The 58397-nt window shown below is 34.0% G+C and overlaps 1 protein-coding gene across 1 annotated transcript; it reads left to right on the top strand.

Moving 5' to 3' along the window:
• Nucleotides 1-25348: 25348 nt before the first annotated feature.
• LOC148950617 (uncharacterized) lies at nucleotides 25349-38896 on the top strand. Its single transcript, XM_089091673.1, has 4 exons — nucleotides 25349-25584; nucleotides 26516-26584; nucleotides 29998-30131; nucleotides 38208-38896. The coding sequence occupies exons 2-4, from the start codon at nucleotides 26525-26527 to the stop codon at nucleotides 38431-38433; spliced, it is 420 nt and encodes a 139-aa protein (XP_088947799.1). The 5' UTR covers nucleotides 25349-25584; nucleotides 26516-26524; the 3' UTR covers nucleotides 38434-38896.
• Nucleotides 38897-58397: the final 19501 nt, after the last annotated feature.

Below are 58397 nucleotides of genomic sequence, written 5' to 3'. Positions count from 1 at the left end.
ATTTTAAGGTTTGGTTTTTATGTTTTTATCAGTTTTATTCTGCACTGAGGACGGTCAAGCGGAGGTCTTGACCGAAATATTTGCATAATTTTTCAATTTTTTCACTGGCTGTTAATTGTCCTCGTTTTCTTCCTTTCTTCGCGATTTTTTGTTTATATATATATATATATATATATATATATATATATATATATATATATATATATATATATATATATATATATATATATATATATATATATACTTATTATTACGTTGAATCCCAAAGGCCATTTAATTAGAACAGATAGCTCTTTTGGAAGTACTAAAAATTTAGCTTAATGCGCGAGGTATTGAATAGGGGGCAAACCCCCTCAAATTTGTAATAATTTCTTTTCGTTTTTAAGTTTTAATGTTGCTTAATTTCAGTTAAAAAAAACTTGTTTTTTTTTGACTTAATTTCTGATCTTTTTTAAATAATACTTGGAAATCCGGCTCCCCTTCATAGAAATTTCCCTTCCCCCATGAATACATCCTCCTTGGAAAAATCCTTCCACGCAATCCCCTCCCCCAGGTCCTCTCCCCACTATAAAAAAAAACTCCTGAAAACGTCTGTATACCTCCCAATAACCAATATTATATATGTATGTAAGCAAGCACAGTTCATAACTTGCAGCCCTTCCCCTGGGGGCTGTGGGGGATAAAGTCATCTTCAAAGACATAGCTATTAGATTTTCGACTATGTTGAACAAAATGGCTATCTCAAAATTTTAATTGGGTGATTTTGAGAAAAAATGAGCGCGGGATTGGGCCTAGTTTCCCTCCAATTTTTCTGATAAATATAAATCCGATTCTTTTGATGTATCTATTGGTATCAAAATTCTGTTTTTTAAAGGTTCGGTTAATATTGAGCCGGGTCGTTCCTTACTTATAGTTCGTTACCACGAACTGTTTGATTGAAAGTAAAGTACTAGCTGCAGATTGGCCACCATTTCTCTGGCAACATTAGTATCTTATCTGCATTTGTTATCATTAGTTGTTGCTAAATTATCTTATCTCTAACTTTTCCAGCTATTAATATCTTATATTCCGGTGAATACGAAGTACAAGGATAAAGAGATGAAAAACATAGTTTTTTTTTATTGTAATTTTTTCGGGGTTTGAGACAAATTTAATACAAAAATTCCCTGTTATCAACTGGCTTCGATTTCACCAGCACTATCTTATGGTTCTTTTTTAGTTTTTTAGTTGTTTTTTACTATAGTCGATGCCATGTTCTTACAATACTTTTTTTCCCTAATATCAGGCAATTTACAGCAATAAAATTACAAATTGCATATTGTGAAACATCCCTACTCTTTCTAGGAATTTAGTTTAAATTGTTGGCAAGAAAATCCTATAATAGCCGAAGAGGGTTTTCATATATTTTTCTCTGGCTATCTGCTTGCTTGTTTGTCTTATTTCTTTTCTTACTTTCAAAATAAAATTCTAAATCTTCTCTATGAAAATTCTACAAGTCGAATATTTTTTTTTTTTAATCGAAGATTTTTCGAAGGCTTTTTTCTACTCAGAATGGTAAGATCCCGTTGATGATGGTATAAAATAAACATAACATAATTATCAATAAATTAGCGACAGTACTAAAAGGATTAAAACAAAATAAGGCTCCAGGTGCTGACAGTGTGATAAATGAGTTTCTTAAATATGGTGGCTCCGAGTTTATAAATAAGTTACTGAAAATTATCAACATGATTTTTGAAAAAGGGGAAGTACCTAATGATTTTAGGAAAACCTTAATTAAGCCACTTTATAAGAAGGATAAGAGTGAGTGTTGTAATTATTGAGGCATTAGTCTGGTCTCTGTAGGTTGCAAATTACTTAGTAATATCATACTTTTTACACTGAGAGACACTATACACAAAGTTTTAAGAGAAAAGTGTGGTTTTAGAAAAGGTAGAGCATGTGTCGACCGAATTTTCACTCTTAGGTTAATAAATGAGAAGTGCCAGAGTTCTCAAACACCTTTGGTCCTCAGTTTTATAGATTATGAGCAAGTATTTAATTCTGTTGATAGAAGAGCTTTGAAAAATGTCTTATCCTTGCATGGTATACCAGACAAATACATTAAAGTGATTAGTACTATGTACGATAATAACACTGCTGCAGCTAATGTAGGAAATGAGGTTAGCAGCTAGTTTTGTATTAAATCAGGAGCTAAGCAGTATTATGTTCTATACCCCTTTATATGGATTATTTGGATGGACTTTGTCTTAAGGGGTACAGGAAAGGCAATGGGAGACCACGGAATCAAAAGGGGAGGAGAAACTCTTGGACTCGGAGGAAAAACCTGATGATTTGAGCATCCTAGATGAAAGTGTGAGCAAAATGAATGAACTTTTAGAGGTTTTGCGAGTTCAGGGTGCTAGAATAGGTTTGAAATCAATGTTAAGAAAACTAAGTCACTAAGCCTAGGAATAAGTGAAGATGAAAAGATGACGTTGGGTAACAAAAAGATTGATCAGATGGACAGCTTCACTTACCTTGGTAGTATTAATTAGTAAAGACAGTGGGAGTAATGAAAATGTTAAAAGTAGAATAGCCAAGACTGAGTGTGTTTTTTTCACAGTAAAAAAAAGTTTGGAAGAATAGGAAGATAAGTCTGCAAACCAAGATTAGAATATTAGAAGCTACAGTGATGAGAGTGGTCAAATATGGCTTTGAAGCATGGGCGCTCCGAAAAGCGGATGAAGATTTGCTAGATGTTTTCGAGACAAATCGCCTAGGATTGTTCTGGGTACCCGTCTGACTGACCGTATTTCAAACAGTAGCCTGTACGAAAAATGTGGTTCAATCCCGCTTTCTGGGGTTATATTGAAATAAAGGTTGAGAAAGCTAGGACATGTTGTGCGGATGAAGGATGACAGATGGCCTAAGATTGTCCTTTTTGTCCCAAGGTCTAGGGCTAAACGGAAAGCAGATCGTCCTCGTCTAAGGTGGGAGGACGTTATAAAGAAAGATTGAAAGGAAATGGGAACTTCCTGAGAGGGTGTAAAGAGCGAGGCTTGGAATAGATTAGGATGGAGGAGGAGCGTGCGTAGCTGTGTTGGCCTCAGGCGGGTTGGTGCTGCGGTGAGTTGTAAGTAGTAGTAGTAGTGGTAGTATAACATAATGAGCATCACATGGAGTGATAATTTTTCTAATCCGATAAGAACGTGTCAAATGTGAAAGAACTTTTCATTAAGGTAAAAAACTGAGTAGAAACGTAATACTAGAGAGATACGATCTTGAGAGCACAAAAAGGGACTAAAATTTGAATGGAAAGTAAGAATGAAAATAAAAATAAACAGAGTAAAAATGAAAGCTTACAGTTTGAAATGGTTAACTGAAAGCTTACATAATAATTCAAGGTTTGAAAAATTTGTAAAATAGGGATTGAGGCTAAGTGAAAAAGAGCCGATCTTTAGTTATGCGGTTATAGTAGTGGGCGCCAAATTAAAAAAAGAAACAAGGGTGAAAAACCTACAAAAAATCAGGTAAAACTTGTGACGCCGAACAGCTTAAGATAATTTAACTTTCCTTTAAACGTTTAGTTGTCTTTAGGAATGAAAAGTTTGATAATATTTGTGTTTCTTATATTTTAAGTTTGAATTTTTTTTTTGACTTTAAGATCCTATATCTTTTGAAAGAAAACATTGTTGACCTTACCTTAGATCTTAATTTCCCCTGTGCCTATTGAGGCACCCAGTCTATCAAGGAGAAGTCGCCAGTGTTCCCTGAGATTCTCTGCTGCAAGGATGCCCTCCCATTCTGGTAGAACGGAGGTGTACAGATTGCGTAGACCCCTCTGGTAGATTAAGCGCAGTGTGTTTCTGAGTCTTCACTGGCTACGATTTCCCGGTAGTTGCCAGTGTAAAAGAGCTTTTGGGTTTGGGAGTCTATGGTCGTCTATACGTAGGACTTGTTTCCAATACCTCCACAAATATCTTATGAAAGAAAATATTGTTGAATCTAACTAATTAGTTTTGTTTATTTATTTTCAAACTTGAACGTGGGAACACCGACACAAATATTATGATGCATTAAAAACATTATACTTATGAAACAACCAGAAGAAAATTTGGAGTAAACCACGGTTTTCAGGCATAAATAGACCTAACATGTGTCCAGGGGGGCAAAAAGTTTTCATTTTTTATGTTCTTGGATACTTAAGGATTTTATGCCTTTTGACAGGGAACGTTCTTTTTTCTTTTTATAATCTGACCTCTAATTCTACTACTCAAAAAGGTATTATCACGTTGATGATGGTAAAAAATAACATAACATATGTAGGGTCACACTGAGCGATAATGTTTCTATTCTGTTAAGAACGTGTTAGACGTAAAAGAAGTTTTCGTTAAGAAAAAAAAACTGAACAGAAATGTAATGCAAGAGATACAATCTTGAGAGCGCAAAAAAGGGACTAAAAATTTGATATTTTGTCGAATAAAACTTCTGCAGCCATTTGATACGTGTTTTACGTAGGATGTTTTCCCAGGAAATGTTTTTTGAAAAGAAAAGTTGCAAAACTTTAATATTGTCTGCTATATTTTTACAGAGTATATTTCTATATGTATCAAAAGGGTTATAAACTAGAGATTTCCAAGAAATTAATTTTACTTGCGGTAAACAATCTAAAGAAAAGGTCATGTTGCTTAATTTTTCTATTCAGAAATTTAATAAATGTTATCAATGATGGTCCAATAATGATGCTCCGCCAAGCAAAAACAGTAATATCCCTCTCTTGGACTTGCTTGGAGATGGTAATATGATCAGTAAGAGGGCTCAGATTTAACTTATTAGTTTTGTCCTCAATATATATCTCTGGCAAATCTATAAAATGTTGCAGTTGTAATAAAAAAACGGGAAAGTGAGGTAGCGGCTTTGTCTGAAAGGTCATAATATTACTGGGAATGGAATGGTTGCAGCTACTACTTTGTAAGTCAGATTCTTATTTCTTTCCATATAATTTTTTCTAAACGTCTAATTATTCTATTAAAGTAAAGACTAGCAGCAGAAATCTTAGCAGAGGCACTGATTAATAAATATAGAGTTGGTACGGGGGCATGGTTTTCTCTTTAAAGATGACCTCCTTTATTGACTAAAACGATACGCTCTCCGTCATACCACCAAAAGACCTGAGTGCTTAGGAGGGGCTAATCACTCCTTTACGTTAGTTTAATTTTGTTATACCCCAACTACCTTTTCACTACGATCATATCGATTAAACTCAGAAAAGGTATTTTTTTCATAAAAAGTAAAGAGTGAATGGTTTAGTTTTGTTAAATGTCACCAACTTTCTGACTTTTAAATCATACCCACCCATTTTATTATTGTTCATACTTATCAAACTAAAAAATAAGTTATATCTTCGGAAAGTAAAAAGAGAATAGTTTAGCTTCGCTACATCCTGCCCGCTACCTCACTATTCATACCTAGCCAACCCACGTTCGTTTTATTCAAACCTATAATTCGAAAGTTTCTCCATCAAAAGTAAAAAAGGGTAAAGTTTGGCTTTGATTTAGCTCAGTTAAACCCTCCCACTTCTTCCCTATTCAGGCAGATGAAATTTTCAATGACATACAAAAACCAACTTGTAACTCAACATGCAAAAATTACACTGGAGGAACAAATGAAACCCAGAACAAAGAAAAATTACAGCGATCAGTGAAGCAAAACTTACTGCCAAGCTATATCTTCGGCTACATCCCTTTAACTCTTACTCATATACCTCCTAGATCTTGCCTATATCAACGCCTCTTTCCTCTTAGGTTTAGAAAGTTGCCTTGTGAATTGACCTTGTGTCATTTAACCAAGATCACAGAGTAACCTTCAACGACCCCTTAAACTAAGAAGAATAAAAAGGATCACTATGATTATCGTAAAACCAGTAGTTACAGACCGAACATCCATAAACTTCCGACAAAAATCAAGATCAGGAAGCCACAGCACAATAAAATTAGAAAAATCACATTCATGCTGAGAGGAGGACTTGCACTGCAGAAAGTATGCTTAGGTATGCTCTGGCGTAGGACAGTGGATCAAAAAAGAAAACAAAAAGAACAGGAAGCAGTGCTCTCTATAATGCCGCGTAAAAAACTGCACTTTAATTTCATTGGTCTACGGCTGTGACGTATTTTCACAAGCCAATCACATTGCTCCTTGAGAAAATGCAACTTGTAACTCACATTTTTAAAACCTGATTAGTTCTTCTGTGTGAAATATTAAACCAGTAAAAAGAACTAAATGCTAAACTTTAACTGATTTGTTTGTCTCTTCACAGTTTTGCTGTGTAAGCACAAATTTTTTGAGTCACAATATTATTTACAAATAGTCCTTCTTTTTATCTGTGCAATAAAGTATAAAAATAAGCTGTTTGGATCATGCAAATGCTCTCTACAAATATAGCTAAGAGTCACTATGAAATAAAAATGTTTTCATATTTTTCTTTAAAGAGAGTATAGCCCGAAAAAAAAGTAAAAAAGTAGGCAAAAAAATTAGGGAAACTGATAAAATGTTTATTACAAAATGTCTAGTTTAGTATTAACTGAAAAAAGATTAACTGAAAGTAAGGAGCAAAACTGAACTAAAACAAACAGAAATTATACCGTATATTAGGAGCGCTACCCCCTTGTCTATCCCTCGCTCTTCATCCTTTTTTTTTACTTTAGAATGGCTTCTTATTCTAATTAGACGACCCCTGTATTTTAGAAGCAGTTCTTTAAGAATTGGGACAAAAAGTCAACATCCATCCCAAAGAGTGAGGTTTTGAGGAGAAGGCAGCCCTCCTCCTATACGAAATAGTTTCTGTTCATTTTAAGCTTCAATGTTGCTCCTTACTTTCAGCTGAAAAAAACTTGTTTTTAATTTCATTTCTGATCGTTTTTCAAATAATGCCTAGAAATTTACCCCTCCTTCCATGGACAGTTCCCCCAGTCAAAAGTTTCTCCATGACAAGTTCCTTTTGCGCAAAATCTCCCGCAGAATATTTCCCCCGGACGACTCTGCCATCGCTGAAAACCCCACCCCCACCCTAAGATTCCCTGTGGACAATCTAGCCTGTAAAGTTTTCATTAGCCTGCTTTCATTAAAAAAAAGAGTCGTTTTAATTTAAGTTCTGAATTTTAAATGATGCCGGAAATCCCCCCTCCAAGGAAATTTTTTCAGGAAATTCACCCCGCCCCCAATGGAAATTTTCTACCTCGGAAAATTCCCTCGTGGAGAATTTTCCCGTGTAAAATTCCCCCATGGAGAATTTCTTTCGCGGATAACCCCCCCCCCCCCCCCTCACGGAAAAATCCCCCAGACAATTCTAATCCTGATTAAAATTTCCCACTGATTATTCCCCTGGAACTTCACCATATGTAGAATTGAGTCGCCAAAGAGAAAGTAAAATAAAAGAATTTAATACGGGAATTATTGCATATTCCCCCATACAAAGTTTCCCCTGGAAAGTTAACTCCCAGAAACTTCCCGCCAAACCTAAAATTCTCAACGTAAAATCTTACCTAGCAAAATATCCCCCCGCCCTCTAAAATGTCTGTATACTTCGCAATAAGAAATACTGTATCTCAACAATGGGAAAAGATCTTAGCTCACAGCCCTGTTCACAGGGGCTCTGGGGTTCATGCCATTCCAAAAGGCATAGTAATTGGACCTTTCAGCTATATTGAACAAAATGGCTATTTTAAATTTTGATCCGATAATTTGGGAGAAAAATGGGCTTGGGAAGGGGCTAGCTGCCCTCCAATCTTTTTGGTTATAGGCAGCGCAATCGCGCTGCCTAAATAAAGAACGATGTTGGCAAAATTTATTATTATTTTTTTTTTCCATACCAGGGTACTTCGTATCTAAGGAGTTGTCGTAGAAACCTCGAAAAGAACTCATTCGATCGGAAATTTGAGTGGCTAGTGCACTTTTTGATAGTCAAAAATGATTGGAGGGTAACTAGCCCCTCCCCCCCCCCCACACTCATCATTCCCCCAAACACATCAAATCAAAATATTGAGATAGTCATTTTGTTCAGCGTTCAATTCCAGATAGGAAATATGTTTTTGAGGAGGAAACTTCTCCACAACCCTCAGGGCAAGGGTTTTAAGTTATGCCCTGGGGGCATATAAGAACGATGTTGGCACAATGTACTATTTATTATTTTTTCCTTTAGACCAGGGCACTTCGTATCGAAGAAGCTGTCGTAGAAACTTCGAAAAGGGCTCATTCAATTGGAAATTGGAGTGGCTTGTGCCCTTTTTAATAGTCGAAAATGATTTGAAGGCTACTAACACCCCTTCCACGCCCACCATTTCCCGAAATACATCCAATCAAAATTTTTAGATAGACATTTTGTTCAGCGTAGTTGATTTTCAAATAGAAATTATGTTTTTGAGGAGGACACTCCCCCAGAGTCCTCAGGGCAAGGGTTGTAAGATACGCTCTGGGGGCATATAAGGTTTTTATAGCAGATGTTGTTGTAGAAACTTCAAAAAAAGGCTCATTCGATTGAAAATTGAAATGGCTATTGCCCTTTTTGATAGTCGAAACTGATTGGAAGGCAACTAACACCCCTTCCAAGCCCATCATTTCCCCAAACACATCCAATTAAAATTTTGACATAGCCATTTTGTTCCACGCAGTTCAAATTTCAGGAAATTATACCTTTGAGCAGGACACTCCCCCTACAGTTTTCAGGGCAACGGTTATAAGTTATTCCCTAGGAGCATATAAGGTTTTTATTGAAATCTTTGTCGTAGATACTTAAAAAGGGCTCGTTTGATTGGAAATTCAAAGGGCTAGCACCCTTTTTAATAGTCGAAAGTGATTTGAGGGTAACTAACTCCCCTCTCACGCCCACCTTTTCCCCAAACAAATCCAATCAAAATTTTTTAGATAACCATTTTATTGAACGTAGCTGAAAATTTTAAAAAATTAGGTCTTGAAGGGTGACAACCCCCCCCCCCAGCCCTCAGGGCAAGGGTTGTAAGTTATGCCATGGGGGGCACATGAGGTTTTTATTGAAAGCGTTGTCGTAGAATCTTCAAAAGGGCTCATTCAATTGGAAATTGAAGGGGCTAGTGCCTTTTTTAATAGTTGAAAGTGATTGGAGAGGGACTAAAGCCCCTCTCACGCTCACCATTTTCCCAAACATATCCAATCAAAATTTTGATATATCTATTTCGTTCAACGTAGTTGAAAGTTCTGGAAATTAGGTCTTTTAGAATGATAACCCCCTCAGAGCCCTCAGTGCAAGGATTGTAAGTTATGCCCGGGGGGCATATAAGGTTTTTATAGAAGGCGTTGTCGTAGAAACTTCAAAAAAGGCTCATTCGATTGGAAATCGAATGAGCCCTTTTTAATTGTCAAAAAGATTGGAGGGCAACTAACCCCCCTCTCACGCCCACCTTTTCCCCAAACACATCCAATCAAAATTTTGAGATAGCCTTTTTGTTCCACGCAGTTCAAAGTTTAGGAAATTATACCTTTGAGCAGGACACCCCCCCCCCGCAGTCTTCAGGGCGAGGGTTATAAGCTATGCCCTGGGGGCGTATAAGTTTGTATTTAAATCTTTGTCGTAGAAACTTGAAAAAGGGCTCATTCAATTGGAAATTCAAAGGGCTAGTGCCTTTTTTAATAGTCGAAAGTGATTTGAGGGCGACTAAACCCCCTATTACGCCCACCTTTCCCCCAAACCCATCTAATCAAAATTTTTAGATAGAAATTTTATTCAACGTAGATGCCAGTTTTGGAAATTAGGTCTTTAAGGATGACAACCCCTCCCCCCACAGCCCTCAGGGTAAGGATTTTAAGTTATGCTGGGGAGAACAGAAATTACAATAAATAACCGAGTCAAACTCAAAACAAGCAGAAATTAACATAAGTTGGGCTCAAAATCCCTATGCCTTCCCAAGGTCAGAACATAATTTGCATTTTACTGAAAAAAATACAAATGAATAAGCATTGTCAGTTTAATATACATATACTGATATTTAGTAATCAAAATGTTAATATTATTTGATTTATTAATGTTATAAAAGTAAAAACATTTATATTTCTTCAGTAAAGTGCAAATCATGTTCTTGGGAAGGCAGAGGGGTTTTAAGCCCAAATCATGTTAATTTCTGCTCGTTTTGAGTTTGAATCGGGTATTTATTGTAATTTCTGTTTGTTTTGGGTTTCATTTATTTATCGAACACTAAACCTAATGAATTTTGTATATTTGGAGGAATCTGCATAAAAGCCAACTCATTTGATGTATCTATGTTTTTTTTTTTACAATTTTATTTTCAAACTCTGCTTTTTAACTTTCGGTTACTATTGGACCGAGTCCCGTCTTCCTTACAGTTCGTTACCACGAACTGTTTAATATGTACAAGCATAATGTTATTATGACTAATTATAATAATAACTTTAATAAATAATAATAATTTTAGTTAATAATAATTACTAAATAATAGTTATAATAACTTCATATAATACATGCAACAAATATTACATACTTCCTCTTAGGCGACTAAATTTTAAATGTGGAGATGTTCTCGAGGATTTGCCTGGGAGAAATTTTTAAAGGGGTTGCAATTGTCTGGGGAATTTTTCAGCGGGATAAATTCTCCATAGGGGGAAATTTCCCCAGGAAAAAGTCTCCGTCGAGGAATTTTCCACGGGACGAACTTCCCATTGGGGAGTGGTGATTTCCAAGAAAAATTTTCCACGGAGGAGGGGGAGATTTAAAAAAGATAAGAAATTAAATAAAAAAAACATTTTTTTTTCAAATGAAAGTAGGTTAAGCGGAAATTTCCAGGCCAAATAGTCCGTAGAAAATTTCCCGGTGGAATGTTCAGCGAGAATTGAACTGTCCGAGGGAATTTTTGAAGGTGGAGGAGGGGGGCAGGGACTATGCGTGGGAAGAACTGTCCACGGAAGAAATTTCCGTAGGGGGAATTTTCTTATGGAGAGAGAGGGTGAATTCTCAGCCTCATTTAAAAAAGGATTAGAAATTAACTAACGGAAAAACGAATTTCTTTCAACTGAGAGTAAGAGGTAACGTTAAAGCTAAGTAAGGAGTAACATTGAAGCTAGCACGAACAGAAATTATTCTGTAGATGAGGATGGCTGCCCCCTCCAAAATAATTACTCTAAAACGGAATTTTGATACCAGTAGATAGATCAAAAGGATCGGATTTTTATACTGATTTTAAATATTAAGTTTAAATATTAAGGTAAATAATAAGTTTCATTAAGTTTAGTGTTACCCATCGAAAGTAACGAGCCTGAAAAAATCACTTTATTTTCGAAAAAAGGGGGAAACCCCCCTAAAAGTGATAGAATCTTAATGAAAATCAAACCATCATATTCAGCGTATCAGAAGACACTACTGTAGAGGTTTCAAGCTCCTTTCTGCAAAAGTGTGGAATTTTGCATTTTTTTTGCCAAAAGAAAGATCACAGATTCGTGTTTATTTGTTTTCCCAGGGTTGATCGTATCGATCCAGTGGTCATAAATTATCGCGAGAGGGCTCATTCGAATGGAAATTAAAAGTTCTAGTGCTCTTTTTAAGCGACCAAAAAATTGGAGGGCAACTAGGCCCCCTCCCGCGCTCATTTTTCCCAAAGTCACCGATTCCAAATTTTGAGATAACCGTTTTGTTCAGCATAGTCGAAAACCGAAGAAATATGTCTTTCAGGATGACTTAATTCCCCACAGTCTCCGGGGGAAGGGCTGCAAGTTATGAACTTTGCCCATTCTTTACATATAGTATTTGTTATTTGTAAGTATGCTGACGTTTTCAAGAGGGATTTTTTTCTGGAGGGTAGGGGGGTTGGAGGACGGGGCTATGTGGTTGGATCTTTCCATGGAAGATATTGACATGGGGGAAGGGACATTTCTATGAGGAGGGGCACCTTATTTATGACCAATATTTTAAAAACGATCAGAAATTAAAAAAAAAACAAGTTTTTTTCAACTGAAAGTAAGGAACAACATTAAAACTTAAAACGAACAGAAATTATTACGTATATAAGGGGGTCTTCCCCCTAGTCAATACCTCGCTCTTTATGCTAAAGTTTGTTTAGTACTTTCAAAAAAGCTATCTATTATAATTAAACGGCCTTCGTGATTCAGGGGTCATTCTTAAGGAATTTGAACAAAATTCTAACTTTAGGGTAAAGAGCGAGGTATTGACTAGGGGGAGAACCCCTTATTTACGTAATAAAAATATACGAATATAGAAGTTCGTTACGTAAGTGATTTCGCAAGTTACGTCAGTTCAAAATTTCGAGAAAGCCATTTAGCCAAAAAAAAAATTAATATGCAAATTTCATTTAAATTATTCATGTACGGTGAGCCAAGATCAAAGCCGCATTAATTCAAAAACGTTCAGAAATTAAATTTAAAAAAAATCTTTTTTAACTGAAAGTAAGTAGCGACATTAAAACTTAAAACGAACAGAAATTATTCCTTATATGAAAGGGACTTCCCCTCCTCAACGCCTTGCTCTTTACGCTAAAGTTTTTATTGTTTTAAAAAATAGACTGGTGAGAAACAGTCAAACTTTAGCGTAAGGAGCAAGGTGTTGAGGAGGGGATAGCCCCTTTCATATGCGGAATAATTTCTGTTGGTTTTAAGTTTTAATGTTGCTCCTTACTTTCAGTTAAAAAAACTGTTTTTTTATCCAATTCAGAACAAAAAGCATTTTTAAATTACTAAGAAACTGAAGAGCCAAGTATTGAGGAGGACACAGCTCCCCTCATATACGGAATAATTTCTGTTTGTTTTGTATTTTAATATTGCTCCATACTTTCAGTTGAAAAAAAATTGTTTTCTATTTAATTTTGACAATAAGAGATGTTCGTGGAACAGAGAAGAAAAAACTAAGAAAAACGATTTGTATGAAAAACGACTTATAGACCATCTAAACAAAATTTCCATCCTCGTAATTTGTCGCAACTGCATAAATGTCTGTCCTTTTCTGAATTTTCAGTTGAACATTGCATTTACATCCCAAAAAAGAAGATTCGAAAGCTTACATTAGAGACGACAATCTCTTTACCTTGAAGGCCCTATGGACAGGACAGAGGATTTTATGAAAAAAAAACTTAACTATGAAACTTGTCGCTGTTTTATGATACTTAAAAGAATTGGAACAATACGACGGTTGCTAAACGGATATCGTGTAACTTTGTCACCGAGGGTGATAGAGTATTCTACATTTCGCTACCAATAAACAACTACCTTTTAGGAAATTTTGTCTCCTTTAATTTTAAAACTGTCGTAGTGAAATTACAAAAGAAGCAAAACAGCAAATAACGATCACATCAAGTCTTTTTGATCAATAAAAAAAATGGGGGAGGGAATAGTCCCTCTTTCCCATATGCGCGTTACAGGTTTTATTGCTTTGCGACAATTACCCGATTACTGCATAACAGTTACGAAGAAAATTTTAAATTGAGCTAATTTTTCAGCTGAACCTCCATTTCCTTAACGGAAAAATTACGGAAAGCGTTGCTCCTCCCTAGGTACTAAACGTCATCGGACGAATATTACAATTTGACATTGTGATAAGGGAGGACAAATTTCAATGTTCTTTGGGGAAATCAAATTAAAATCCGACATTTTTCTGATGGAAGTACAGACATAAATTGAAACTTAAAGCAGCCGAAAATTATTGCTTCGTGGCTTATGCAAAAACTAGCTCAAATAGACTGGCTTATGATATTTCTCTATATTTGCAGAGTTCAGAAAAATTGACGAATGGTGTAACTGTTGTTTCAGAACATACATACAGTCCATAAAAATAAAAGTGTCAGTGATCAACTCCCCTCCCTTGCACTTTTGGTGACCCCCCCCATAGCCTCAAAAGACATATGAACAAAATTTCGAAATAGCCATTTTGTTTATGTTGGTCGAAAGCTTCAATAAATGTGCCTCCGGAGCTGAGACATCCTCCCCACAGGACCTGGGGCAAGGGCCGTAAGTAATGCAAATTGAGATTTGTTTAAGCATATATATTATAGTAGACAAGAGGGGCTTGAACAACAGCTCTGGAAGGGCTAAGGATATGAAGTTGAATCTTTCAGGGCATGTCGAGGGGATGTTGAACTAAGTCAAAAGACACTATATAGATCCGCGCTGTCAAAAGAACGTATCTGCAAAATCTCAGGAACGGCTAGAGGTATGAGTTGAAACTTGCCGAAGATTCTTATGGGGATACTGAAATGAATCAAAAGACGTTATGTGCACCCTGGCCGTCAAAAGGATGTATCTGCAAAAGAACGTATCTCAGGAATGGTAAAGGTTGTAATTTTAAGTTCGCAGCGAATGTCGAGGAGGGTGCTGAACTAAATCAGAAGAAACTAAGTGCAATCAAGTTGTCAAAAGGGCCTATGTGTAATAGTCCGGGAATGGCCAAGGGTATTAAGTTGAAACTTTCAGGAAATATTGAGGGGATACTGAACTAAATCAAATGATACTATGTGCATCCATGCTGTTTAAAAGGCGGGTCTACAAAATTTCAGGAACGGCTAAGGTGATAAATTGAAGTTGCTGAGAATGCTGAGGGGGATGTTGAACTAAATCAGAAGAAGCTGAGTGCAACTAGGATGTCAAGAGGATCTATCTGCAATAATTCGGGAACGGCAAAGGGTATTAAGATGAGACTTTAAGGGAATGCTAAGGGAAATTTTGAACTAAATCAAAAGACACTAAGGACATCCAGGTTGTCAAAACAGAGTATATCCTGTGACTCAAGGAAGGCCAATGGTACTAAGTTGAAATTTTCATGGAACATTGAGCGATTTTTTAACTAAATCAAAAGACACTATATGCCTCCAGGCTTTCAAAAGGGCGTATCTACAATTTCTTAGGAACGGCCAAGGTTACAAACTAAACCTGTAGAAATTGCTGGGGGTAGATGTTGAACTAAATCAGAAGAAACCAAGCGCAAGCAGGTTGTCTAAAGGACTATCAGCAATAACTTGGGAGCGGCCAAGGGTAAAAGTCGAAACTTTCAGGGAATACTGAGGTTGATTTTGATCTAAATCAAAATACATAATGGATATACAGGTTGTAGAAAGAGTGTAACTCCAGTAACTCGAGAATAGTAATGAGTCATTTAACTCAATAACATGACAGTTTCAGGGAATGTTAAGAGAGATGTTGAACTAAAACAAAAGACGCTATAAGCGCCAAGGTTATCGTAAGACCGTATCCGTAATATCTAAGGAAGAGCTAAGGATATTAAGTTTAACTTTAAAAGAATACTGAGCGGGATATTGAACTAATCGAAAGACAATATATACGTCCTGGTTGTCAAAATGGCGTATCTCCAATATTTCAGGAACAGCTAAGGGTATTAGATTGAAATTTTCTGGGACTGATAAGAGGGATTTTAAACTAAATCAAAAGAAACTATCCAGTTTGTCAAAAAGGTGTACGTGAAACTTCTCAAGAACACCTAAGGATATTGGGATGAAACTTCTGGGGGAAGGTGAAGTGGATGTTAAACTAAATCAAAAGACGTCATGTGCATCAGGTGGTCAAAATGACTTCTTTTCCACACCATGTATACGCTCGCGTCAAGGTCACATATAGAGTGTCAGAAATAAAGAGAGCTGAGCGATGACTATTGCATATGTATATTTATTCTCTTACTCTTTTTCATCCATAAGTAGTCTTTTGAATATTCTCCCAGGAGGTTTGCTTCGAGTATATTATCTACAGAATAATGTTGAACCAAAAGCTTAGTTCAAGAACCGTCCTAAATTTTGATTTTAAATGAACGAAATTTATGCAATAATTTTATCAAACTGTTCGCGGTAACGAACTGTAAGTAAGGAGTAACGCGGCTCAATAGTAACCGAAACTTTAAAAAACGGAATTTTGATATCGATGGATGTATCAAAAGTTTTGGCTTATTATGCTGAGTCCGAATATATAAGTTTCATTTAGTGTTACACATCAAACGCTACAAGCCTGATAAAATTTGCCTGATTTTCCAAAAAGAGGGTAATGCCCCCTAAGAGTCGCAGAATCTTAATGAAAATCACACCATCAGATTCAGAGTATCAGAGAACCTTGTTTCAGGGCTTACAGCATCCTATCTGCAAAAAAATGCAAATTTCTATTTTTTTGCAGGAAGAAAGATTACGGATGCGTGTTTATTTGGTTTTTTTTTCTTTTTTCCAAAGGGGTGATCGTATCAACCCAGTGGTCCTAGACTATCGGGAGAGGACTCATTTGAACGGAAATTAGAAGTTTTAATGCCCTTTTAAGTGAACAAAAATATTGGAGTGCAACTAAGCCCATTCCCTCGCCCCATTTTTTCCAAAATCGTCTGATCAAAATTTTGAAATAAACATATTGTTCATCGTAGTTGAAACGCCCATTAACTATGCTTTTGGATAGAACATGATCTCCCACAGTCCAGGGGACAGGTTTTTGAGTCACAAAATTTGCCTATTGTTTATGTATAGAATTTATTATTGGGAAGTATGCATACATTTTCGGGTGGAGGGAGGGGAAGAATTTTCTGATGGTGTTTTTTCTAAGGGGGAATTTCTCATGGGGACGGAAGTTTTCAGTGGGTGAACTTGTCAGGGGAAATTTTGATTCTGATGAATTTGTCAGAATCCCTATAGAATTTTTTTTTTTTTTTTTTATGTCTTGCTTTCTCTTTTCCGTCTCAATTTTACGCATGGAGTTGTTAAGGCTAAATGTCCGGGGTAAATTTTTACCGGGATTGAATTGTCTAGAAGATATTTCCGTGGGGCGGGGGCTTAAAGATCGGGTTGTTGAAGAGGGGGCAACCCCCTACATATACATAATAGTTTCTGTTCGTTTTAAGTTTTAATGTTGCTCCTTACTTTTAGTTGAAAAAAATTTGTTTATTGTTATTTCATTGATTACAAATCGTTGAAGACAACGCTCAGACCTACTTATACGATTTCAGCAGAAAACCTGAAAAAAAATTTGAAATATGTTCATAACACTAACCAATAATACAACTTTGGAAATCCAAAACGAACGGAAATTAATTTCATTTTTTTTTAAGGAAGTTTTTCAATGAAAAGTAAAGAGCCAGATTACAACCTAGGAGGATCAAAAATAAAGTCCCTTAATAACTAAAACTTGAAACGACAAACATTACTTATCAATGAATACATGGAACCCAAAACCAACGGTAATAACATCAAGCATAGAGGCAATAGATCTTGATATATATATGAATAAAAAATACTAAAACGAGTAGAAAACAAAAACGAATAATCAGGTGAAAGTTAAAGTAGGGCTACTGCCCCTCATCCCACCCTAAACCTTCTAAAGGCTATCATGCCATTTGGACTTTACTGAAAAACCAAGTATATGTTAAACATTTTCTTTTATAATCATAATGCTATAAAATCAAAAATTTCCATTAAATAAGTCCCAAATCTTGAATTTCTGACATTTCCGGGAATTAATAGCATCATATATTAAATGTTAAGTTTATTTTTACTAGTTCTTTCCAGCCGTCTAGGTTATTATAGTAACTGCATTCGACTTTTTAATTTCGGTTATGTTTTGTCAAATTAAACCACACTGAAATATATACAGTTTTAAATAAATCACAAACGACGCAATAGCTTTTAGAAGGTTTATCTGGTGAGGGGGAGGGGGCAGTAGCCCATATGTCGGTTGCTGTACTTTCTTTTCATTTTAAGTTTGATTTTATTATTCATTTAATTTCTATTCGTTGTGTGATTTATTTATTCATCTCAATCAGTATCTGTTTTCTTCGTGGTATACATGTAATTATTTATTTTAAATTCGGCTCGTCTTGGGTTTCATTTAGTCATCAAGGTAATTTCTGGTCATTTTAAGTTATTTCTAGTTATTTCTACATTTATTTCTACTCCTCTTTCGCTTCAACACATTTCTTTACATTTCTTTAAAGAGGTATCTTTTTCGGGAAAAGTGTTTATAACTATCCCAATACAACTGTCAATTTTAGACCATTTCATAGTTGCACACCGACTATTAGAGTGACGGCGAATGAATTTTTTATGGCTAGGGGCTGTATTTAAGGCTCACGAAAGAGTTTTTGAGGCCCACATTTTCTAATTTTTCGCCAACAGTTGCTGCTGAATAATGAGTTTAATATGAACCTTTACCATACCTTCTTTTGGAAGATATATATATATATATATATATATATATATATATATATATATATATATATATATATATATATACATATATTACATAAACCCCGGCACCGTGCCGATGGGGGAAGACCGGTGGTGGCGGGGCCAAAAACAGCACGGCGGCGCGCCACCGGTAAGATGTCGGCGGCGCGCCGCCAGCGCGATCAATGTTAACCGCAAACATTAATGTTTTCATCAGTCTTTCTCAAATCACAACTTAAATTTACAACGGATTCGAGCCTATTCATGAGTTCAAAAATTCACAAGTCGCTGGCTGGAAACTGGTCTTCTTCGTTATTCATCAAAAGAAGTAGAAATGTGGTAGAAACGAAATGGCTGTGGTGTTTCAGAACCCTTGCATAATACGAGTAGTTGAAGTATCTTATACATATCATTAGATATGTTTTCTTAACATAAATAATTATCAAAATTAGTAGTATTTTTCATCGAGGATTACTGCACATAAGACTTCAAATACCGTATCACAAAATTCGTCAGTTATCTGGGTAAAAACTTTGAATATAACTTTGAATTTAGAAGCTCAATTTTTTCATAATGCCCTTTGCCTATATCTGTTTTGTCACCTTTAAAACAGTTGAAATGGGCGACTTTGGTATTGATTGTTTTTTGGTTTTTTTTTTTGCTCTTTTGGACTCCTAAGAAGCCTTCTTGTATTAAAAACTGGTTTTTAATAACAATTTAAGAATGCATTTTAAATTTTTTTGGCTTCTTTATAGAATATATATCATGTAGGCTAAGGCTGAACTGCTGCTTTTTTAATGCTTTTGGCTGTTCTTTCGGATATTATTCATTTTTTCTTTTGGGGATTCATTCCAAATTATAAACTGATAAATACCTAATATCAGTCAAATTATAAACTGCATCTAAAAGGAGTAAATTTTTCAAATTGAAAAATACATGATGAGCACTTCACATGAAAACAGTTCAATTACAATAACACAAAAAACACTTAATAGTTATTCGCTATGAAGAAAAATGAAGTGCCAGCTATTTTCTTAGGTAAAAAAAATGAAAAGCTCATCCGTTTTAAGTGTAATTAAATGAAATAATATGCAGACTGAAGTTGCTTCAGGAAGATGTTGAAATTTTCATCCTAGTTGGTCACTTTTAATCCAAGCAAAATGTTAGGACACTTAGTATTAGTTATTGAGTTTAAGCTTTGATTTCCAAATGCTCACAAGAATTACCAAATTTAAGACAGTCGCAACAATAAGTCACCTGTGGTCAAAATACTCAAAGACTCCTCTTTGATCCCCACCAAGGCTCAAAGCTTCTGATATGGTCATTTCCATGGAAATTTCCAAAGAGTTTCTTTTTAAAATAGCTTTCAAGCGTAGTTAGGGGTATTTAGACTTTTTTGCTTTTCTTCAAAGCTTTGAAAAAAGCGTTATAATATTCCAAATGTTACATTTGTGGATATTTTGGTAATCATTTGTGGGGTGATCGAATTTTCTAAACCACTGTAGATACGTAAGAACGTTCTAACATCTAGTACCCTGAGGTCATAAAATTGTCAAAGGCTCCTCCTTGAACCTCCCAAATTGAAAACTTTTATTATGACCTGGCCTTTTAATGTAATTAAATAAAAAAAACAAGTTTTTTTAACTGAAAGTAAGGAACGACGTTAAAACTTAAAACGAACAGAAATTATTCCGTATATGAAAGGGGCTGTTCTCTCCTCAACGTCTCGCTCTTTACGCTAAAGTTTTTTTATTGTTAAAAAAAATAGAGTTGTGAGAAAGTCAAACTTTAGCGTAAAGAGCGAGGCGTTGAGGAGGGGACAGCCCCTTCATATACGGAATAATTTCTGTTCGTTTTAAGTTTTAAAGTCGTTCCGTAAATTAAGTTAAAAAAACTTGTTTTTTTTTATTTAATTTTTTAAAGTTTTTGAATTAATTAAGGTTTTTATTTTTGCTCAACCTACAAGAATAATTAAAAAAAAATTTTAATATTATATTTGGTTGAATGGCTTTCTCGAAACTTGTTTAATTTTATTTACGAACGTTTTTATTAGTAATAAATATACGTAACTTAGAATTAACTTACGTAACGCACTTCTATATTCATAAATTTTTAACATGTATATTAGGGGGTTCGCCCCCTAGTCAATACCCTTCTCTTTAAGCTATAGTTCGAATTTTTTTTTTCCAGTTCTTTAAAATTGACATCTTAATCACAATCTGATTATACTTTGAAAAACTTTTTTTTTTTTATTTAATTCATTATATTTTTCTTTAATAATGATGGGAAATAAGGCGCCACCTTCAGTGCCATGTCCGGGCCCCCAGGAACCGGGCCGGCCGGGCCCGAGCCGTCCCGATCGCGCCCGCCCCTCGCCTTCCCCCACCTACCAGAAAAAATCTCCTCTGAAAAAGTCTGTATACTTCCCAATAACCAATACTATATGTTAACATTGAGTAAAGTTCATAACTTTCAGCCCTCCCCCTGGGGACTTTGGGGGATCAAGTCATCCTAAAAGACATTTTTATCATATTTTCGACCATGCTGAACAAAATGGCTATCTCAAAATTTTGATCGGGTGACTTTGGGAAAAAAATGATCGTGGGAGGGGGCCTAGTTGCCCTCCATTTTTTTTGGTATATTAAAAAGGGAACTAGAACTTTTAATTTCCGTTCTAATGAGCCCTCCCACGATATTCTCGGACAACTGGGTCGATATGATCACCCCTGGGGAAAAAAAACAAAAAAAAAAAAAACAAACAAACAAACAAATAAAAAAGCACCGGTGATCTTTCTTATGGCAAAAAATTTAAAAATCAACATTTTTGTAGATGGGAGCTTTAAACATCTACAGCAGGGTTCTCTGATACGCTGAATATGATGGTGTGATTTTCATTAAGGTTCTATTACTTTTAGGGGGTCTTTCCCCTTTTTTCGAAAATCAGCCAAATTTTCTCAGGCACGTAACTTTTGATGGGTAAGATTAAACTTAATGAAACGTATATATTTGAAATCAGAATTAAAATCTGATTCTTTTGATGTATCTATTGGTATCAAAATCCCGTTTTTTAGAGTTTCGGTTACCATTGAGCCGGGTCGCTCCTTACTTACAGTTCGTTACCACGAACTGTTTGACTTTGGCACTGGACCAAGGGCACCATTGTTACTCGAGCGCAATTTGTTTTAGTCTGAATCTGCCTGGTACTTATGCATTCATAAGTACCAACGTTTTCAAAGTAAGCCCGTTTCATCAATAAGAAAAAAACGAATTGGAAGCATATGTCCCTTTCCCTTAGGACGATAAAACCATGCAAGTGTTTTTTCAAGTATAACTCACGAAAATCTTGTTAATTGTTGCCAACTTTTCAACTTTTTGGCATCCCTGCTTTCAATAAAAAATAATCAAGGTACTATCACTTAAATATAATAATTCCCTATGCCCCCCCCCTTCTGGATACCAATCTTGATAGGATACCGTCTTTGCTTTAAATAAAAAAAAAAGTAATTAACTTATTGGCACCCCTGCTTTAAATAGAAAAGTCGAGGTATTATCATTTAAATATGATAGCTCAATACCCCCTTCCCCCCCCTCTGGATAACACCTTGATAGGATGCCGTCTCTGCTTTAAATTAAAAAAAATCATCTTTTTGGGATCCCTGCTTTCAATAAATAAAATTTTGAGCTATTATCATTTAAATGTAATACCTCCCTACCCCCCCCCCCCTCTGGATACCACCTTGAGAGGATACCGTCTCAGCTTTGAATTAAAAAAATAATTTACTTAATGATTAACTAGGTCACTATAAGGTTCAAACAAGCACGCGAAATAACGGTAAACAGCTTAGTGTTCTTTGAAAAAATATTGAGGGTATGAGTAAAGGGGTACAATGACAACAACAAAAATGTGGATATTATTCAGATATACCTCAAATTATTGGAAAAGTGAGTCATAGATTTGCCGTGGCACTCAATAAGATCCAAAGAATCTAATTAAAAGAGAGCACACACAAAAGCCAAATAAGGCCAGTAGCCTATGAGAAATCGCAAAATACCCAAGACAATGAACAAGTCCTAATGGGAGGCCCTGGGTCTATCAAAATATTTCAATGGTTTCCCAGGGTTATTTGATATCATTTTCTTCTGTCTCCACTTTAAATGAAAAAACAATAATTGTCTTTTTGGCATCCCTGTTTTCAATAAAAAAAATGAGTTTTTATCATTTTAAAGTGATGGCCCCCTATCCCCCCCCCCCTATAGGCAATAATTTAAAATTTATTTATTAAACATATTTTTTGGGTAAATTCCGTTTAAATCTTTAATTACCCAACAGTGTACATAGCTTAGTATATAGATAAATTTTGTCTAAATCGAAGGTTTTTTTTTTAGGGGGGGGGGGGGTAAAAATTTTCCAGAAAGAAGATTGTATTTTCTATCAGGCGTTCAATAATTGAGTATTAAACATTAAGAAAATCTTATCTAAAAATAGCAAAAAAAAAAAAAAAATCTGCAAATTTACAATTCAGCTGTAGGAACAATCTGTCGGCTGTCAATTTCAAAATCCAACAAAAGGCTGAAGCTGTATAGTAGTGAATGCGTTTTATAATTCTATTCAACTTGAAAATAAAATTCTTGACTACGAATGATGTAAGAAATAGCCATTTGGAAACTGCATTCGAAATGATTTAAACTCATTTCATAAAGACGATACTTTTTTGTCAACATATGAAGAACTGTGTATATTGCAATATTTGCAATAGCATATTGCATCTGTCTGGTTTTTATGCAAATTAACAAAAGAGACGAAAATTAATGAACAAGAGAGTAGTGAAGAATTATGGTATGAAAATTAATTTTTGGCAGGGAAATTCACTGGTGATAGATCGCTAAGGGTGACACCGAGATTGCATGATTTTCGAGGATTCGGGGAACCAAATTTTTTTTCAGGGTGACGCATAGATTTTGGGGAAAAATACTCGAAAATTCGGGTATAGTGCAAACCCTGTTTGATTTCTAATCAGGAAAATCGAAATACTAAACCACACGAGAAGGAAAAGCTCCGACTTTGCGGTTGAGACAATAAAGAATTGCCGCAAAAATAATAAAAAGTCGACCGAACGCCGCCGCCTCTGCCGGCGTTGGTGTGCCTGCGGCGCGCCGGCGGCGTTGCGACACTTCGGTGGCGTTCGACCGGGCCTCTCGTCGGCGGCGTTCGGTCGATCCGCCGGCGTGGCGCCGGGGTCTATATATATATATATATATATATATATATATATATATATATATATATATATATATATATATATATATATACCATTGTATTATAATTTTGCCAAGATAATGTTGTTTTACTCCAGTTTTAACGGAAATCATCCTCGAATAGTAGAACAGTCGGTTAAATAAATAGTCTGTCTGTAAAAATATTCCTCCCTTTCTTCCCTGGTTTTTGGCATTTTAAGTTTGAAGTATTTTAACCTGTAAAGTTATGTGTGCTTTTGGTTTCGATCCGGCGCTATTTCGAAATTCCTGTAAATTTGTTTTTCAAACTAAAATTTTACTATAAAGATTAATCAAAATAATAATTGCCGTTCCTGAATCAGTTACAAATCTTTTTTATCTCAGTAAACAGTTTTAAAAGCATGGATTTTTAAACTTGGGGTTACTATGGGTCACAGTTTGCTCTTTACTAGGCTGCAACAAATCCTGCAACCATGATTGGAAATTAGTGCAAGGCGCTTATGAAAAAAATGTGCTTTTAATGCTCATACACAAATAGAGCAAATGTAAAATCTAACAAAAAGTTACTTTAATAAAATCAAAAATATATGGTTGTTATTCTGTGACATTTATACAGTCTGCCTGAAGGTAGTTTTGCTATTTTCTTCCCCGGTATTAAAATACTTTCTATACATAAGAAAATTTGTCGCAACTCTGCTTACAATTATGAAATCATCACCATATGAAATCAGTTAGATTACTTATACATTTAGTTTGGGCTACTATAAAATCCTCTCCTTTTCAAGTGAAGTGTGGTGTACCCCAGGGGTCTGTATTAAGACCACTTCTGTACCTTGTGTATGTTGATTCAATGCGCTGCTACTTGCCTGAGTGTTTTATTGCAATTTTTGCGAACAGTATTGCAATACTGTTCTAACTGTGTCTGGCCGATCCGTTGATGATTTGTTGTTGAAAGTAAACAGGGTCTTAAAGTCTTTTTTTGTATTTACAAGATTGAACCTTTTGTCAAAGAATGTTAAATAAAAACTAATTTTATGATGTTTAGAAGTATTCATAAGCCGCTAAGTGTTGAAGGACGGGCATTTTTTAATGGTAGGGCTTTGTCACAAGTGCATGAAGTGCGTTATTTGGGCTTCCAGCTTGATTGTAATTTATCTTGGAGGCCCCATAGTGATCTTGTTGCAGCTAAAGTTGCTAAAGGTCTGGGAATTTTACGCCAATTAAAGCATGTTTTACCATTATCAGTTCTTCTATTACTGTACCATACTATTGTTACGCTTTATATTCCTTATGGTTGTGTTCTTCGGTCTAGTAATGCTTATGCAAATTTTAAAAGAGTGCAGATTCTTCAAAATAAAATAACATGTCTTCTTGGTAGTTATATGCAAAATGTGAAGGAAACAGCGTCGTTTTTTTAAGAAATTACGAGTGCTTAATATTGGTCATATTCGCGATTATCAAGCTGCTGTTTTTGCTTATCGATGTTGGAATTATCTACGTCCTACAGCTTTTACTGTAGGGAGGCGATTAGGGAGGCGGATAATTTTGTTGTTGAGTACCAAGACACCACACGTGCAGGTTTCGGAATTTGGTATTTAGTTCCGGCTATTTGGAAGGATATCCCAGCTGGCATTCGGGAAGCTGAGCACATTGGGTTATTTAAAGTTAAGTTTAAAACACATTTATTGGGAGAGGGTAGTTAATTTTGGTGTTATTTGTGATTTGAGAGAGTGTTTCTGTAGCTTTTTTTTCTTTTGTAGATGATTTTTGTTATTGGTTGAGAATTAGAGGATTGCAGCCATCCATGATCAAGCTTTTCGAGCCTACCCCGGGCGGCTGTGTGTATATATAGTTTATTTTGTAATTATTAGTGAATAGAATAAATTTGTCAAAAAAAATTAGTATAAGGGCTCAAAATCTTCTCTGTCTGACTCATATTTAATTTATAGGCTTTGCTTTTTATTCGCTGTCCTCTTGTTATCATTACCAAAGAAACGAAAGCTTAGTCAACAGCTACCCAGACTACCTAATCGATCCTTGTCCAGAGGCAACTCATCGTTGGACAGCTGAAACTTTTCCATTCCATTCTAACGGGTTTTCTTCCCCAGAAGTAACCCTCCGAGTTGTCAACTTTCTTCAACGAATCACTAAAGATTTTAACGAGTTCAAAAGACACTTGGTAAGATGGTTTTGAATTCAGTATACTTTCAGGTTTATCTTTGCAACCAAGAGGCTGGTAACTGCTCCATTTGTGGAGCAAATGGTTCCGTATGATTCAAACCAGTCTCCTATATGTTTGATGCAGGGTGAGGCGGAAAAACCAAATTCCTACTACAGGTACAAGTAAGTAAGTAATTATATATCTGAGAGCTTCCTTGCTGATTCTATTATTGAACTTTGTGATAAAGTTTATTTGTGAGCAACTCTATTTCACAAAAATAAATATTTTCAAAGATATAATGTTTTGAAGGTTCCAAATGGCATTACCCATTGTCTCGCATTTTACGTTTGGGTTTCTTGCAAGCTATTTAGTCAAGATTAGTTTTCATAAAATAAAAAAAAATGCGCATAATTTCAAGCTATAAAGAATTTTGGGTGATGAAATATGATATTGAAAATTTAGTAAACAAATTTAAATTATAATTCCATTTTCTAAATAGGATTTTACTCCCCAATAATTCGCTGAAATGATTCCAGAACGCTTAAATAGTGTATCTAGTGTACGACACCATAGTACACGTTATTTAGCCGCTAATGAGCCCACGGAAAATGCTCTAGGAAAAATTTCAAAAGAATAATTGATGAACCTTCAGCTCTGTGGGAGAAAACAAATGTGGGTACCCAAATTCAGGCAAAAAATCTATTCATTTAGCCTGCATAACTATTTTCTTAAATATGATTAAAACGAAAGCAAAAAATTTCTAGTTGCTCAAAGAGTTTTCCCAACTTATATTTGTAGAAGCATATTGTAAGAGCTTATAGAATATATCAAGCCATTGCTTCTCTTAAATTAAATTGCTTCCATTAGCATTGTAACAACATATGACATTTTGACATAATTGGCATTATAATATTATGACATATATGTGACAATGTTTCTATTCTTTTAGAGTCTTGACATGTGTGAGGATTTTTCTCTCCGATCATTGGATCAACTTCATTCCCATATTCTACGACCGGTTAGTATACAATTTTTTTACACTTTTAATTCTTTGAAAAGCTGAACAAGGGGATAATTTACCTGCCTAACTTTGTGAAAAAATATATAAGGAATCGTATGGACTATGAACTTTAGAGAAATAAAAGTGATATCCTAAATAAACAAAAGTACACTGAGTGTCCAATTGTTCTGAATTCTCTTTATAAATGACATTGAGCTACAAGAATGAGTGTCATCTAAGGTTTAATAATAACAACTAAACAAAAGAAATAACAACTATGAACAGGAAATTTCCACTAGCAGGAAGCTTAAAACTGTCTTAAATGAGCAAGTATTCATAAGGAGATGTTGATCATTGTCATCATTGGGAAATTAATGAAAATAATATGTACAAAAAATTTTAAATGTGACCTCGATAGAAAATCACAATCAGAACGTTTCTTCCAAATGCACCTGTAAATTATACACGAGTCGAACAAAATCAATTTTTCAGGATTGTATCAAATAAACTAGCCTTGCTATCCCTACGTTGAAACTGGATAGTATTTCCAGTGAGCAGCAACCCTAGTCTTTCTTCGTCACTCGGATTGTCCATGAGAGTGCTTCTAACATTAAACTTTATCGGTCACTAGAACTAAATAATCTTCTAAGGTTGTTTCGGTGTGGTGGAAAACAGAAGTCTTTTGGTTCATACTCTCTTTTTCTCTTTTAATTTTTGAATGAGCTCTTTGTTTGAATAAGCCCTCTCTAAATTTTTACGAACGTTGGTGGATACAAAAATCCCCTGAAAAGTTTCAAGGCAAAGAAGAACAGAATCAGGGATGCAAAAACAGTTTCAGGTCATGTTTTTTTCTGGGGATAGGACGTCTTTAACTAGCTTTCAACTTATTGGAATTCTAGATAGCAGCCAGGTTAATTTAGTTTAATGTACACATCCTAGTCTTCTATTTTGTAATGGGATAGTCAATGGGAGCGTTTCCAATGGAATAACAAAAACTTTTATACCCTTTTTTGGACACTATGGTGGAAAACAACAGTAAGTTGAAATTCTGAGGCATAATGAATTTTGATACCTGAAGTGCAACTATCAATAAAACATAAAATCTTTTTAATTAACTCTCTCTCTATTTTATAATACTTTAAGTTTGAAGCAATGACCCCTGACATTGCATTCAGCTTTATTTTATTTTTTTTGCGGGGAGGGAGAGGATCAGAAATACCCAGAAATTCCTACCAATGTATGATGGCTGCTAGTAGGTAACCTGGTTAGGTTTTGACAACCTGGTGCTAGTAGGCAACTTCCTTAAGTTTTACATATTCCGCAATTTTTCTACATTTATTTTTACTTTCCTTAATGACCTGTATTGTTTTTTGTCTTTCTTTAATTTTTTTTTGTCTTGTTTCATTATGCTTGACCTTTTTTCCGAGAAATGTAAAATTGGGCTTTTTTTCTTGTAAAAGCAAATTAGGAGTATAATTTTTTTTTTTTTTTTTATAAATTAGCTTACACAGCAAAGTTACTTGAGAAATATATGGACCTCCTGATTTTCCAAGAATTTCCATGAAAGATTCGTTTAAGAGGTATTTAGTAAAACTTACTTTCTTTTTTAGACCGTAATATATGACCCCTCTTCTTTCCTTCTCAGGTTGCAATTGCAGATACTTGCAATACTCTAAACTAAGCATCGGCACTGTTACTGTTTTTGTCTAGCCAGTTTCTATTTCTGTTTTCTAAAAAACAGAAACAGAAAACAGACACAGGACATCTGTTTTTGTCGGACCTGTTTCTGTTCTGTTTTTTGTTAACCTGAATATTTTCGTTTCTGTTTTTTATTACCTGTTTTCTGTTGTTTTTTTTATGCTTTTTTTTCGTTTGACCAAATGCTTGCGTTTACGCTACTGTTAAAGCTTGCTAGCTTGGGGTAATAGAAAGGTCTACATGCTTCGATCACCTCCTTCACCTTTATTTAACCAACGCTCTCCTCTTGGGAGAAATTGAAGTAGAGCAAGTTGTTGAATGTGAATCTCACGACAATGATGATGAACTGGAAGAAGGCTCAAGTAGAGAACAAGAGATTGATGCAGACAATGATGATCTACCCGATGTCATAGATGAAGATACTGCTAATACCGCGTCTGATATTGATGACCCTGACAAGTTATATGAATAAAGTGCATGTGATGAGTGGACTGAAGCTAAATTTGACTCTGGAGGCAGCACTAGAGACATAGTTTTTATTTTATGTTATTTAGCTAGCTCTTGTAACTAATGCTTTTTCAGCTAAAAATGAGCTCTAGTCTAACTATAAGAAATCCTCCGGAGATTGAGAACCTGTAGCTCAATATTAACTTTAAAGCTGGTCCAAAACAGAGCCAGAAGCTTGCAGTACTGTTACCTTTGATCTTAGAACAAAATAAGTAAGGATGGATTGTTTGCAAAGAAGTGGAAGCTTTATAGTAAAAATCAGTAGAAAAGGTGGCTTTAGTGATTTATTAGTGTTTGTATTCAACGAATCCATTCTATGCAAAAAAATATTCGATGCTGCTTCAGCAATGTTAATTACTACCTCCATTAGGCTTCAATGTTAATCTTAGCAAAAAAAAACAAATTTTCTTTATTTTCGAAAAAAAGCCCGAAACCTCTTGAAAATGTCATTCGATCAAAATAGAAGGTGTATCATTGAAATCTCCATGTTCGAAAACCCCTAACCAGTGGTATACAGTCTCCACCCCAAAAAATAAAGAAATTCGTATTTTAGCATGGATAGTGCAAGCAATCCAATGTGCAAGAACAACTGATGGCCCACTCGAAACCAGAATGTTTCTAAGTGACAAGTTCAAAGTTTGAACTTCAGTTTGTTTTCCATTTTATTCAAAGCTGTTGGGCTTTTGTATTTGAAAGAAAAGTTTGTTTCTTCTATTCCATACTCTGTTGTTCAACATCCTGAGGTGGTGAAGACGAAATCGTGTTATACCTAGGTCCTCTAATAGGTTTTAGAATCGCATGTGCGGCCGGGGTCGTGTTTTATGCGCAAGTGGTTATTTAAAAATAAAATAGATCGGTGAATTTGGGATGGTTTCAAGTGGTTTCTTTATGCAATCTTGGGAATTACAGCGTACAACTCACCCAGTATAGATGACAGGGTGCAGTATCTTAAAAAATAGGAAAATAAACGAAAAAACATCTGTTAAAACAGTTATTTTTTTATAATAGCAGCTGCTTTCTGTTTTTCCAAGAAACAGAACAAAAAGTAGAAATAGGTCACCTGTTTTGAAGGACATGTTTCTGTTTCTGTTCTGTTTTTTTTTTTTTTTTTTTTTTTCAGTTTATGTTTTTCTGAAAAACAGAAACAGTGCCGATGCTTACTCTAAACTTTTATTAGTACAAAGAAATTTAGTGTAACATAATCGTGACATTATTTCCTCTTTTAGAAGCAGTTCCATCTGGCGAATTCCCTTATACTGGCCATTGCACACCTGAAATTTCTTTACCGGGATTCCGACATAGAGACAACTTCCTGTACAGATGGATACCCTCAGTCAAAATATCGTTTACTGACATTTAAGTAAGTACCAGCAAGAACAACCTTAAATAGTATAAATGTCTAAGCACATATATATATATATATATATATATATATATATATATATATATATATATATATATATATATATATATATATATATATATATATATATATATATATATATATATATATATATATATATATATATATATATATATATATATATATATATATATATATATATATATATATATATATATATATATATATATATATCTTTATAAACAAGCAATCATTGTATATTTATGTATGTATTTTTTCTCGAAAACGGTTCCATATTTTTTCGCGAAAATTTTCATGTACAGAGATGTTTACATTAAATTTCTTAAAGAGCGAAAACCCAGTGATTGCTAAAATATTTGCATATTTTTTGACAAGGGATTATAACAATTCAAAAACCTTAAAAAAAAGTATTAAACTTAGTAGAAATCGTTGTTAGAAATCGGGCTTGCGGTAATAATCAAATATCTTTGAATAGGCTTCAATATGAAAAGATTTTCAATTGCGTAAACAGAAAAAAAAACTGGTAATTGCAAAAATGTTTTTATATACTTTAACAAGGGATTACAACAATTCCAAAACCTTATAAAAAAACCAATAATTTGAAGCTTAGTAGAAATCGTTGTTAGATAAATATCGTTGCCGAAATTCTTATCTTACAAGTATAAGCAATGTCTTTTAAAGACATGAAACAAAGTTGAAAAAATTTTTAGGTTCAATTCAGAGTCGCTAAAATTATTATTTAAACAGCAAAAATGTTTAAGGTGCCTGAGCAATAATTTTAATTTTTAAATTCAAACTAGAAAAATACTTGATTGATCAAAAACTTTTTGCACAAAATAAGTTTTTAAAAAAAAATTAAAGAACTCTATTAAACTAAAAATGAACAAAATAGAATCAAATAATCTACCTAGCCTACAACTACCACAAATCAGCATCAACAATGAATGAAACTCAAAACGAACAGAAATTAAAATAAGTCAAACTCAAAACGCGCCGAAGATAATCTGAGTACGATTCTAAACCCCCTCTGCTTTTTAAAAGCCAGAAAATAACTTTTACTTTAGTGAAAAAAATTCAAATGAATTTACTGGAAAAAATGTGCATTGTCAGTTTAATATACATATGCTGATATTTATTCCTTAAAATATTAATTATTTTTTTATTTCTTTCAGTTATAAAAGTGAAAACATTTTAAAGAATTTTTTCAGTAAAGTGCAAATTATATTCTAGCTCTTAGAAATTATAGGGTTTAAAACCCTACTCAGATTAATTTCTGCTCGTTTTGAGTTTGACTTATTTTAAGTTATGTTCGTTTTGGGTTTCATTTATTTGTTGATACTGATTTGTGGTAGTTGTATGCTTGGTAGATTATTTGGTTCTATCTTGTTCATTTTTTGTTTAATGGAGTTCTTTACGTTTTTTTTTTAAAACTTATTTTGTGCAAAAAGTTTTTTCGATTCATTTCTATTCGTTATTACACAGATTATTTGATTCTATTTTGTTCATTTTTGGTTTAATGGAGTTCTTTACTTATTTTTTAAACTTGTTTTGTGCAAAAAGTTTTTTTGATTAATTTCTGTTCGTTATTACACAGTTTATTTGATTCTATTTTATTCATTTTTGGTTTAATGGAGTTCTTTACTTTTTTTTAAAACTTATTTTGTGCAAAAGTTTTTTTGATTAATTTCTGTTCGTATATTGACATAGCCTTTTTCCGGGAGGAAGACTGAGCCTCTTCTGAAGTTAAACAACCATCACTTCCATTAGAATCTTTAACACACCCTGCACATAACTTACAACCCTTGGCTCTAATCTCTGGGGTTTATTTCAACCCCAATAGCCTTGTTATATTATATTTAGACTATTTTGAATAGAATGGCGATCTCAAAATTTCTATTAGACGCGTTTCGGGACAATATGACGTGTGCGTAGAGAGGAGAGGGTAGCTGCCCTTGATCACTTCGACCCTTAAAAAGGGAACTAGAATGTCTGATTACCAATCCAGTGAGCCTCCTTTGAAGTTTATGCGGCCACACTTGATATAAAAATCCTATACATCCCTGGATATAACTTACAACTCTTGCCCTGAGGGCTGGGGGTATTTGTTATCCTGAAAGACATAATTTCCAGACCTTTCTAATAGGTTTAACAAAATGGCTATATCAAAATTTTGATTGGAAGTGTTTGGGGAAATGATAGGCGTGGAGGAAGACATTTGCCCTCTGATCACTTTTGACTAATAACAAAGGTACTATTCCTCTCAATTTCCAATCTAATGAGCCCTTTTTGAAGCTTCTAAGACATAATTCTATAAAAACATTATATGCCCCAAGGGCATAACTTACGACCCTTGTCCTGAGGGCTACGGGGGAGGGATGTCATTTTCAAAGACTTATTTCCAGACCTTTCAACTACGTTGAATAAAATGGCCACATCAAAATGTTGATGGGGATTTTTTTGGTAAATGATGGGCGTTGGGGGGGGGGATTATCTTTCTGATTACTTTCGATTATTAAAAAGGGCAAAAGCCCTCTCAATTTCCAATCGAAAGGGCACTTTTTGAAGTTTTTACGAGATTACTTTCTATATGACATTATATGACCATGGCATAACTTACAACCTCAGCCCTTAGGCCTTTGGGGGGTTGTCAAACTCAAAAACATAATTTCCAGACCCTTCAACTACGTTCAACAAGATTGCTATACCAAAATGTTGATTGGAAGTGTTTGGGAAAATGATGGGGATGGGGGGTATTCGCCCTCTGATCGCTTTTGACTATTAATAAGGGTACTAGCCCTCTCAATTTCCAACTGAATGAGTCCTTTTTGAAGTTTCTATGACAACGCTGGCAAATACTTAATTTCTAGAACTTTCAACTACGTTGAACAAAATGTCTATCTCAGAATTTTGATTGGGTGTGTTTGGGGAAGTGGTGGGCAGGAAAGGGGCGTTAGTTTCCCTCCAGTCACTTTAGACTATTATATAGGGCACTAGTGCTTTCAATTTCCAATCGAATGAGCCCTCTCTATAGGACCCAATCGAATGACCTCCAACGCTTTCTATAAAGCCTTATATACCCCGAGGGCATAACTTACAACCCTTGCGCTGAGGGCTGTGGGAGGAGTGTCATTCCTCAAAGACATAATTTCCGGACTTTCCAACAACGTAGAACAAAATGGTTATCTCAAAATGTTTATTGAATGTTTTTGGAGAAATGGTGGTTGTGGGAGGGGTGTTAGTTTTCCTCTAATCACTTTTGACTAATAAAAAGGGCACTAGCCCTTCGAAGTTTCTAATTTTTCGAAATTTCTATGACAACGCTCTCTATAAAACCTTATATGCTCCCAGGGTATAGCTTAAAATCCTTGCCCTGAGGGATATGGGGGGGAAAGTTATCATCTTCAAAGGCATAGTATCTAGAACTTTCAACTATGTTGAAAAAAATGGCTTTCTAAAAATTTTGATCGGATGTGTTTGGGGAAATGGTGGGTGCAAGACGGGGGTTAGTTGCCCTTCAATCAGGTTCGACTAGCCTGTTAAAAAGGGCACTAGCCCTTTCAATTTTCAATTGAATGAGCCTTTTCTGAAGTTTCTATGACAACATTTTCTACAAGAAACCTTATATGCCCCCAGGGCATGTCTTACAACCATTGCCTTGAAGGCTGTGGGGTGGAGGGGGTTGTCATCCTTTAGAGCCTAAACTCTAGAACCTTCATCTACGTTGAACAAGATAGCTATCTCAAAATTTTGATTGGATGTATTTGGGAAAATGGTGGGTGTGAGAGGAGGGTTAGTTGCATTCACTTTCGACTAGTAAAAAGGGCACTAGCCCTTTCGATTTCTGATCGAAGGAGCCCCTTTTGAAATCCCTACGAAAACCCTTTCTATAAAACCCTTATATGCCCCCAGGGCATAATTTACAGCCCTTGCCCTGAGGGCTGTGGGGAAATCACCATAAAAGGCCTAATTTCCGGAACTTTTAACTACGTTGAACAAACTGAATATCACAAAATTTTGATTGCATGTGTTTTGGGAAATGGTGGGCGTGAGAGGGGGGTTACTTGCCCTCCAATTACTTTCAACTATTAAGAAGGACACTAGCCCTTTAAATTTCCACTTTAGTAAGTCCTTTTTGAAGTTTTACGACAACATTTTCCATGAAAAAAAAACCTTGGCATATCTTAAAACCCTTGCCCAGAGGGCTGTAGGGGGAGTTTCATCCTCAAAGACATAATTTCCAGAAATTTCAACTGCGTTGAACAAAATACCTATCTCACAATTTTGATTGGATGTATTTGGGGAAATGGTGGGTGTGAGAGGGGGGTAGTTGCTCTCCAATCACTTTCGACTATTAAAAAGGGCACTAGTCCTTTCAGTCTCCAATCGAATGAGCCCTTTTTGAAGTTTCTACGAAAACACTTTCTATAAAAACTTTATATACCCCCAGGGCATAACTTACAACCTTTACACTGAGGGGTTGGGGTGGTTGTCATTCTAAAAGACCTAATTTCCAAAACTTTCAACTACGTTGAACAAAATGGCTATCTCAAAATTTTGATTGAATGTGTTTGGGGAAATGGTGGGCGTGAGAGGGGGTTTAGTTGCTTTCAAATCACTTTCGACTATTAAAAATGGCACTAGCCCTTTGAATTTCCAAGCGAATGAGCCCTTTTTCAAGTTTCTTAAGACAAAGCTTTCAATAAAAACATCATATGCCCCCAGGGCATAACTTATAACCCTTGCCCTGAAGGCTGTGGGGGAAGTGTCCTGCTCAAAGACATAATTTCCAGAACTTTCAACTGCGTTGAACAAAATGGCTATCTCAAAATTTTGACTGAATGTGTTTGGGGAAATGGTGAGCGTGGAAGGGGTGTTAGTTGCCCTCCAATCGCTTTCGACTGTTAAAAAGGGCACTAGCCCTTTTAATTTCCAATCGAATGAGCCCTTTTTGAAGTTTTTACGACAACACTTTCTATAAAAACCTTATTTGCCCCCAGGGCATAACTTACAACCCTTGCCCTGAGGGATGTGGAGGGGTTGTCTTTCTCAAAGACCTAGTTTCCAGACCTTTCAACTACGTTGAACAAAATTTCTATCTCAAAATTTTGATTGGATGTCTTTGGGGAAAGGTGGGCGTGAGACAAGGGCTAGTTCCCCTCCAATCAGTTTCGACTAGCCTATTAAAAAGGGCACTAGGCCTTTCAATTTTCAATTGAATGACCCTTTTTTGAAGATTCTACCACAACATTTAAAAAAAAAAAAAAAACTTTATATGCCCCCTGGGCATACCTTCCAGCTTTTGACTATTAAAAAGGGCACTAGCCCTTTGAATTTCCAATCGAATGAGCCTCTTTTTGAAGTTTCTACGACAATGCCTTCTATTAAAACCTTACATGCCTCCAGGGCATAACTTACAGCCCTTGCCCTGAGGGCTGTTGGGGAGTCTCCTCCTCAAAAACCCAATGAGAAATCAGCTACGTTGAACAAAATGGCTATCTCAAAATTTCGATTGCAAGTGTTTGGGGAAATGGTGGGCGTAGAAGGGATGTTAGCTGCCCTCCAATCACTTTCGACTATTAAAACGGGCACAAGCCACTCCAATTTCCAATTGAATGAGCCCTTCTCAAAGTTTCTACAACAACTCCTTTGATACGAAGTGCCCTAATCTAAAGGGGAAAAAAATAATAAATAATAAATTGTGCCAAAATCGTTCTTTATTTAGACAGCGCTGCCTATGATAAAATCCACTCGCTACGTGAAGAGGCTTACAAGCTTGAACAGAATAGTTATATAATGTCAGTAGGAAGGCCCAAAAACGAAAATTTGCAATTATTACAAATGATGATTCGATATGTTGACAAAGAATTACAACAATTCAAAAACATTAAAAAAGAAAACCTTTTTAAACACAAACAGCTATATAATGTCAGTAGTAAGGCCAAGAAACCGAAACTTGTAATTGTTACAAATGATGATTCTCTATTTGACAAGGGATTACAACAATTCAAAATCCTGAACAATGAAAACCAGAAGTTTGAAGCTTAGTACATATCGTTGTTAGAAATCAGACTAGCTTCAATAATGAAATATCTTTGAACAGACTACAGTATGAAAAAACACGAAATTGCGTAAAGAGCCAAAAACCAGTAATTGCAAAAATATTTGTATATGTTTTTACAAGGGATTACAACAATTCAAAATCCTTCAAAAAGAAAACCAAAAGTTTGAAGCTTAGTAGACATCGTTGTTAACAAAAAACTAGTAATTGCAAAAATATGTGTATATACTTTAACAAGGGATTACACCAATTCAAAAACCTTAAAAGAACAAGTTTGAAGCATAGTAGATATCGTTGCTAGAAACTGGACGTGCTTTAACATCCAAATATCTTTGAAAAGACAGCAAATAGTCTCAAATTGTCTGCGGTTAGAAGACAAGCGACAATGAGAATCCATTTATAGAAGCCTGCCACGTGTCGAGCGCCTGGGCACGGCGGTGAAGCCGCCTGGCTCCTATATATATATATATATATATATATATATATATATATATATATATATATATATATATATATATATATATATATATATATATATATATATATATATATATATATATATATATATATATATATATATATATATATATATATATATATATATATATATATATATATATATATATATATATATATATTATGTTTAAGAGGTAATTACTTGGCGGAAAAAAAAAAAAAAAAAAAAAAAAAAAAAAAACTGTCGTCCTAATCCAGCAATTGAGACAAATGTGCACTTGAACGAGGCTTTCACCTTACCCATCTATCCAACTACCTAGGACCAAACAGTATACCCGAACCATCAACCAAATAGAAATGTCCAAATCCATGCAAAGTCGTCATCAATAAATGTAAGTCGTTGTAAATTTACATGCAAAAGGACCTTAAATCTAGCGAAATATTTCTAAGTAGAACATTCCATTTAGGGCTCATCAGAAGAAATACCACCTGCCTTAACGGGTTTCGAGGCTTTGCTTTCTTTACCCGGCACAGTGGAGCCTCTACCCTAAGATCTATATGGTATCCCTGTGTCAGGTAAAACCTGTGAAATATATATATATATATATATATATATATATATATATATATATATATATATATATATATATATATATATATATATATATATGATATATATACATAATATACATGATGTGTTTGTGTGTGTTTATCTCTATAAGTGAGTCTTGTGTGACCCTAATCCCTCCACAGTGAAGTGGAGGAGCTAGTGAATGCTGGGGAATGCAGGTACTTACTGGTACTTACTGGTTCAGTAAGCAAAGGAGTAAAGAAAAATGTTGTCGTTTATTTAACCCTGAGCAAAATTGAAGAAAATGAAAATAATACAAAATGATTTACCTAACAAACCGAATAAACTCAGAAAAGTATACATACATCACAACCTCAATTAACAGATTTTAGCTATGAGTCTTAAAACTGAGGAACTCTTAAAACTCTCTATCTCCATCTCGCTTTCTATCTCCATCTTTCTTTCTCTCTCTCTTTCTGTCGGGAAAGGAAAAGCAGCATAACGCCTTCAGGGAAAAGGATTTACTTTCACATATTACAATCCCGCATTTTATGCTTTCACGCTGCATATCCCGATATGTTGCACCTAACACATTTTGAAAACTCGGGTCAAATGATATCTTCTGATTTACTCAGGTTCACAGGCCGTTCCAGGAGTATCCCTTTGGGAAACTTTAGGAGCTCTTGCCTAGCGAAAAATTCCTAAGAGTTCCAAGCTGATCTGACAGCCACAACCGAACCAAGCCTAAGAACTTTAAAACTAAGGAACTTGTTCAGATTTCTTTGCTCTTCGTGATCGAAAAACTCTGCACTACTAAATTGTAGCTACACATTGTGACCTCGTGTTATAATGCTAAATGAAACGTATTTTCTTAGTCTTTTGAATATTTTAATCTTAAAGTTTAAATTACTCAGATATTTTCTTAAAGGAAAATGTGTTTAGATTTTTTTTTTTTCTTATTTTTTAGGTTGTCAGAATCCTTGACTAAATTATTTTGTATTGAGACGCTACGAACAAAACTGGAACCGGAAACAAAAGGTGAGATATATCGCCATCTATCTTCAAGAAGTATTCTACGATTTCATGAATGTTCACTTAGGCAAATGAGGGATTGTGTAGTTGCAACCTTTATTAGAAAGGTATTAAATGTATTCCAGTCTGAGATAAAGCTTGAATCTCTTGTAAACGAGTGATAGAACATGTTATTTTAGGAAAAAGAAGGGCCAGATTCAAGCTAAAGCCTGGAATGTCGCACAATGAATTTTTATGTTTCAGCAAAAAGTTTAAAATTTAAAGAACAAAAACTAAGAAATGATGTAATAACTACGGAACATAAAAGGTATGTGTAAAAACATATAAACATATCACTGTTTTTATTTTTGTCAATTAAAAGCATAAAAAAAACTTGACATTTGAATATTTAGTAAAAAAAAGAAAAGGGAGAAGCAACGTAGGAAGAGTTAAAGAACTTTAAAATCATAAGAAGAAAAGGTCTGCTCTCTGTGCTCATACCTGTGTACTATCTGTGCTATCAAAAATTTTCTTGAATAAGAATACAGCCTTATATGATCGTTGAGCATCAAGGAATAATAGCCGAAAACAAACCCAGCATACCCAGAAAAGCCAAGATCAGGCTTATTCAAAAGTAATAAGTGTGAATATCAAAAAAAGAATTAAAATAAATTTCCATTTATTGAAAATATAAATAGTCTATACATGAAAGAATAAATAAAAACAGTATATTAGACTAAAGGTTATAAAAGAAAGCCTCCACACAGAGATCCGACTAGCTTATATGTTTTTTGTTTTTTTCATTTTGAACTTTCTTAAATATGTAAAAGAATTCGAGGTAGGAAACCTCTAAAAATTAAATTATATTATTAACATTGAAGTTTATTTTGTTCATATGATTGTTTTTTTCTTTTAATAATTCATATATATAAACTATGTTATAAACTGTTTAATGGTAAGTTAACACATACTAGAAAAAATAGTTTGTAAGCTTTTGAAAATGGTTGCTTAGCGGTTAAAAAATTGCTATTGACTGGTCTTGCATGTAGAAAAAAAATCTTACTGGGTCATTTTCTTTCCTTCATTGTACTTATTTTCCACGGTCATTCCCATGACCATGAACTTCATTACACTTTTAGATTTTCATTTTTGAGTTAAAATCAAATATCACGTGTCAAAATATAAACCTAGCGGGTTTTTAGCTTGGGGCCTCTTTACAGCAAAGCTACCCTCAAATTTGTATTCGATATTTTTAGAAATTCCAAAATACCAATTTCGGTAGAAATTAAAGATCATTTGTGAAATATATAGGCTACTTAACGTATCTTGAACATATGATGAACAGCCAATCTTTGCTGTCGTCATGGTAAAACGACTATACTTTTAAGTAATTTAAATTTTTTCTGCTTTTATTTAAAAGATCGCTACCGCATTTATTCGGTACTTAACAAATACTTACACTTACACACCGATAAATCTTCTTAGTTTAAGTTGCAATCCTTCTAGTAACTAACTCTTAAGAGTTACAGGGATTCAACATCCCCAAAGAAGAATGCTAAAATGGTATTGAAATTAGACCCCCAAAATCGAAATCACATGACGGAAGCAAGGTTATAGGTATTTTGCTCTGTTATAGGTTATAGGTATTGTTGTTGCTTTAGGTAGTGGAAAATATTTTTTTTTTCTCCTTCCATCCCTATGTTCTATGACAAATTGTAAATAAAATATTATCTGATTCTGAGATTCGTATGTTTTTAGATTCTCATATTCTTACATTCAATTAAACATTCTATCGACCATAAAAAAAAACATAACATAATTCGACATCATTTCAGCATTCCAATTGGGGAGGGGCAGGAAGGGCTCCACATTCAAGGGTCTTTGGGGTATTGGATTCCCTTTGGGGCAAATGGAGTTTTCTCGAGGCCTTCCCATGGAATAATTGTGAAAAGTACAAGCCTAAAGGGGTTTTTAAGCTATTTGAAGACTTTACAATGTCAGTTTAAAATGATAAAACGGATAAGAAGAGGAAAAGAGAAATTAAAAAAAATCAAGAAGAATAACACTATTTTTCAGGCTGGCAAATCTTTGACTCGTATTTGTGTAATGAATGTTTGGCTTACCACGACACTCAGATTTCCTTCGATTAAAAGTGAATTACAATAAATTGTTTTATCATTTTAATAGCGGCTTCGATAAGACTATGACTATCTTCCCAGTCAGTCTGGCAGTGGCGGATCCAGGGGGTGAGGGGATTGCCCCCCCCCCCCCAGCGTAGTCTAAATTAGTGTAATTTACTTAATTAACGCAAGTTTGCGTTAGTTAAACTTCCTCCTAACCGAAGTTCATCGGATCAACCTATTTTACCCCTCCCCCCCAGAAAAAAATCCTGGATCCACCCTTGGCGTCTGGGCATTCAAAGGCACTCTTTTAGAATACTTTTTGTTCAAAATTCAAAGTTTATAGCGATAAACAAAAAGGATAAAAAGAGATGTAAACGAGAAAGAGACAGGGGAACGATTATAAAAGAAATCACCGTTTCTGCAGGCTGAGAGATGTTTTTGCCAGTGTAAATAGGAGTAGGGGGAACTCAGCTGGGCCCTCAATTAAGATTTTATCAATCGAAAAATAAAAAAATCTATTTCATTATTTTCTTTATCATTTTTACAAGCTGAAAGATTGGCTGAACAGATGGGAAACAAAGTAGGACAAAATTATGACAATTAATCAAAAACACATCAATTTTTTATACAATGTTCTGTGTCCAGGCGATCCTGTAAATATAAATACAAGTGATAAAAGGATCGGAAACAAGAGAGGGAAATAAAAAAGATTAAAGAAGAAAAGCGCTGTTCTTACAGACTTGAAGACATCAATGTGTTAAGTGTGTTTCAACCAGGGAACTCATTTAATTTTTTTAATTGGAAAATTGAAGCCATTTAGCGATAAATGTAACATTTGAGAAGAGGAAATAACAAAAAAGGGAGAGGAGAATGTAGTTGAAGGAGATACAGACAAGTATTTGAGCAAATCGTGGAAGAATTAGGCAATTTTGTAGCTAGAGCTGTTTCTAAATTTGATCAATTTTACTCAGACTTCTGACTAATTAAAGACTTTACGAGCTAAACAATTAACATAGTTGTTCTACAATGGTTTAATTTCTAACCTTTATTAGGATTGAAATTCATTTATTCAAAATGTAAGTTCTTCTTCTTTTTTCAATCAACAACATGAACTTCAAATAGCCTAAATATTCTTATTTAAAATTGTCCTTCTGTGTGACCGTATTGCTAGCATCACTTAGTTTTCAATATTATGAACAATCTTATATTATTATATTTGAAATCGAAAAGTATCTTTTAATTCAATGATTATTATAGTAATACATTAGTCCTATTAATTATATCAATTACTTTATTTATTAATCAATTTAGTTAATTAGGTAACTATGCTTTATTTACGCTTTTATTACTTGTATTTCATTTGATTTAAAACGGTTGCTAATTTAATTATTATTATATATTTATACTATAACGCTGTCATTGGTCGATTTTCTGTCTGCTGTGGTCTTAAAATTTTAAATTTGTTCTAATTAGCTTTAGTCAACGACTTGAGGGGTGCTTTTTTCATGGTTTATTTATCTATGTGCGCCTCACTTGCATTTAAATTAATTTAATATAAGACCGTTATTGACTTATTTGTTGTTATTTGAAATTATTTGTAATAAAATGGTTCTTAATATTATAATAGCATAAAAAGAAGAATAAATATGGAAATTTGGGATTTCAACCGAGCTTATATGCCCTGTTTCCATTTGGCTTCTTCCAGACAAAATGGAAAGTAAATCAATAACTAAAGGGCCAAAAAATGGTTTTACTTGGAAATCCATCTTTATTATGCTTTCCTTGGTCGATCTGCCGTCTGCTTTGTCCACAAAATTTCAAAGAGGCTCTAATGAGCTTTCGTTACCGAATTGAGGAACGCTTTTTCCATGGTTCATTTTACCATTCGTTTTTCTTTTCTTTTTCGTCCCGTATCTTCCCCTGATTTTATTATTAGCATATGTTTTTTTATTGGTTGCGGCTATAATATTGTAACCAACGATAATGCATTCCAATGACATTTTTTTGTTGGGGAGTCCAGGACTTGGGATATCAAAATGTATGAATAAATAAACCAATATAACGAAACGAAATTATTTCTGTAAAGGTGGAGCACATTTATAGCTTTTTGAGGATTTCTACCACTGATCTAGATAGTAAGTCCCTCTGTATAGATCTCGGTATAGTTGTGTATACGAAATCTTTTATCTTGTGACCTTGCTTTAACTTGAATCTGGTCTGGGTTGTAATTTCAAAAATTTTATTTTTCACAGCTCTTTGATATATTATATTTTATTACCTTAAGAGTGTGTGTTTTTAATTTTCTTTGCTAGTGCATTTCTTCGGTTTTAAAGAATTTAATTTTTACGTTTTAATTCAATCCATGTATATCTTAAAATGTTAAATGTGAAATAAGTTTGCAGCAGGTATTTATGTGCGGGAAAAGATGTTTCATAAAGTGGGAAAAGTATGTTTGGAAGTTCTGGTTTTAAGGTATCGATTAAAGAGGTAATTTAAAGCAAAATTCTTTTTAAAAAATGTTGCAACAAAATCAGCTAGCTATATTGTATTCCTTTTGGGTTAGAATTGGAAAAAAAAAAGCTGAGAGCTCACAAAATATCACTGAGAATTCATGAAATACAACCAGGATTGCTGCTTTTATTGCCCAGTTTCGTTTTGGGGATTCGGGATTTTCGGACTATTTGGCACAGAGAATGACGATTTTCGAGACGACATTTTCATTAAAAAAAAAAAAGGAAAAAAACAAGTCGTTTACATTTATACCGAAATACGGCCGAGGCTAAAATCCCGAAATCAAGATTGTACAAAATGGAGCCGGGATTAGCGGAACTGTCACTGAGAATTCCAGGCAACCCTGGTTGTGAGGGAGAGGGATGTTCGCCCTCTCTCCTAGACCATAAAAATAACTCTTTTTGCGTCTTCACTTTAAAAGATAAAAGATATATTTTGAAAAATGCCTTCTTGTATCCCCTCCCCCCTTAGTTTTTCGTGAAGTTATACAACTTATTGGAGCCAAATTGAAAACGTCAAATGAATGTATTGGATTTCATAGGGAACCGTCATTAGCAAGCTGCTATCCTGACTTCAGAGGTGTTTAGGTCCAAAAATTGGCAAACTACTGCCCCGATATTAGACACCAAAAACCATCGGCTTGGTTACATAAATTATGCGTTTGGTGATAACCGAAACAGATTTCCTAAAATGCCGTTCATATTTTTGTGTCTGTAAGCTAGTAGGGGGAAGTAGTCTCCCTCTAGAAAACACCTTCCCAGCAAGAACAAAAAATACGCAATAGTATTTATTTCGCCCTAGTTCTGTGCAGTCTTATATTCTATTCATACAAATTTATCGGACAATAAAATAGGCTCAACAATTATTTTAGGTTCCGATAGGAGTTGAATCTTTTTTATAAGTTAAACAGTCGAGTATGTATCGTAATTCCTTGGGTCTATCTAGGAGATAAGAAGTGATGTCCCTGTAGATAACTCTTCTACAATCATAATCCTCGAAAGTGTGTTTTGACGGACGAATTTTTGACAGAAAACAGAAAATGTCACACAAAACAGCGACAGAGTTTTGCTATGAGGGAGGGGATTTTCTTCGACTTAATACAGTTTTCCCTTGTATTCAGACGAATTATTTGTGGCAAAAAAAGATAGAAAACAGATATAATGCTTAATCTAGGTTTTGAGAGGAGTCGAAATTTTTAGAAGTTAAATATCTACGAATGATTCGTCCAAAATAGATTTGCTGGGAATCTCGGCTATCTGTCTTGAAATATTGGCTCTATTTGTTTATTCTCGGTTGTACTTCTTGCAATTCTTGGTAACAAATCCTGCTAATTTGGCTCCAGTTTCCGCAGTCTCGACAAGTGGTTCGTGACATTTTCAATTTTTGGTCTCGGCACCATTTCGGTATTCCTGGGATAACAGTTTGTTTTTTTTTAAGCTTGGCTCCAAGGTGATGGCCTTTTTGGCTCAAATTAGTGAAATCTTGATCCATAATAAAAAACTAGGTGACAAAAGCACTAATTTTGGTTATATTTTATGCAATCACGGTAGCATTTTGTGCATTCTTGTCTGCTTTCTATTCAACTCAGACCCAAAACGAATGCCATATACTTATGTAAATTTTGCTTAAATTGAAAATTTTCTTGAAAATCTTAGTACGCGAGAAGAAACGTTTAGGAACGGGTCGGAGTTTGAGGGGCCTAGATTCATGAGGAGCCTATGAATAATTTATTGAATACATATATAATCATAACATTCCCTCCTTCCCCGTAACAGTCTTCCGGTTGCAAACTTTTTTTCTGGCAGGTATTTACCTAGCGGCATCTTCTATATACCTACATGTGTCGCTATATATATATATATATATATATTTCTATTTAATTAGCCTAATTCTATTGGCATTTCATAAGCCTTTTTCTAGAAATGTTGCCTTAATGAGAAAAGGGGAAATAAATGAAGTATTATGAGAACTAATTGAAGCAAAAACTTACCCTACGAACAAATTTTCCATCAAAGCTGAATAATGGGGGACGATGAACCCTCTGTTAAAATGGACCTGTGTTAGGCGAGCTGGTTCTGATTTCTATGTGCACATTTTGATTGATAGTTGCTTCAGAGGTCTTTTTGTCAACTTTATGGAACTATCCTCCAATGTAGCATCTTTACATTTTTGTTTGTGAAGGCATTTGAACTATATACTTGGAGCATTATTTAAACGAAATGTATTGAACTTAATGCACCTGATATTTGCTCATTTTAAGCAGAATGGAAGGGTCCAAACAGAAAGATTATAGTTGATAGTAGCTAAGCATTAACCTTTGATCCGTAAACAACATGTTTTTTATGTTGTTGCAAATATGCCTTTGTCAAATTAATATAAATACTAGAAAGTCCATAACGGGGATTGTAGCTGTTGTAATATTTTGTCTTTTTTAGTCTTTTTTATATCTTAGCTCAAAAACCCACGCTCACAATTTAAAAATGTAAAGTCAAACTTTATTTTCGGATCAAGCTTTGTGTCTAAGAAAGCAATAGATAGGTTTCCAAAATAGGCTTTTATGTTGTGTCTCTGCTGGTTATTCTATAACCATTTTAAGTAACCTGACCCAAATTTAAAAGCCCATGCTTATATTTTCGAGACATGAAATCAAAGTGTCAAAATTAAAAAATTCTCAATTATGTTTTAAGTTGTTTTTTCGTTGTTTCCAGTTCCTTTTCTTTGCTGTTTTTCTCATTTCAAGTAGTCATAACTTAGATGGAAACCGATGCTTATATTTTTGGGGTGTGGATTCAACCTACATTTTTGGGACATTATTTAAATTCTTTAAATACTTTTAAAGTTGCATCAGATTCACCGAAGATAGCTTATATTGTGCCATACATCAATACAAACACCAATTAAAAGTCATCTTTCTTGATTAAATGTTTGTGCTTCAAATTCATTGTTATAAAGTGTATTCAATGTCACAGATTTATTAGGTCATAGATGTTTTTGAAAGACTCATTTTCATTACAGTAAATTAAGGTTACATTAACTATATCAGTTTGTATGCTAAATTATTTTGGATTTAGATTATTTATTGTTTTTAGATAATTTATTAGATAAATTATTTTAGAGTATTTATTACTTAGACAAACCATTTTGACTATAATATCCTAGATTTAGGTGACCCCCATGTCGTCTCTGATTACGTCTATTTAAATATTTTAATTAATAAGTTTCGAGTCTTACGCCCTTTTTAAGGATGTGTATTAAGCCGAAAATGAACCCAAGCACAGTGCATTAAATGCAATGATCAAGTTGCCATCAAGCCATTGGTCGATTGGAGACAAAACAAAGACAGGTAGTCTGAGTGAGAGGCGGCATAAGCCTTTTTCAGGATTATATAGGGATTTTCAGGATTGTCTATCAGCAATGAGTTTTTAAATTAATATGCAGCATACTAATTCCTAATATAAATCGTGGCCAGGACTTGTCACTAACCAAGACAATTCCTACCCCCAATGCTGACATTTAAACAGGTAGTTTTATGAAAGGGCTTAAAGTATAAATGTGCTATTCGAAGATTTGAAGGGATGTTGTTAATGTGACTAAAAATGAATACAATTCGGTTTATTAGCTTTAAGACGTGTATCAATTAAAGACGTTCATTAATATATACAGTATATTTGTACAGTGATTAAGCATATGACAATCTTAAATACAGCTTTTTTGGTCAAATTACGTTTTTTTTACCAAGTATTATACAACATTTATTTGGGTATTATACAAGCTTACAAAAAAGGAAAAATATGTTCTGCCTAAAAAGGGCTGGCTACTTAGGCTTAAGTTTTTTGCAAGCCCGTTATCACATTCAGGTTTGAAATGCAACAACATTTCACATTTGAGTAAAGCAACAAAATGAAAATATTTAATTGCCTTACGATGCTGGACAAATTATACTTTTGCCTATTATATTTTGGTTTTTACCTATTTGAGCCTTATTTTGGGTTTTCATTTTAATTATTTGTTGATTCTGTGTTATAAAATCAAATGGGGAGTTCAGAAGTTTGGTAGCAATGAGGGTTATTTCAACCAAATTAACTCTAACCAATTTTGGTTTCATTCGAGTTGAAAATTGCAGTGACTTCTTGGCAAACCATTATTTTTAAAGCTGAAATATATTTAGAGGGACAATAAATGTATTTTAAAAGGCCATTAATGAATAGGAAGGGTTATCAAGGAAGCTACCAAGGAAAATAATTTCAAAAACTCAGATAAAATAATAAGAGGACATTTAAACTAGAAAAAGTAAATAAGTAATGTCAATTTGCCACAATTTTACAATTTGTAAAATTTGTTTTGTCGCAGTTATTAAGTAATGTCACAAGTTTACATATTATTTTTGTAGTTCTACTTCTGCCAAGAGGTTTCTCTTTTTCTTCTCAGCATTTGCTGCTATTACCATTGGTATTAATTCTAAAATTTACTCTTAACAATAATGTCACGGAAATTAGGGGGGGGGGGACTTTCAGAATCTAAGGGGGTTAAGTTCGTTGTTTTTTTTTCATTTTGATAACGAAAGTACCAAAACATTTTCCCATGAAAATACCCAAACATAGATATTTCTCGATATCTAGGGGGACAAAAAATCTTGGGGCCTCTATGCCCCCTCCTCTTCCAATTGACACTACATACTCTAAAAAGTTTAAGCCAAAACATTGCAGAGTAACTATTTTTGATATTTGCATGCAGTTTGGAACGATCTAGGGTAAAAAGGGTGATATACCCCTTCCTATGGGGCATTATAGAATATCAGTTGGTGTCTATATTCTTGAAACTAAAGTGTAATAGAAATTCATTATCGTCCTTAAATGAAATCTGGTCTTAAAGAGTTTTGATACCTGCTGTTTTATGTTGAAGTTTTCCTAATTTATCTCGAGATGTTGCTACCGAGGACCTGTTTTGACTGGCAACTGAAAATTTTTTCATGTGTGTGTGTTTGGTTTGAATATATGAACAATGATCAAAGGTTTCTAGCCTCCTTGGTTCATTTAAAAATCATAAACTACTGTTCAATAATAATTTAAAAAAAAAATTAGGGTTCGGGTCATTACAAGTCACATAATCAGTACAAGCATTCATTTTTTTATCATGTATTTTTTCAACTCCATGATTTTAGTCAATTTATAAACCGAATAAAACAAAATCTATACAAATCCAAAACAGAAAGTAGCACTAAAGTATCCGCTTACTATTTCTCAACTATATAGGACCTTTTTGTTTGATTTAGTTTCAGGAAATCCAATAAACCGTCAATATATTCACTGTTATATCTAATAAAATTACTCAAAATGTGTTACAGAGCTAATATTTAAGTTTTAAGCAAATATTAAGTTTAAATGGATGTTTATCTTAATTTTACTATTTTAAGTTATCCTTAGTATTATTATAACTCAAATGTAAAGTAAGCGATAAATATTCGGGCTCTTTATCTATATCTTTAATCAAACTCAGCGCTATATCAATGTTTTTGGTGGCTACTGATTATGAAATAGTTTAAGGAGACTTGATTGCCAGTTTTGGATTTCATTATGAAAATCCACTAACTGCGCAAAGTCATGACACACCCCTGAAACAAAAAGCAGACAATCTTTTATATCCGTCCCAATTACAGTTCTTTTATTATTAAATTTTATTCTACTTTATTTGGGAATTATCTTTAAAATACAGATTTTCAAAAAAGATCCATCACCACATATTCGAACCAAAAAAGGATATAGAATTTTTGAGAATTCTATACGAGTTACCAGCTATAGTATCGTATTTTGTAAAAACTAAGAATGCTATCAACATGACTAAGTATTTTCATAAACGCCTTTAAAATTCCAGAAAATTTTAGAATGAAGCTATAGATTGTCACTCTGATCGTTTCACCCTATGATTAAAGTAATTTTGAAAATACCTATTTCTTTTCTTTTTTTTTCTTGCATTAAATTAAACTAAGCAATTTTTTGAATAATAAGCCTTAGTTGTTTCTATTGACACCCAGAATAATAGTATTTACATTTATAACCTTTGATCATTGCAATGAGGATGATTTTTTCTTAGCTACACTTTTTCTATTTCCTAAAACAGTAGTACTAATGACGCTTCTGTAATCACGGATTGTCAGACTGATTTACAGCAATGGCATATAAACTTAATAGCATATATTAAAAAATAACAGTCACCGTTGTCAGTTGCCAATTACTACAAGTTTTCTTATACAATCAATCAATCGATTCACAAAAAAAAAAACTCTTCAACATAGTCTCCTCCAAAAGACTCTATGGCCAGGGAAAAAACAGGGGAGAAACAGAAATGACACAAATACATAAAAAAGAGAAAAAGATACATACTTTATATGTATTGTGTTTGTCACTCATAGAGAGAGAGTTATGTACTATTGATTGCAGTATCAACTGTGGTGGATATTGAACAAAAAAAAAGCAAAATTCGAAAGATGAAAAATACCTTGACAAAAATAAGTATGAGATTGACAATAATTTTTACAAAAGAATAATATTCTCTTGCCTTTTTTATCTGTCATGAATCAAATACATAAGAGTCATGACAGAAAAAATTCAGCTTTGAAGTTCACTTCTTCAAACGTTCTTATGAACATTTTATGAATTAGATTTGGTTTTTAATTTCAGTCGCTAAAAAGAGGACAGTGTCATGTCACGTTTCTAAGTATAAATCGTTAGATATACTTATTATTTAAATTCGCTTCTGCTAAGGCTCTTATGAACAACTTATTTTACGAATTTGATGTCGTTTTTAGTTTCAGTTGCTAGAATAACAATAAAAAGATTCATTTCACTTTTAAAGGTAGAAACAGTCAAATTTGTTTATCTATTTCTCTTTTTGTAGAACAAAACAGAATTTATACATTAGTTTTTTTATTTGATTGTTGTTTACTTCAACAAATTGAAGATAAATATTATGATGTTTGTAATTCTAACTTTTTTTTGCTTCAGAGCATAAATTTTTTTCTATTTATTTTCATTTTTATTTCTATTCTAAGGCTATTTGTTTCTATTATAACTCATTTATTGTCTAACGCTAGGTTTTGACAGCAGACTAATTGCGTTTTGGCATCCAGACTTCACCCCCCCCCCCAACACAAAAAATGTATTTATGAGGCCACATATTTGATTTAATTTCTATAGTTTCAAAGGTATTATTTCCAACGGGTAAATTTGTGGTTTAAACTAATCAAAGCTATTCGTTTTCGCTTTTGCAGCCGAATTTTACGTCCTCGGATAAAAAATCGATATTTTTATGCAGCTGAATATTTGGCTTATTTCTCTCAGAGCTTTGAGTCTTAAAAAGCTTTTCTCCGGTCAAGAAAATTGTGCTTAATTTAAATAAAAGCTTCACAATTTCGGTCTGACCATCGTATTTTACGTTTCCCAATGAACATTTGCCCTTATCTCGGATCAGTGTTTGCAAATTCTCATCTCCGACGGGAAACTTATGGTTGAAATAGAAGAATCTTTTTTTTCACATTGACATCTGGGTTTTACGTTCTTTATGAAGAAACTGTACAAGTAAGAATACCCTATTAGTATCCTTTTTAAATATCTTCATTTTTTCGAGAAATGTTGTAGAAAGAATTGCGAAAATTCCACTTTCAATCTACCAGCCAAAAGGCACAGAATGACATCACTTGCTGAATATAGCCTACAGTCTTCTGTCAGAACTTAGCTTATGGTTCAAGAAAGATTTTACTTTGGACCAAAAAGTGTAGTAACTTATAAAAGTGGAAACTGGCGCCAATACCGAAACAATACACAAGCACTATCTAACTATATGGTGTTTCTTGGTGTTTTTCAGTGCAACAACAAGGCAAAATTTGCGTAATTAGTGTAGCTGGAACAATTAGAGTAGTCAAAAGTAATCTCAATTGTTAAAAAAAACACAATTTTGAAGTTCAAAAAAAATTCCAAGAACCGCCAAACACTAGATGGTGTTGTTGGTTTTTTACATTAGCACCAGCTTCAACTCTTATATTACCTGTACTTTTTGTTTTGGATATGAAAAAAAAAGTTAAAGTTTGACATCCTTGGTGTGCTTTGCATTCCATAGATAGCTGACCCAATTGTGACCATAAGCTGAAGCTTATCTGCTAAGTCAAGGTTTGCTGTGATTCTTGTAGATTAGATTTCATTTGTCTGAGCATAATAGTACAAAATCTGTCTGTATGTATCTTTTGTGTTTTAAACTGTATTTATTTATGTGTAAAATAAACAAGCAGCAATCACAAAATTATGGTCATTTTGTTTTAGCTTATTCCAACCTAGTTTTCTACTTATTTTTTCATTATATACAATAAATAATTAAAAAAGACAAAACGAAATAACATATTTAGCTCACGGTGATTAAAACTAATGAAAACAAAAATACTAGTAAAGATAATACAATCAATTAATATTTTGAAAGAAAAAACACAACCGAAATATAACCCAGGTACTAGATCAGCTTTGGAGCCCATAGATGACTTAGCTTCAATGACCATTGATTCTTAATACTCTATGGAAATAATACTCTATAGAAAATATTAGGGACCAATGTTACAGGAATGAAAGTCCACGAGTGAAAATGTAAAATGCACTTTGTGTAACAATAGAATACAAAGTGAAGTTTTAAATTGTCAAAATTGGTAAACTTTTTCCAGAAATGCCGTAATATGAAGATAATGCGTATTCTCAGAACTATTATGTATTCCTAGATCGAGACCGTGAATAAAATGATATGGTTGGATATCTACACGTGCGGCAGGCTATATATTAGGATTAATTAAACAGATGCATTTTCAAAAACTGTTTTGGGCTGGACTATGAAGAAAATTTGAAATAATGTTCCTGTTTCAAAGCTAAGATAAAAAAATAGCAACAAAAAAACTATTGAGAAGCTTCAATATTAGTCTTGGTTGAACTTTGCCGCATACGCAGTTACTAAAGGTGCAAAGGAAGTCCCAAAGCGACGTTAAATTTAAGCCACTCAACTATTGTATCAACAGAAACTTTATTGTCATCGTTGCTGACGAGCTCGTTTTTGTTTATTTCTATTTTTGCATTTAAACGCTTCTGGGGAAACTTTTTAAATGAAAAGCAATTTATGGCGTAATGTTTGAGGAAGTTAACACGAAGACAAAAATATATGTGAAAGACCAAAATCTGATGAATGTGGACGTTCACCAAAAAAGTCTGCAATAAGGATATTTAAGAAATTTTTCGGACATACACCAAGCGACTATGTGTTTTTTGACATTTACCATGCACTAATGGTGAATGTTGAACATTTCTGAGGCATAGCCCATTTTTGAGATTTAAACGCTTACTTAACCTATCAGCATCAAACCTTTCACAAGGCTGACAAAGCTGACTGACCAACAAACACACAGTCACTTGGTGTATATCCGAAATAATATCCCTATTTTGGACTTTCACTGACGAATGTCGACATCCACCAGTTTTCGGTCTTTCACGGCAGCATATGAATATATTATGCGAGGAATTGCCATCAAAATACGACCTAGAAATTTTGTCTAGATCAACACTGATTTTAAGGTCTTCCTATTCTGGCATTTTCAAATTGGAAAGCTCTGTTCAGCAGAATTCAATTTACTGTAATTTTGAACTGATGCAGGTTCTGAACATTTTAACTAATTAAGACGGCCGTATTTAGCTACATATAAAAGCGAAAGATCTTTTGTGAGATGTTACACTGGGTAAGTTTCACTACCTAAAGTCCAATGGTGAGTACTCTGAACCTGGGTATTTATTTATTTAAATCAAAATCGAGGGGTATATAAAATATACAAATGAAATTGCAAATAGGTTTTAACAAATTAAATAAAGCAACAATTTACAAAAGGCCTACAAACATAACTGAATAAAATACTTAAAAAAGGACCAGTGATAGAAACAATTGAAGAATAAATTTAATAATAAATAAACAATTTATCACTGAATTTCCCCAATAGAAGGCATCTAAATGATCTTTATTAGTAATAAAGACCTATAAAAAATCTTCAATGCCCGTCGTCAAACTTTTTGTTTGACATGTTTCATTTTTTTTCAGCTTGTTTCTTAAATAAGTTATAAGATAAAACAGGAATGAAGTTAATTATAAATTGCAGACGATCATTCTCATGTAGCTTCAGGTAACATGTGTAAGTTGCTCAAACGGAATTATTCCTTTGGTGTTTTTTAATATTTCATGAATTAAAAATGATTTATCATACTGGAAGAAAAGCTGTCTAATAAGATGCTTTTAAACTTTTACTTTTAGACGATGGTTCAAAGAAAAAATTGGGTCAGACCCAAAGTCAAATACATTAGTAGCTAAAAGCTAACACTAAAGTCTCGTTTGTTTCATGAATATTTTCGATAAAACAGAGAATTTGTGCATTTCATTCATATTTAACTCGACTGTAAAGCGTTCAATCCATTCTCTGTTGACATAAATGTCATCATTTGACGATATGAAATGCTGAAAGAACTCTTCTCTGTCGTAATTTTTCTTTCTCGTCATTCTTGTCAACAGAAACCAATAATTGAACGCCTTATTTGGGATATAATCTCCGGATGGATCATTTTATATGTGAATTTAACATCGTTTGATCATTTTTGGCTTCTTCTCAAAGGTCAATGCTAATTTCAGGTATAATTTGTTTTTGTGGGAAGAACTATTGTTCGCATGCACATGATCTTCAGTTCTTCAAAATCAATAATGCTATACACCCGAAGCTCCATAAATAAATATAGATGGCAGTATAAAGGATTTAAGTAGGCAGTGGAGAGTTATGTTACAAAAGATGCTTATATAATGCAGCCCACAGCTTAAAAGCAAGAAGACAACCTAAATTAGATCATATACCGACAATCTGTATTATAAGCTTATGGTCCCAGTTGTAAATTTAAAAACAAGTTTTTTCCATTGACAGTAAGGAGCAACAATAAAACTAAGAAATAACAGAAATTAATACATATACGAGGGATGTTCCCCCCACATCAACACCTCGCTCTTCATGCATACTTTTAAAAAAGCTTCGTATTGTTCTAATTAAACTACCCTTGTATTTCAGGAGTTGTCTTAAATAACTGGGATTAAAGAGAGGAGAGTTAAGGAGAGGACAACCCCCCTCACATACGTTATAATTTCTGTTCGTTTAAAGTTTTAATGTTGCTCCTTACTTTCAGTTGAAAAAAAATGTTTATTATTTAATATCTTATATTTTTTTAAATAAAGCCAGGAAATCTGGCTCCACCTCCTCGTAAAAATCCTTCCCCCTCAGGAAATATCCTATAGACAAATCAATCCCGGGAAATTTACCCCAGACAATTACCCTTAACATTTCCACGCGTAAAATTGAGTCGGCAAAGAGAAAGGAAGACATATAAAAATAATTTCTATAGCAATCCTGGCAAATCCCCCAATGTGAAAAACAACAAAAGCACGAAGAACAACAGGGAAATCTTTTTGCAAGACAGTGGAGATAATTTGAATGAATATTTCGGCCCTATGTCCAAGGGCCATCCTCAGCAAGACAAAAATATATAAAAGAAAAAAGACTCACAGCAACATGCGACCAATAAAACCCAAAATTTAAAAAAGTTTCAAAGCAGTCCTAGTATCCTTACTTCAGCGAACTCAAGCAGGACTGATAAAAAGTAAGTTAAAACAAGGTGATTCAATGAGATGAAATAAAAATAATTTAAAAACACGTTCTTATTGCTAATCCAGCCTTTTTGGCAGCTAACCCCAAAGGTCTTTTTGTGACTGGTTCTGTGTTAATGTCTATTGGTTTTTTTAAATATTTTATAAGATCATTCTTAATTAAATTTTTGTATAGAGCATTTAGTGTATACTCCCCCAAGGCCCTATTTAAGAAAATATTATTATTCATCTTAAGTCTATTTCAATTGATTCTCGGACTACCTGCTTTTTGCCTAGGTCATTGCTAATAAGGGTGGATTCATCAGACAGTATATTGTAGCTAGAATTTTCAAAAATATGGTTCCCTAGTGCAGAATCAAATGAAACAGTGGCAATATTAGAAGTTTGAGCTTTGACTGTATCATCTTTATGCTGTTGTATGCGCTTTTCTAAATTCTGGTGTGTTCTACCTACATAATATTTGCCTATATCGCATGGTATTTTATAGACCCCTCTTTGGAGAGTAACTGGGGTTTTATCTTTACCAGAATTTAGAAAATTTATGATTTTAAAATTATTTGCGAATACTAGATACAGATTTTTTTGTGCAAACTTTTTTAAGATTTGTAGTGATTTTTGGGATGTAGGGGAGGTAAATTATGTTTAAGGGCTTGTCAGAAATCTCATATGGTAAACCATCTTTAATTTTACGGGAATGTCTTTTCAGTCTACAGTTAATCACACTATTAATAAATAAAGTAGGATACCCATTTCCAAAAAGTATGTCCTTGATAAATTTTAATTCTGCTGTGATGTGGGAATCAGAACAAATGTTTAGGGCACAATTGACAAGGGATATTACGACTGCTCTTTTAACTTGTGGGGGATGGTTTGATTTAGAATGCAAATATCTCTTATTTTGTGTTGGTTTTCTATAAATAGTAAAATTGAGTTTATCGAAGCTACGAATAACTAACACATCTAGGAATGGGATTTTATTTGCGATTTCGATTTCTAAAGTAAACTGTAAATTTCTATCGTATGTATTAAGCTGATCTAAAAATCCTTAAGCTCCTTTTCCCCATAGTTCTAGAGTGAAATTACGTCATCCATGTAGCCTCCCCAAAAGATATGTTTCAAAAAATACGAATCTAATGCCCAATTTTCAATATGTTCCACATAAATATTCGCCAGTAGCCCGGAGAGAGGCGCGCCCATCGCTAAGCCAATGATTTGCTGGGAAAAAGAATTACGGAATTGGAAATACATTCAGTACTTGTTACAGAGTTTAACCAAGGTTATTAAGACTTCACAATCTATTCCTGCTGCTGAAGCTTCTATTAAGTGATAATTTTCTTTGCCTTTATTTTCTAATAACTGTTCAGATACTGCGACATCAATATTTGTATACATTGAAACAATGTCAAAGCTACTTATTGTATTTTCGGAGATATTTACGCTTTTGTGTTTTTCAACTAAATCTACCGAATTACTTATATAGGATTTTTGAGAGTAAAGCAAAGGTTTAAAGGCTGTACTTAACCATTTCCCAATATTGGATGCGGGGGCTTTCGTACAAGCTACTATGGGCCTTAAAGGAATGCCTTGCTTGTGTAATTTTGGTAGACCATAAAACTTTGAGCAAAAGCTACCGCGGGGGAAAAACTTATTATATAGTTGTGGAGCAATTTTACCATTTTGTTTTAAACTTTTAATTCATTTATAATTTTGTTTGCAAATTGATCAGTATGATCGTGGGTTATAGTTCTATATGTTGTCTCGTCATTTAGATGAGAATAAATTTTTGTGTCGTAATCTGTCGTATCCATGACAACCAGAGAATTCCTATTATCTGCTTTAGTTATAATAATGGATTAATCTTTACGGAGATAAATAAAAAAACAAACAAGTTTTTTAAACTGAAAGTAAGGAGCGACATTAAAACTTAAAACGAACAGAAATTATTCTGTATATGAAAGGGGCTTTCCCCTCCTCAACACCTCACTCTTTACGCTAAAGTTTGACTCTGTCTCACAACTTTATTTTTTAAAACAATAAAAACTTTAGCGTAAAAAAGCGAGGTGTTGAGGAGGGGAAAGCCCCTTTCATATACGGAATAATTTCTGTTTGTTTTAAGTTTTAATGTCGCTCCTTACTTTCAGTTTAAAAAACTTGTTTTTTTTTATTTAATTTCTGATCGTTTTTTAGTTAATGCAACTTTTATTTTGGCTCACCGTCATTGAATAAGTAAACAAAATTTGCATAAAAATTTTACTTTTCTTTTGCTAAATGGATGTCTCTAATTTTGGTTCTGACGTAATTTACAAATTAACTTACTTAACGAACTTCTATATTCGTATATTTTTCTTCTGGCAAAAAATACAAAGTTGCAAATATTTGCAGATATGAGCTTGAAACCTATATAATAGGGTTTTCTGATACGCTGAATCTGACGGTGTGATTTTCATTAAAATTCTTTCACTTGTAGAGGATGTTTCCCCCCTCTTTAAAAAATCAGGTAAATTTTCTCAGGCTCGTAGCCTTTGATGAGTAATACTAAAACTTAATAAAATTTATATATTTAGAAACAGCATTATAAGCCCAATCTTTTGATACATTTATTGACATCAAAATTCCGTTTTTAAAAGTTTCTATTACTATTGAGCCGTATCGCTTGTTTTTTTTTATTACGTAGAGGTTATTACTTATATGAGGGGGTTCTCCCCTTAGTCAATACCCCGCTCTTTACGTTAAAAGTTAAAAAAATTTTAATTCACAAACCCTTGAATCACAAAGGCCGTTTAATTAGAATAGATAGCTCTTTTGAAAGCACTAAAAAACACTGTAGCGTAAAGAGCAAGGTATTTAATTGGGGGAGAACCCCGTCATATACGTAATAATTTATGTTCGTTTTAATTTCTAATGTTGCTTCTTACTTTCAGTTGAAAAAACTTATTTTTTTTAAATTTAATTTCTGATCGTTTTTTAAATAATGCTTGGAAATCCGGCGCCCCCTTCATAGAAATATCCCTTACCCCAAAGAAACATCCTCCACGGAAAGATTATCCCGAGTAACCCCCTCCTCAAGCCCCCCCCCCCCCCACCAGAAAAAATCCTTCCTGAAGATGTCTGTATACTTCCCAATAACCATTACAGTGTGTAAGCAATGGGCAAAGTTCAATACTTGCAGCCCTTACACTGGAAACTTTGGGGAACTAAGTCATCCTAAAAGACATATTTATTAGATTTTCGACCATGCTGAACAAAATGGCTATCTCAAAATTTTAATTGGGTGACTTTGAGAAAAAAGTTAGCGTGGGAGGGAGCCTAGTTGCCCTACATTTTTTTTTGTCACTTAAAAAGGTAACTAGAACTTTTAATTTCCGTTCCAATGAGCCCTCCTACGATATTCTAGGTCCACTGGTTAAATACGATCACCCCTGGGAAAAAAATAAAAATACAAATAAACATGCAGCCATGATCTTTCTTCTGGCAAAAAAGGCAAAATTTCATACTTTTGTAGATAGAAGTTTGAAACCTCTAAGGTAGGGTTCTCTGATACGCTGAATATGATGGTGTGATTTTCATTAAGGTTCTATAACTTTTAGGGGGTCTTTCCCTCTTTTTTTCGAAAATCAGCCAAATTTTCTCAGGTGCTTAACTTTTGATGGGTAAGATTAAACTTGATGAAACTTATATATTTGAAATCAAAATTAAAATCTGATTCTTTTGATGTATCTATTGGTATCAAAATTCCGTTTTTCAGAGTTTCGGTTACCATTCAGCCCTGTCGCTCCTTACTTACAGTTCAATACCACGAACTG

The sequence above is a fragment of the Artemia sp. Qi Xiang Cuo genome, chromosome 7, assembly GCF_049724085.1.
Source record: "Artemia sp. Qi Xiang Cuo chromosome 7, ASM4972408v1, whole genome shotgun sequence".
NCBI classification, from domain to species: Eukaryota; Metazoa; Arthropoda; class Branchiopoda; order Anostraca; family Artemiidae; genus Artemia; species Artemia sp. Qi Xiang Cuo.
This window is presented reverse-complemented; position numbering and strand designations above follow the sequence as displayed.

Coding starts and splice junctions, on each gene's coding strand:
- LOC148950617 (XM_089091673.1), top strand. CDS start 26,525: ATGTGTGAGGATTTTTCTCTCCGATCATTGGATCAACTTCATTCCCAT. Junction 26,585..29,997: donor ATTCCCATATTCTACGACCG/GTTAGTATACAA, acceptor TTCCTCTTTTAG/AAGCAGTTCCATCTGGCGAA. Junction 30,132..38,207: donor TATCGTTTACTGACATTTAA/GTAAGTACCAGC, acceptor CTTATTTTTTAG/GTTGTCAGAATCCTTGACTA.